Consider the following 72,089-nt stretch of genomic DNA (forward strand, 5'->3'; position numbering starts at 1 on the left):
GGCTGAAATCCCACCAAATGGGCATGGAAATTCCATAACCAGCGGGTAGGGGAGGTGCATAAACATACCACCCTGGCCGAGACACACCAAAACTTGTAAACATTTGAAAACTAAAACAGTAAAATCTGACTGCAACTCGTCTAATGCGGAAGATAAAGTCACCCATGTTGAATAGGTTATGGATAGGGGTGGGGGAAGGCTATGGGGATTAAAAGGGTGGGAGAGGTAGGGGAGGGGCAAAGGGGGGGTAGGGGAATGAGGGGTAGGGAATGGATAGTGGGAGCGGTGTTAAGGTCAGTGGCACTGACTAGAAATAAAAGTAAAAAATGATCGCTGTGTAGTGTGGATAGACCATACGGAATGAGAGTTCATCTAGTGCACTACAGTCCTGAAACTTTGGAGTCATAGCTGGGGTCTAGATAGCTATCTGGGGAGTATTTTATCCAGAGCAACGTTGAAGGGGTCTGGATGTTGCTAGAAACTGTTCAAACAAGTCAAAGACTATGCAAGCCAACATGAAGGTATCTCGGTAAAGTTCATGGATGAACAGAGCAAATTCCAATGTCTGTTTAGGAACAGAAGAGGGTGTGTGTCCGCTTTGTCCTCTCTTAAGTCAGGAAGGTCTGCCTTTTTTGGGTTGCTTGAAGTTGGATTTCTTCCACAGCAGAGAAATGGGGCTGGATGATGTTTGACGCTTTGTGGCCCCTGATTGGGAATCCTTTGGGGTGTGAGGAGGGCCCAGTGTAATTAATCTCAGTCCCAGCAGAAGCTTCTCACCTTCCTGAAAACTGGACTGGGAGCAAAGGGGAAGGCCCACCAGTACTTGATTTATTTCTGGGAAAGAACCATAAGCAAGGGGTTTCAGGGACTGCCTCCTTTGAATGGTCGAGGGAATAATGTACGCAAAGATCTGTACTGGATTATTTTGGCAAAGAAGTGGTGTTTGCGTACGTGACCTTTTCATGATCTCCTCCCTCACCGTGTAGAAATGTGACTTAACCACTACATCCTTAGTGGCACCATCCTTTCTCGGGGGGGGCCCAAAGCTCTCTGTGCTCTATCCAATTCCAGCTTATGCGGCTAAATGTCAGGGATGAGGCCCTTAATGAAGTCCTGGACTGCTGCTGTGACGTCTGTGATAGACTCCGGTAGATCCCTTATTCTGAAATTATATCTTCTTGATCTGTTTTCGAGATCATTAATCCTGGATAGAGCTGTGTCCAGCTGTTCCTGTAGTACTTGAATGTGATCGGAGTTTTGATTGGCCCTGGTTACTGTGGTGTCAAGCTTGTGTTCAATGGCCTCCATCCTGTCTCCTAGGGTCTGAAAATCAGCCTTGATGTCTCCTGTGGTGGTCAGGCCCCTGTCCAGTAATTCCAACAGTTTATTGAATAGATCAGCAGTGTTTGAGGGTGTCTGAGGTGACACGCCCAGGCTGGTGTGGGGAGGCAGAGTAGGCCTCAGCAGACCCCATAGGTAAAAGCATGTAATCCTCCATTGTGTGGCCTATGAGTGATTCTGTGGAGGCCAGGAGAGTGCCACAGTGTGGCGGATACTCACAGATGGACCCAGGGGTGTCTGCAGGGGGTCCAGAGTCGAGTGCTCATGAGTTCCTCCTCCATGTCAGCACATGTCTGTACCGCGCCCATCATCTTGGAAACAAGGATAAGGCCGGGATAAGGCTAAATTGCGGCTGTAGGTCCCTTCTGGCCAAGCCCCTGGACATGTACCGGCTCCTGGGGGTTACCCCCAGATGGTGGTGGGTCAGATGCTGTCCCACGAGTCGCAGGCAGTTACTGGGTGCGCCATTAGGCTGGGGTGGTGTGGAGCTCCAGGCTTAAGCGGCCATCTTGGAGTCCTCCGCATGTACCTCGGGGCTGTGTCCTCTTTTAAAATACATACACATTGGTGCACTACACCAAAGTTAAAAGCTGGCCTCCATCTATATCAGATGTATGTTGGCGCTGCTATTTAGGTAAGGGCACATTCCTACACATGTGGTGGACTTGCCCTCCAATTTCACGATATTGGCAACAAATTACAAAATGGATACTTCATATCACTAATACAAAGCTAAAACTTGACCCAGCCTGTTGTCTACATGTAAACTTTTATTCTAATAGAAAACATAAAAACTCACTTGCTAGACACCTTTTGGTACAATACATTTTTTATTAATTCTTTTTAAACATATTAGGTTTTGTATTTCACATACAATCGCAAACGTTTTACAACATGTATACATTGGATTGAACATAAACAACATTGTTATATTAATTTATTGCCAAATTAACATTTAGTAATCAAAGTATATTAATATGAATATTAATAATATGAAAGTATATTAATATGAACCATTTAAGATATAGAAGTAAAAAAAAGAAAAGAAAAAAAATGAGAAAAAAGAAAGATGAGTTAAATTAATAAATTAATAAAGATAACAATAAGCGATTTAGTGTAAATTCATAAATGAAGATTTAAATAAGGCTCCAGACTTATCTAATTGACTGTATCTCTAAGTGGTAATCTGAGCGAAATCTGGTGACTTTCTGAAAATAACCCACAGTGACCATATCTTATTAAATTTCTCTATTGATCTATTAGTTACTTTTTTACAATGCACACTTGCATACTTTTTATCAATGCACACATTTTCTGTTAAAATGGGGCTTTTCCACCAAACGTGGACCAGAGAACCCATCTCTTGATTACAACGCCAACACAAATCAGAGGACTGTGGGAACCATTGTTTCAACTTATCAGGAGTTATATACCAATGTGATAGTAGTTTTTATGAAAGTTCCTGAAAACAGGAGCTAATGGGGCATTTTTGTGCAAAGATGTTGCCATTGTTCATCGTGAAATGTTGTATTAAGAGCTGATTCCCAGAGTGCTTTAAATCTGACCAGGCTTGAAGTGTAAGAGGTTTGTAGCCTTGCCATAGTATTTCCTTGAAGGCAAACAGATTCAAAAGGTGTTAAAGGTCTTAAAATGGAATGTTTTCGTGTTTGTAGTGGAGATGTAATCGTGTTGGTATAACTTGATCTCCTAATTCTGTTGTCATAGTTGCATGCGATTTTTATTTTGCCCTTTTGAATACAATTTGTAATCAACAAGGGTGTGTGTTAATTTATTTCTAATTTAGATGAAGAGGCCATTCCAGGTTTAAAATGGTTGTAAACCTTTACAATCCACTTTTTACTACAGGTAAGCCTATAATAAGGCTTACCTGTAGCTACCCCGGATATCTCCTAAACCTGCACGGTTTAGGAGATATCCACTGTGACAGCATGTGCCGACGACATCGGCACATGCGCACTGAAGCAACGGCACAAACGTTGCTTCAGCTAGTGTGCCATTACCGGTGACTCCTGCACACATGTGCTTGAGTGACGTCAGCGCGGCTCTGGCCAATCACAGAGCCGGAGCCCACGATACCCGGAAGTAACTCTGGGAGCAATGTCGCCGGCCGGAGCTGTGTACTGGGACCGCTGCGGGGGCTTCGATCTAAGGTAAGTATTTCATAATAAGCTAGTATGCTATGCATACTAGCTCATTATGCCTTTGTCTTGCAGGTGTTTAAAAAAAATAGAGTGTTTTCAACCACTTTAAAGTCCGGGTTAGATCCTAGTGGTGTTAAAGGACTAGGTGAAGTGGAAAAATATGAGCATTTAATCACTTGGTGAAAAACTTTTAGGGTTGCGCCAATTAGTGGGTGTTGTTTTAGAATATTAGGGCATGAATCATATGGTATCCAAGGAGAGAATTTCACCGATAGAGCACTTAAGTCATTCTCTAAATTTACCCAATCTTTATTAGCTGCATTACAATGCCAATTAATAATTCTCATGAGATGAGATGCAAAATAATAATTTTTAAAATTGGGAAACCCAATTCCCCCAATTTGTTTTGGATGTGTAAGTATTTGGAGATTAATACATGGTCTTTTATCTGCCCACATAAATTTCCTAAGTAATGACTGCAAAGAGTAAAAGAATTTCGAGGGTAAGAAAATTGGTAGGGTTTGAAAAAGATATAATATTTTTGGTAATACCGTCATTTTGACTATGGCTGCCCTACCAAACCAGGAGAAATACTTGAGGGACCATTTCTTGAAATACTCCTTTAAAATCCTTATTATAGGAATAAAAATGTTTCCATCTAGAATGTTTAAGGTGGGTGTAATCCAGACTCCCAAGTATTTCAGTGCCCTGTCTACCCAAGTGAAGGAACAATTTTTCCTAAATAAGGGCAATGTGTCAGAGGATAAACATATTCAATGCCTCAGATTTTTTTTATAATTAATTTTGAGGTTGGAAACATAAGCATAATGTGCAAATGCTTGCATCAATTTTGGAATAGAGATATGAGGTTGTGTGAGGAAAAATAGCAAATCATCTGCATACGCTGCAGATTTATATTATCTATCTCTTATTGGAAACTAACGAATTGACAGGTTAGCATTTATAAAATACAGATGAAAGGATTCAACGTCAATATGAACAATAACGGCGAAAGAGGGCAACCCTGATGTGTCCCATTTTGAATATTCATTGAATCTGAAAGAGTTCCGTTAATTTTCAATTTAGCCTAATGCCGCATACAGACAATCAGAATTTCCAACAACAAATGTTTGATGTGAGCTTGTTGTCGGAAATTCCGACCGTGTGTAAGCACCATCGGACATTTTTTGTGAGAGCTGGTTCTCAAATTTTCCGACAACAAAATCCGTTGTCGTAAATTCCGAGCGTGTGTACACAATTCCGACGCACAAAATTACACGCATGCTCTGAATCAAGTACAAAATCAAGTACGAGACTGAAGCGTTCGGTCTGGTAAAACTAGCGTTCGTAATGGAGATAGCACATTCGTCACGCTGCAAATCTTTTAATCTTTTAATGCAGCGCATTCTCTTCTTCTTTATAATGCTAGAATAATGAAGTTGTTTTGCTGCTGATATTCACACAGAGTTCTGACAAACTGATTTCTTTATTATTTCTCGTGATCTCGTGAATAATCTTTTTTTTTTTTTTTTGCCAGATCTCCAGAATGTTTTTTTTCTATAGTGATCTACTTTTTTTTTTTTAATCAAGATCTCCTGTTTGTTTTTTATAGTGATCTCCATAATATTTTTTCTCATTTTGTGTGTCAAATTACCACAACACTATTATTATTTTGTTTTTTTTTTAATCTAAGAGATTGATTGGTGTTGGTGTGCCTTGTTAATTTGACATTGTCTTTTTGAAATGTACCTGCCTACTCACAAACAAACTGTCCTTTTTGAACTAAACACATAGAAAAAATATTTGAGAAAATAAACTAGGCATTTATTAGGGGTCATAACAAAATAAAGAGGAAGGCAATGCTGGATAAACTGGTGAAATTGGCGAAGCCTTTGTATCCCAGGGCAGACATCAATTATTTGACAGGCAAAATTGGTAGCCTGAGGAGTCCATTTAATAGGGAGCACAATCCGGTCCAGGACTCTGAGAGATCGGGAGCAGCTGCAGATGACAAGTATGTCCTGAGGCTGTGGCCTTACAACAGCCTGCGTCTTTTGTCAGACCAGACTGAACCCAGGTCATCACTCTCTTGTCTTCCTGCCACGCTTCCTTCCATGCTTGCTTCCGGGCTGTGGCTCTGGTGTTGGAGTTGTGGCAGGAGTTGAAGGAGGTGGAGGAGGAGGAGGAGGATGGTCCACACAGGTGGGTTTTGCTTGTGATTTTGCCCCTCAACCCCTTATTTAGGGCCAGATAGATCACTTCCTCACAAAAGAGGCGTTGGCCCACCTCCATTTCCTGCATTTTGCTGGCTACCATGCAGGCATAGGCCTCTTGAAGATTGGGGGTGGTTCTGAGGGCCGCAGTAGCCTCCTGAATCCATGGAAGCGCTGACTCCTGCACGTACCTCCCCTTCCTGGTACTTTTTGTTAGAAGGCGGAGGGGAGGAACCTGTGATTCGGTCAGGCTACTGGGCCTGGCCACCTCCTGGCTGCCACATTCCCCCGCCACCTCCTGGCTGCCACTTTCCACAACCTCCACCTGCCTGAGGCTTTCCTGTGTATGAAAATGGGACATAGTTTTAGTTTATTGTTCATCAATCAAACACAATTTTGAGAAATATGTTAAACAATGCTTTACCTGACTCAAGCTGGGCTCCTCCACATCTTCCTGGGTGGAAGGCCCAGATTGGACTTCTAAAGCCTCATCTGAGGTGGAAGGAAGAGTGGAAGGAAGTGTGGAAGGAAGGGTTGAGAGTGATGGCCTGATTTCAGTCTGGTCTGACAAAAACCGCAGTCTGTCATAATACCACAGCCTGGGGACATAAACGTCATCTGCTGCTACTCCTGATCTCATGGAATCCTGGACCTTCTTGCGCTCCCTATTATATGTGCTCCTCAGGCCACCGATTTTGGCCTTCAAATAGTTGATGTTTGCCATGGGGATCTGCGGCTTCACCAATTCCAGCAATTGATCCAGCGCTGCTTGCCTCTTTCTTTTATTAGTATAAAAGGGGTGTTTCACCTGCCAGAGACAGAGCAGCTCTCTGTACATATCAATGAATTGGGGGAGGAAGTCTGATCATTGAATCGATCCATTTTCTCTGCAAGACACAACAAAAGACAAACCCTAATGTTAGGCTAAACTCTCCTAATCTTGTCACAATATAAGCCTCAATCTAGAAGCAGTATAGACCACTGATGCCCCAAGTTCAAATTGTACCTTCGTTATCACGATCGGTGCTTACGCTTCTCCATCCTCCGCTCACAGATCATAGGTACGACGCATGCGTGTTACGCTCTATATACATTGTGCATGCGTGAAACTCCACCCACCCCTGACCGCCTCTTCTTTCTAGTATATTCCCCACCCCTTCTCTTTCGGCGCAGTGGGAGAGCACATGGTGAAGAAAGTGCAAGTGCATGCAGAGGAGAGCAGCAATGAGGAGGACGACGAAAGCCCGGAGCCACAAACGTCCCAATCCAGGAGATTTAAGGCCTCTAATATGTCCTTTGGTGAGATGGTGGACATCTTGAAGAGGGCCGACTATGACGGGAAGCAAGGACCTTATCCAAACCCAAATGTGAGAAAGGCCAAGATCATGGCTAAAGTTGTGAAAAGTCTGCAGAAGAATTTTGGGGTACGGCGATCCAAGGATCAACTGAGGAAACGATGGTCAGACCTCAAATTGAGGGAGCAGGATCAGTACAGAAGAATCAAGAGAGTGCTGCAAAAAACTAAGTATTTCGTTGTGTGTTCCTATTATTATTATTACGTTCGTGCTGCTCCATGTGCTTTTCTTTACTGTTGTACGGTTTAAAATGGCAAATTTTAGGTTCGTGGGCACAGTAATCATTCGTAGTAAACATTGTTCGTTCGCCCACTTATACAATGTTTTTGGCAGATGCAGGTTAACTACATTTGGTCATGCCTATTTGTATTAAAAGAAGCTTATTACATTGTTGTCTAGATGGGTTTGTAACCATCGGGGAGATCATGGTGTGCAATCGTGATTTACAGAAGATCAAGGAAGACATCAATGATGTGGAAAAAAGTCTCAAAAACATCATTGATGTTTTATGCAAAATCTAAAACACCCCAAAACTCTTCTAGTTTGTTTGTATTTCTATTATTTTCAGACATTTTAAATATTTTTTAGAAAGCCAAATTTTGAAGATGCACACAGTGTGTCAACATGTGCTATCTGCCATCACGGGATTTCAAGGTACGCTTTTTTGGGGTGCAACCCCTTCCTTGCAACTAAAGTAGATGAGAGGAACGGGTTGCACCCCCAAAACACGTCCATTGATCCCCCATGATGGGAGCTAGCACATGTTGACATTAGGCATGGGATCAAGAGGGAAATCCCCATTTTGACTCCCAATTTGCGTGCATCATCAAAATTTGGCTTTCACAGGGGTGACATCACCCCATCTGATGAAGGCAATATCAACACGGTTTGGACATACTAATGTATGATATTGCCTTCACTTTGTCAAAGCTGAACTTTGTAAGTTCCTGAGTTGTGTATGTTTATGGTTTTAAACATGCCTGTTTAACCCAAAAAAGGCAATTTGTACTGTCAAACCTAAAAATGTTATACAACAAATATGTTGGTTTGTTCAAAAACCCTTTTCTAACGCACATGTGAATGTGCTTTGAGTAAAATGTTTTCTACTCGAATGTACTCTCACTAAATACAAAGGGCCTAAACGTGCCTGAAAAGAGACATATGCTACTACACGACCTACGACATCACAAGCCAGACATAGCATTAATCCAGGAGACACATTTTAAAGGAGGTAATTTACCCATATTGAAAAACAAATTATTTCCGGTGGTATATCACTCTACTGATGGGTCTGCTAAGACCCGTGGAGTGTCTATACTTATCTCCCATAATGTCCCTTGGAAATGTATTGATGTGAAATCTGACACGGATGGACGTTATTTGTTCCTTAAAGGTGAGATTGGCGGGGTTCCGGTGACCCTAGCAAATATTTATGCCCCTAACAGTCGACAGGACCACTTCATCGCTAAAATCATAGACACCCTACTGGAGTTCACAAGAGGTCACCTGATAGCAGGAGGCGACTTTAATGTTCCGCTAATTCCTTCAGAAGATACCTCCTCAGGACATTCCTCAGTCCCACCTAAAACAGGGAAACAAATCGCCCGCGCATTGCACAAAGCACAATTGACTGATGCCTGGAGACTCCTCCACCCGACTGAAAGGGATTACACCTTTTATTCCAATCCACATAAACAATATTCAAGGTTTGACTACTTCCTACTTCCCCACACCCAACTGCACGCCCTCCGCGACTCCTCGATTGGGTCCATTACGTGGTCTGACCATGCCCCTGTCCTGCTGACCTACGCCCTGACGGACAATATCACCTCCAGAACAAAGACCTGGAGACTTAATGAAAGTCTCCTACAGGACGAAGAAGTACTTCAAGATGTATTCAGGGAACTAAATTGTTACTTCAAAACCAACAACACTCCTGACAGTGACCCTGGCATTGTATGGGAAGCCCATAAAGCAGTGATTCGCGGAGTCTTAATTAAACATGGGGCACGCATCAAAAGATTAAGGTCAGCACAGATGACGTCTCTTCTTCATGATTTACACCTAGCAGAAGCCAGACACAAACATGCCCATACCCCATCTGGGGAAGCGGAAATTCTGCTCTTACGTAACAAAATTACTGATTTAATGCAATTTCAGGCAAAAGCCGCGTTACAAGTATGTCGACCGGTATCGTATGAATCGGGGAACAAGTGTGGTAAATTATTGGCCAGATCTTTGGGAGAACAGACCCTCGCAAATTATATTCCCCACATTGTGTCACCTTCTGGTCATGGGCTTGGGAGGCAGGATGCTAAACTGGATTAATTCAGTTTACACCGATCCCACAGCTCGGGTTCGTGCAAATGGTGTTTTGTCGGACCCCTTTGTGATCAGGAACGGAACATGCCAGGGGTGCCCATTGTCCCCACTCCTCTTCTCCCTGTCACTGGAACCCTTCCTGTGTACCGTGCGTGCCAACCCGGACATAACTGGAGTGAACATAGGAGAGTCACAGCAGAAAATCGCCGCATACACGGATGACATGCTGTTTACACTCACTAATCTGATGGTTTCCCTTCCCAACCTTCTCTAGGAATTCAAAACATATGGTAGTATTTCAAATTCGAAGATCAACTTCAATAAGTCTGTGCCCCCGAGCCTTCTTACTACTCTCAAGAATAGCTTTAAATTTAAATGGAATAACACAGCCCTGAAATATTTGGGCACACACATCCCCCCCAAAATGTATCAGATATTTGCCCTAAACTTTCCCCCGCTATTGTCAACTGTTCGGGCTCTACTCACCAAATGGCACGCAGGGTTACATTCGTGGTTTGGTAGATGCAACATCCTTAAGATGTGCATTCTCCTGAAGTTCCTATACCTTCAGGCCCTACCGATCCAAATCCCATCACGCTACTTTGATCAGACTAATGCCCTTTTCTTTGACTTCATATGGGCACACAAAAGGCCCAGACTTAACAAACGACAGCTCATACTGCCCAAACTATATGGAGGCTTGGCAGTACCAGATCTCCGCAATAGGTGGAGGACATCAGGAAAATGGAAGATCTGGTCCTCACGGCCCGACATCAAAATGAAAAGTACACCAGAACCTGGTCCAAGTGGCTTATGTTTATATACTCTGATGAGGGGCAGACCCTTATGGAGAGAGACGTAAGGCTGGAGTGGGCTGCCGAGGTCCACTGGCCGTATTTACGAATACAGGTGACCCAAGACATGTGCATGTGCCGCCTCCATGTGCCCCTATCTCCTACCCCCCTCTTGTTTCCATCCCCCCTTCCCCCCCTTTACTCCTACTTTTCTTCTTTCACCTCTAGCTATCTATTCTTGTTACCCTGGAAAAGGAAAATGGCAAAGGAAAGGGCTGAGCATATATATATGGGAAACACTGCAGGGTTGAATTTTCTATGCATTCTTTTGTAGAGTAGACATTTATCAGGAATGGAAAATGTTATTACCTTGTTCTCAGTTGTGATGATGTAAGAGGCTGCGTCCTCGAATTCTATACATGTTAATGTTGTTTCATTGGGGACTTGCCCTTTCTTGAGCTCGAATAAACTTATATTTGAAAAAAAAAAAAAAATGTTTTCTACTCAACAAAGTGTGGCTTCTTTCAATACTCAATACCAGTTTTTGGAGTAATTGGGTGTTTACAGTGGCAATGGGGGTTATTTACTAAAGGCAAATCCACTGTGCACTTCAAGTGCACTTTCAGTCCAGTTTCAATGCACTTGTAGTGCAAAGTGGATTTGCCTTTAGTAAATAACCCCCACAGTGCTCTAAAATTTGCCCCAATCAGGCCAGTTGGGGACAACAAAAACATTGTATGTGTGTAGCAGACCAACAACATAATAGCTGAAGAAGAGATTGTCACCTCATGTATCAACTAAATTACGTTTGCACTATTCAAGAAAGCAGTAAATCAAATGAAATATTTTTTCACTTTAACAGAAAATTATATTTTAAAAAGGTTTATTAAACATTTGCTGCCATTTCAATGGCCCCCTATATTTTTGACGGACCTCACGGGCACTTTGGGGGGGCAAGCCAGGGCGGCCAGCTTCAAGCACTGTCAGGGTTGTTGTTTGTTCTGAGGCCACATAGTTTGTAGCATTTCTCCTGAGAAAGTTATGTAAAATGCAGCATGCAAGTATTATATGGTTTAGTTTATATTCCACCATGTTGATTGGCGTCAGGAACAGGCAGAACCGGCTGGCCATTATCCTGAAAGCATTCTCCACCACTCTTCTGGCTCTGGACAGCCGGTAGTTAAAAACCCTCTGGTCCGGGGTGAGGGTCCTCATCAAGAACGGCTGCATCAGGTGATCACCCAACCCAAATGCTTCATCAGCGACAAAGACAAAGGAAGACCAGTTACATTGTCTTCTGCCGGTGGCAAGCTCAAGCCACCACTCTGAAGCCATCCGTATAACTCGGTCCAGGCGATGACTCCACCATCCGACATCCGGCCATTCTTCCCCACATCCACATAGAGAAACTCAAATGTCACCGACACCACCGTCAACATCACAATACTATTAAACCCCTTGTAATTATAATAGTATGACCCCGAGTTGGGGGGTGGGACGATGTGGACGTGTTTCCCATCAATTGCCCCTCTGCAGTTGGGAAAGTCCCACCGCTGGGCAAACTGGGAAGCCACAGTCTGCCATTCCTGTGGTGTTGAAGGAAACTGTGGAGTGAAACAAGAAAAAAAAATATTACTTGTGCACATAACATTGCAAGCAGATTAGACACAAACACTCTTGGCCAACATAAGTATAAAACATTTATTTTAAGGAGTATTTAAAGACAAAAATATAAGGTCCACTTATCAGATTCCTCACCCCCTCTGATGGTCCATTTCAAAATTTGGGGGGGGGGGGGATGTTTTGCACAGGTAACCCTCTCCACTTCATTGAGAGCTGAATGCATACATAATGTGTGTTACTTTGGCCAGGCCCTCCTTACTTACACTATTGGCAGCCCACTGGACAGGTAAGAAGTGTCATAATCCAAAAATATGCATACACACTGTACACATTGAAGCACATTTTTACATTCTGTAATTACCTATAAAGATAATAGGAGAACAAAACTTGAAACAGTACCATTTGAAAGTATTCAGGCAGGACCTTTCACTACATGCTTTGGTGAATTCATCCATAAATATGACCACAAAAGAGGTAGGTATATTGTGTATGGGTTTGGCAAAGTCAGCAGATAGAGTATTGGTATCGGCTGACTTAGCGGTTGGGGGGGAGGGAGGGTTCCAAATGAGTTTGGGTCCCCAAAAAAAGCCTCTTGCACTCTGCCTGAATTTAAGGACAACAATAACATTTGTACACATTTTAGGGGGTGTTTAGGGTAAAACACTACTATGGAGCTGACAAAATATATTGTTAAGTGACTAGGCTAGGTGTGTATGGGCCCAGGATAGCATGCTGGGGAGGTTAGTGAAGGCAAATATGCATGAAGTACAAAAAAACACCATAAAAAAATTCAAGCATGCAAGAGGATAAAGGGGACATTCACAGCATATTACATTCATGGTAATTAGGGAATAATGAAATAAATACAATACATTAGCAAACATTAAATACATAGAATGTGATGTTAAAGGAGAAAACTTACCCTAATATAGTCCTTCTGCAGGACCTGAATGATGGCAGAACAGGTCTCTAGAATAATGATCCCCAGAGCCTGGGGGAAGATGCCTGTCGAGAACTTGATGTACTGCAAGGTGACTAGCCTTTGTTCAGGAATTATGGCTTGCTGCATGAAGGTGTCCTGCTTGGTAATATAAGGGGACAGCAAAGCCAACAGATGGTAAAAAACGGGGTCCGTCATCCGGAGGTAATTCCTGAAATCATCAGGATTATTCTCACGGATCTCCCACAACAAAGGCATGTGCAAGAATTGGTCAACCAATTCTTTGTCCTTGAACTCCTCCTCCCCCTGTTCATGGACTGGGCTTGGGTCAAAGTAAGAACCCCAACACCAAACCCCCGAACAGCATGAACTCTATGATGAGTACGTAACCGCAACATGGCTTCAAAACAGTCGGCTGGTCAGGACGAACTAACAGAATGCACTGAAAATCCGAAAGAACCTGAGAAGAACGAGCTGAAAATCGGAAACGAGCGGACAAGAATGCACTGAAAATCAGATACGTACTAGAAATAGCACACACTGAAAACCAGATGCGAACTGACTACACTTTGTCGCAGTAAGTGGGCTTAGCACTATATGACCATATAGTGTGACCAAACCCCCGTATTTTTTGAATATGTTCAGGTGTTTTTAACTAGCCCTGCAGGAAATGTCATTCTTGTATGTGTGCGCTGTAAAATATTTTGTACTGTTTGTAGATATTAAGGGGAACCCCAGCCAAAATTTAAAAAAAAAAATGACATGGGAGGTCCCCCTAAATTCATACCAGACCCTTCAGGTCTGGTATGGATATTAAGGGGAACCCCGCGCCAAAATTTAAAAAAAAACGGCGTGGGGTCCCCCCAAACATCCATACCAGACCCTTATCCGAGCACGCAACCTGGCAGGTAGCAGGAAAAGAGGGGGGACGAGAGAGCGCCCCCCCTCCTGAACCGTACCAGGCCACATGCCCTGTCCCGCCCCCCTCTGACGCACGGTGACTTGACGGGACTTCCCTGTGACGTCACGGGGAATGCCACAGGGAAGTCCCATCATGTGTCCCGTGCGTCAGGGGGGTGGGGTCACCGGGTGGCCCCACCCCCCATTATTTAAGAACCGTCAGAAGAGGAGAAGCGTCACACAGCGGGAGCCTCCCTCCATGCCAGCATGGATGCGGAGCGGCCCGGGGAAGAAGATGAAGAAGAGAAGAAAATGAAGAAGAGAAGAAGATGAAGAGAAGAAGATGAAGAGAAGAGCGGGAGCCTCCCTCCATGCCATGGATGCAGAGCGGCCCGAGGAGAAGAAGGGAAGAAGACGCCGCGGAGGAGATGCTGGACGAGAACACCGGAGGAAGAACCAGAAGAAGAAGAAAATGAAGGAAGATAGAAGAAAGAAGAAAGACGCATTTAAATAAAGGAATTGTCAAAAACTGTCTCTTGTCATTTTTAAAATTTTTGACAGGTTTTTAGTGAAATGGTAGGGGTACTTTTGTACCCCCTTACCATTTCACACAGGGGGGAGGGCCAGGATCTGGGGGTCCCCTTGTTAAAGGGGCTTCCAGATTCCGATAAGCCCCCCGCCCGCAGACCCCCACAACCACCGGCCAGGCTTGTAGGGATGAGGCCCTTGTCCTCATCAACATGGGGACAAGGTGTTTTGGGGGGCTACCCCAAAGCACCCTCCCAATGTTGAGGGCATGTGGCCTGGTACGGTTCAGGAGGGGGGGCGCTCTCTCATCCTCCCCTCTTTTCCTGTGGCCTGCCAGGTTGCGTGCTCGGATAAGGGTCTGGTATGGATTTTTGGGGGGACCCCACGCCGTTTTTTTTAAAAATTTTGGCGCGGGGTTCCCCTTAATATCCATACCAGACCTGAAGGGTCTGGTATGGAATTTAGGGGGACCCCCCACGTCATTTTTTTTTATTTTTTAATTTTGGCTGGGGTTCCCCTTAATATCCATACCAGACCTGAAGGGCCTGGTATGGAATTTAGGGGGACCCCCACGTCATTTTTTTTTTAAATTTTGGTTCGGGGTTCCCCTGTGGGGAATTCCCATACCGTTTTTATCAATGAACTTCTATGTGTATTGTCGGACCGGCAATGCAATAGCCGCGAGTAGTTTTAAATGATTTTTTTTCCTTTGAAATGTCATTTTGCTGTCAGACTGTTCTAAACACGGGAAACATGCGCCCCTTTACAGGCATACTATAGACACCCCCCAGCTACGAAATTTAAAGGGATATTACACTTTTATTGTTTCACTTTAAGCATTATTAAAATCGCTGCTCCTGAAAAAACGGCCGTTTTTAAAACTTTTTTTTGCATTGAACCATGTCCCCTGGGGCAGGACCCAGGTCCCCAAACACTTTTTATGACAATAACTTGCATATAAGCCTTTAAAATTAGCACTTTTGATTTCTCCCATAGACTTTTAAAGGGTGTTCCAGTGCCGCGAACACCCCAAATTGTTCGCTGTTCGGTGAACTTGCGAACAGCCGATGTTCGAGTCGAACATGAGTTCGACTCGAACTCGAAGCTCATCCCTACTCTAGAGTAACCCATTGCTTGAAAGAACCGTGATGAAACCAGTCCAATTTTCTCTTAAGTAATGCTGCAGTATAGCATAATTCCAAATGGGACAGACCTGCTTCGCCAGCATCTCGCCTCCTCACCAGGATATCATACGCAAGTCTACCCGAAGATCTAGGCCAAATAAATTTAAGTAAGATAAAGCGCGCCGAACTAAAAAATAAACGTGGAACCAGAATTGGAAAGTGTTTGAAGGATATAAAGAAATCTAGGGAGGATATCCATCTTAAAGTGGAGTTCCACCCAAAAGTGGAACTTTCACTTTAAGTACTTGTGACCCCCTGACATGCCACATTTGGCATGTAATTTTTTTGGGGTGGAGAGGGAGCGGGTACCTAGTTTTCACAGGTACCTAGCTCCCACTTCCTCTCCTGGCGCTGCGGCGCAGAGCGGAAGTTCACCTCCTCCCCCCCCGCAATCTTCTGGGACACGTCACAGGTCTCAGAAGATTGCCCGGTCATTCATAATGCGCAGCTCACGCATGCGCAGTGCGTGCCTGGCTGTGAAGCCACAGCCAGGCACGCACACTTGCAATGCTGGAGCAGCAGAGAGGAGGGGGAGAGAAGCGAGGCTTTGGGCGGCCGTATTGTTGGACCATGGGACAGGTGAGTGTATGCTTATTAAAAGTCAGCAGCTACAGTTTTTGTGGCTGCTGACTTTTAAATGGGTGGAAATCCGCTTTAAAGAGGGACATCCTTCCCAACCAGGAGTGTCGCACTAATGACCATGTCTTCAGGCGCTGCTGCATGATGGACCAAAGTGGCAGTAATTAAACATACAGTTTATGAAGTTGCGAAGGTATTTGTATTCCTAGGTATTTGAGAGAGTGCTGTGCCCACTGAATTGAAAATGTATCCATGATGGAGTCCTGGATGCCTGCAGGAAGTGATATACAGTATCTCACAAAAGTGAGTACACCCCTCACATTTTTGTAAATATTTTATTATATCTTTTCATGTGACACTGAAGAAATGACACTTTGCTACAATGTAAAGTAGTGAGTGTACAGCTTGTATAACAGTGTAAATTTGCTGTTCCCTTTAAAATAACTCAACACACAGCCATTAATGTCTAAACCGTTGGCAACAAAAGTGAGTACACCCCTAAGTGAAAATGTCCAAATTGGGCCCAATTAGCCATTTTCCCTCCCCAGTGTTATGTGACTTATTAGTTTTACAAGGTCATAGGTGTGAATGGGGAGCAGGTGTGTTAAATTTGGTGTTATCGCTCTCACTCTCTCATACTGGTCACTGGAAGTTCAACATGGCACCTCATGGCAAAGAACTCTCTGAGGATCTGAAAACCAAAAAAAATGTTGCTCTACATAAAGATGGCTTAGGCTATAAGAAGATTGCCAAGACCCTGAAACTGAGCTGCAGCACGGTGGCCAAGACTATACAGCGGTTTAACAGGACAGGTTCCACTCAGAACAGGCCTTGCCATGGTCAACCAAAGAAGTTGAGTGCACGTGCTTAGCCTCATATACAGAGGTTGTCTTTGGGAAATAGACGTATTAGTGCTGCCAGCATTGCTGCAGAGGTTGAAGGGGTGGGGGGGGGTGGGGGTCAGCCTGTCAGTGCTCAGACCATAGGCTGCACACTGCATCAAATCGGTCTGCATGGCTGTCGTCCCAGAAGGAAGCCTCTTCCAAAGATTATGGATATGAAAGCCCACAAACAGCTTGCTGAAGACAAGCAGACTAAGGACATGAATTACTGGAACCATGTCATGTGGTCTAATGAGAACAAGATAAACTTATTTGGTTCAGATGGTGTCAAGTGTGTGTGGCGGCAACCAGGTAAGGAGTACAAAGACAAATGTGTCTTGCCTACAGCAAAGCATGGTTATGGGAGTGTCATGGCCTGGGGCTGCATGAGTGCTGCCCACACTGGGGAGCTACAGTTCACTGAGGGAACCATGAATGCCAACATGTACTGTGACACACTGAAGCAGAGCATGATCCCCTCCCTTCCTAGACTGGTCCACAGGGCAGTATTCAAACATAACCACCCCAAACACACCTCCAAGACGACCACTGCCTTGCTAAAGAAGCTGAGGGTAAAAGTGATGGACCGGCCAAGCATGTCTCCGGACATAAACCCTATTGAGCATCTGTGGGGCATCCTCAAACAGAAGGTGGAGGAGCGCAAGGTCTCTAACATCCACCAGCTCCGTGATGTCGTCATGGGGGAGTGGAAGAGGACTCCATTGACAACCTGTGAAGCTCTGGTGAACTCCATGCCCAAGAGGGTTAAGGTAGTGCTGGAAAATAATGGTGGGCACACAAAATATTGACACTTTGGGCCCAATTTGGACATTTTCACTTAGGGGTGTACTCACTTTTGTTGCCAGCGGTTTAGGCATTAATGGCTGTGTGTTGAGTTATTTTGAGGGGACAGCAAATTTACACTGTTATTTGAGCTGTACACTCACTACTTTACATTGTAGCAAAGTGTCATTTCTTCAGTTTTGTCACATGAAAAGATATAATAAAATATTTACAAAAATGTGAGAGGTGTACTCACTTTTGTGAGATACTGTATCTAAACAATACGATTTTGTTGCATTCATTTTAAAATTACTCAACGTGCCAAATACTTACAATTCCTTTAATAGCGAAGGAAAAGCTATTAGCGTATTGGTAATGTGAAGCAGGAGGTCATCTGCAAATAAGCTTATATTGCTTACCAGCAATGTCCACACCTTTTATTGAATTATTAGAACGCAGAGCTATTGCGAAGTGTTCCATTGCTAGTATGTATAAGAGCGGCGAAATCCTTGTTGGGTCCCATTTGATATATGGACCAGACCTGAAAGCAAGCCATTCACCCTAATACACGCTGTTGGGCAGGAGTACAAAGCCATTATTTTATAGATGAATTCTGAGGAAAGGTCAATTTGCTCCAGTGTTGCTCTAATAAATTATTAATATACCCCCCCCCCCAAAAAAATGTGAATATAAATTGCTGCTATATGTCTATAAATAATCCTCAAAGTGACTATCAAATGCACAAAAACACCGCGCTGTGCTGTGTATGGCCAGCTTTAAGATGCACTTTAAGGCGGGGTTCACGCTGATGCGAATTGGATGTCTGTTTTGCCGCATCCAATTCGCATGACAGGAGACTGTGACCGACTCTCAATGGAGCCGGTTCACACATCTCCGGGGTGGCCACGGAGTGCATTGCACAGGGGTCCTGAGCGTCTTTGGCTCTGTTTCAGGTCCGAATTCAGGTAAAAATTTGGGCTTAATTCATCCTTGAAACAGAAAACAGGAAAGCACTGGACCCCTGCTGTGCAGCTGCATCCAAAAACAGCCTTAGATATCAGCTGTTCTGTATATTATCAGTCTTTCCAGCTTCAGGGAATAGAGGTCATATTCAGAGTTTAAAACAGCCCTGCCATTAGAATCTGCATTTGTTTTGTTCATATTGTGGTGACTGTTGGAGGTTAGCACAAACACCTCAGACCATTCCTTAATGAAGCTTTGACCGGGTATTACTTTTGTTTTTCTGGAGCAAAAATGTGAGATATTTCAGTAAGTATTGGGGGCCTTATATTATGTAAATGTGTATATTCCAATGTAAGTGCTGTAATGTATTAAAGTGGTTGTAAAGACTGAAGGTTTTTTACCTTTTGCATGCTGCTCCCCCCCCCCCCCCCCATAGCCCCCATAATACTTACCTGAACTCGCTCTCAATCCAGCAAAGTGCACAAGAGCCTGTCCCGTGACTCCCTCTCTTCATTGGCTAAGACAGCAGAAGGAGCCATTGGCTCCCACTGCTGTCAATCACAGCCAGTGAGCCAATTAGGCGAGAGCGTGGGGGGCTAAGCTGGGGAACTAGGTGTTTTATGCACACATAGAGCAGGGCTCGGGAGCACACACACACCAGCAAGCAGCTTGCAGTTGGGGGCATTGTTCAAGGGGGAGTAGCTAGGACTGCTGACGGGGGACAAAACAAGGTAAGGTAACCAGGTAAGTATCACATGTTTGTTTTTGTTTTTTTAAAATGCCGAACCTTTAATACCACTTTAATATAATTATTCTTATTCACGATCTCAGCATTCAGCTGAGTAAACAAGTGTAGCATTGCCAAAGAAAATAGAGTAAATGTCCCCTAATGATTTCCCATTAATATGTTGTGTGTTACTATGTGCATACATAGCATCACAACAGCAGACAAGCAATAATGTTTTAGTTTCAAGTGTTTTTCATTACACCATTTAGATAGTAAAGGTATCTTAATGGAGAAACTAGTGAGGTAAGGGAAAATGCTCTTCACTCATCAATCATCTTACCATTTGTCCACATGTATTACATCATGTGAAACTTGAAACATTACTGTGTACCTAAGTGTGACCACTAAATTATAGTCTAAATTATCCCACTCAGTGCTAACTCTATAGGGTTCTAGAAAATCAAACAACATGTTCTTGGTGATAAGGTCATCTGTTGGGTTTTAAACTGAGTCGAAACTACCAGCAAATGGCAAACACTACTGGGAAGGTGTATGTTAGGTCCTATTTCAGTGTAAGCACCCCAGTTCTCAGAATGCGAGATGCTCTAAATGAAATATGCCTAGAAACATAGAAAGAAGAACGATGGCAGGAAAACCCAAGTGGTCCATTGAGTCTGCCCCTTAATGATTACCTTGACAAATAGGGTAAATTCCCCAGTGGGGACACAGATAATGATAAAAAAAACTTTACATGGGTTCCAACCCATCAGCACTCTATATTTATGGGTCCTTGCTGTTTACAATGTGATGAATGGTAAGCTGTGCTCCCAGAAGACCATTACAAGTTCAGTTCAAGGGTGCATCTGTTCACCTGGTAGATTGGTACAGATTCCCAGGTATACACTGTTCACCAATCTGGGCTGAATGCCAGTTTGGGCAAACCAATCCACTGATCTCTAAAAATATATGACTGTTACCCAGCCTACCTCATAGGTTTACATTTTCAACATCAAATAGATACTAATTTGACATGTTTTTTCGTTTGGTACTAACCCTGAAAAACACATAGGGACATTTCTTGACTCAATGGGTTTGATTTACTAAAGGCAAATAAGCTGTGTGCTTTGTAATAGAGCTTAGAGAATGAGATGGAGCTCTGCTGACTACCATCATCCAATCATGTGCATGCAAAAATGCTGTCTTTCTCTCTTCGACGAGTTCTTATACATTTTTTGAGGACATCTGTCATAGATGTCCTTGGGGAAAGCGTTTAACTTAATTCTTCTACACCTGCCTTTCCCATGGGATAGCTCCTACTAAACTGGGACTCTGATCTTGGGGAACAGTCCACAGGACAAGACTGGGATGTCAGTTGGTGGACACTAAGGAAATGCACCAAAATCTCTTAAGATTAGCAATATGCATGTTAAGCTGTTTACTAGATGGTATTATGCACCAAAATGTATCCTTAGGCCTCATCCCGCTGTTTCTGTGGCTGTCCAAATCTTGCTCCTATTTGCATATTTTTGGGGAAAGCGAAAAAAATAGCCTCAGTGTTGCAAGCTCTTTTTCACTTATGCTCTCAATTGGCTTGGAAACAGATCATTCCAACTAAAACAAATTGTTTGTTATTCTCTCATATCCCTGGCCTCCCTAAACCAATGGAACAACTGATTGTGTTGCGATGCATTGGGTCATTGCCAACCACTGGAAGTCTCCAGATATTCCCTTTGCCCAGTTGGTTAGTAGAATGGATGGTATTTTGTTGATGGAGAAACTTTTCTATTCTTTACATGACTCTGAAGCAAAATATGATGCTAAATGAGACCCTTGGTTTCTATATCATTTTCCAGCTCCATACTAATTATAGAACTATAGCCATTTTAGGTATTGATATCTATACTTTGCTATATAAGATACTTATGTTTGTTTGTTTGTCTTTTATGATCTTCATGTACGAAATTGAAGGTGCCCATACTTATATTCTTTTTCTATATATGTTTGTATTGTAAAATCATCTTATATAGCAAAGTATAGATATCAAACTTGTCTTGCATACACACGGTCGCACCAAGTTGTCGGAAAATCCGATCATTCTGAACATGGTGACGTAAAACACATACGTCGGGACTATAAACGGGACAGTAGCCAATAGCTTTCGTCTCTTAAATTATTCTGAGCATGCGTGGTACTTTGTGCGTCGGATTTGTGTACACACGATCGGAATTTCCGACAACGGATTTTGTTGTCGGAAAATTTTATAGCAAGCTCTCAAACTTTGTGTGTCGGAAATTCCTATGGAAAATGTGTGATGGAGCCCACACACGGTCGGAATTTCCGACAACAAGGTCCTATCACACATTTTCCATTGGAAAATCAAATTGTGTGTACAGGGCATAAGAGCACTTGCCATAATGTGCAAATATGCCAGAATGTAGTCCTCCAGTGATGGCAAGTCCACACTCCCTGACGCCACTCTGTGCCATGAAAGCAAAAAACAAACAAAGCATCTACTTTTCAGAGCTACCAATTAAACTCAGTTCACAACTAACAAGGTGTTCACCTAATGGGTGCCCCTAACAATAAAAAAGGTAATGCTTGTATTTGTCAGTGTTCTGTCAGACTCCGATAGCAGATAGGAGAGAAAGACTGACCCTGAGTCTCAGTCAGACCACCCATAAAAAGGTCCAATAATTAGTTCTGACTACCAAGTAAGATGTGTCCCTAGGAATGGAGGCTTTATCCTGCCAAAAGCTCTAAAAAAACTTCAGACCCCAGAAAAGAACCTATTAACCCCTTGGAGCCAGCACCTGTCGGCCCCTTAAGGGGTTTAGAATGCCGGGCAGGGCTTAAAGTCATGTGACCGCAGTGATTGGTGGTCACATGACTGGAAAGCTTTCTGCTAGCTGCTGGTAACTATGCTGGGAGCGTGCAGGGCTATTTGCGCCAATGCACACAAATATGCGGCCGCTCGGCGCCAAGGTGCGCCCGCCGAGAGGCCGCATATTTGCATGCGGCCAGCGCCATGGTGTTAAGACTCTGAAAAAAGAAAAATGTTTGTTTTTTCTACACTAGCCATAAACTCTGGAGTGGCTTACTATGTGCATGTGGGAAACCTAGATGACACATACACAGCGCCCACAATGATAGCCAGTGCCTCACAATATATATAAATAAACAATATAAAATGTGTGGGTGTTTTTCCTTTGTCAAAAAGCTAACCACACAAGAAGGAAAAGAACTTCTAGTTCAGATGTTTTTTTAGGAACTGTTATTGCTGCACTCCCAATGTGTTACCCTCATGTAAATAAACGGTGTATCATGTGGTTCCACATTCTGAATGTTTATCACAGGGGATTATTGCAATTCAGGAAACATTCTATACAGGACTTTGAAGAGGAAATGCTAATGTACCATAAAAATGCAAATTTTCAGATAAAGATTGTTATTGTTAGGACTGAAAAATACGTATTTTCTGAAGTGTTTTCCTTTTCTTGTTTTTTAATCCGGTTAATGTTAAATACTGTATTTAATAATTTTGTGATTTCTCTGTAAGCTAGCAGGTAGTAGAGGTTTATTTTTCATCTTTACATGTTTAGTTTATCCTTACCAATTGCTGTTTATAGGGCTTAATGGCTCAAGATGCAATTTATACACAAATGAACCCCTCCCTCTGTAAAGTTCTGTCAGAGGTTGTCATTAGACACAGGGTCTAAAGCCTAGTACACAGTACTAGTTTTTTATTTGTTCAACCCAGCGGGTAGAACAAAAAAACCTCTCAGGTCGGAGTCACTGTACTAACAATCTGATGTTAGTACATCAACCCCCCTGCCAGATCACTCCGTTCAGCGCTCTCAGCCATTGGCTGAGCAAACTGTTTTCAGTCATGACCCTTCGATAGACGATTTCTGTCGGACCAGCTGCCATACACACAAGCTGAATGTCGGCCAGTTTCTACTGAACCGGCTGATGCCACCTGACATTCGGCCCATGTGCACTAAGCTTGAGGCAGGCGAAAGACAGTGAAAATTTCTTTCCTGAAGTTCGCACGATTCCCCTAGCAACACAGACAGTACTGACAGGGGAATCTCTCCTTCTGGGCAATTGTCTCGCAGGAAGCCGTCCCTGCCAGAAGAAAACAGTGATTATTGTTACCAGTTTTAGCAGCCGCTAGCGATAATCGCAAGTATATCCAGCAGGCTAGTTGTACCCAAGTTGAGTGATTAAGCAACTTGGTACATTGAGCCTGCCCAGTTCCTGCTGAACCAGCTGAGATTCGAGGATAAGTCAACCCGAAAGGGAATGTATGGTAATTTATATATATTTTTTGTATTTCTTATGTTTAGGACCAAAGATAAAATAACAAAAAAAAAAAAATTAAGTCTGGTTAACAGTAAATATTGAGCATGAAATTTTTGAACTTCCATTTTCAGCAAGTAGGTGGAGTTTCAAGCTTTTTTTCACATGGTTTCCTGTCTCCTCTTATCTGCTCTGCTGTTGTTTTTTGGGCCTCAGTAGTTAAAGTAATTGTAAAGGCTTGTTTTTTTTTCCTATAAAAATAACAAACATGTCATACTTACCTTCTCTGTTGCAGTGGATTTGCACAGAGCAGCCTGGATCTTCTACTTCTCGGGTCCCTCTTCTGTTATTCTGGCCCCTCCCTCCTGTTCAGTGCCCCCACAGCAAGCAGCTTGCTATGGGGGCACCCGAGCTAAGTCACAGCTCCCTGTGTCCATTCAGACACGGAGCCCCGACCCGGCCCCACCCCCCTCTCCCCTGATTAGCTAGCTGACTTTGACAGCAGCGGGAGCCAATGGCGCTACTGCTGTGTCTCAGCCAATCAGGAAGGAGAATCTGTATGGCTGAGACACTCGTGGACATCGCTGGACAGAGAGGGTAAGTGTTAGGGGGGCTGAGTGGGGGCTGCTGAACACAGAATGCTTTTTATCTTAATGCATAGAATGCATTAAGTTAAAAAAAACCTTCTGCCTTTACAACCACTTTAGACCCCTTTCACACAACCAGCGGGCCGCGTTAGCGGTAAAGCGACGCTAGTTTTAGCGTCGCTTTATTGTTATTTTAGCTGCGCTTTTCGGCTGCCAGCGGGGCGCTTTTAAACCTCGCTAGTGGCCAAAGAAAGGGTTAAATGCGCCCGAAAAGCTTTGCAGGCGCTAAGGTAGCGGTGCCCATTCATTCCAATGGATAGGGGCGTTGTATACACCGCTCCCACACTGCCCCAAAGATGCTGTTTGCAGGGCTTTTTCTAACGTCCTGCAAGCACACAACGCCCCAGTGTGAAAGCACTCAGGCTTTCACACTGGGGCTGCAGGCGCTTTACAGGCACTATTTTTAGCCCTTTAGCGCCTGAAAAACGCCTTCAGTGTAAAAGGGGTCTTAAGTTTGAACATTAAGCACAGGTGAATGATCAGAAGAGTGAGCCATCGTCCCCCCTACCCATGCTTTTTCAAACACTGTCAAATCAGACAGAGTCTGAAAGTAAACAGTGTTTTCTTTTTAGAAAGCTTACAATGCTCTAGGAATCGTACATCATGGCTGTGCGCTGCAGTAAATGTTTGTTTGTAAAACAAAGTTATTTAAAAAGAGTATACATATATACTGTGTATGTGTGTGTGTGTGTGTGTGTATATATATATATATATATATATATGTATATATATGTATATATATATACATATACACATACGCACACATTTATATTGTGCCATTGTAAAAAGCGCACTTTATTGGCATAAAGAGGCAGCTCTGGAAAATATCTCTCACCAGCATTATATTTATATGAGTATTGGTAAATCTTTTTACAAAAAAGTCACATAACTACATAGCTAATCTTGGCTCCATTTGTTTACTCTTCCTGTACATGAGGTGGATCTTGCACGTCTTCCAAGTCCACTTTTCCAAGATATAACTCATCATGGTGACAAATATAAAAAGTAACGCACATATTTTGTGTAAACTTTTGCTGTATTCTTTAATTTTAATGAGAAATCATTACTCCTCTTTGCTTAGACATGTAAAACTAAGAGATTGTTTTATAAGGCTTGCCTAGTCATGTACTGTTTTGGAAAGGTATTCAGATATTTCAACATAATTAAAATCTTCTGGTTGTGTTTTGTTAGCTTAACTCAAATAGTATTTTGTATTTAGAGGAAGTCTCAAATACGTCTTTCAGGCAGACGAGAGCAAAGAAGAGAAGTTCATTGTTAAGGAGGAACTTTGGTCCTCTTACCTGTAATACATGATACATCCTGGTATATGAGATGTACATATCCCATTTTTTATTTTTTGATTTTGTATGTGTGGGGAGAAAAAGTGCAAGGATGCCCAGTGCATCCAAGGGGTGATGTTTATTTTCAGACAAAAGAGAGCAAATAAAAGAAGTTAATTGATAAAGGTACTTCAGTGAGCCCCCCCCCCCCCCCCCCCATTTTCAATTCACACGCTCACTTGCCCAGTGGATCTAGCAATGTCCTGATGTGCAAAAAACACACAGATCTGTTATGCTTAAAGCAGTTGTATAGTCTTTTTTTTTACTTTTATCTACAGGTAAGCCTATAATAAGGCTTACCTGTAGGTAAAAAAAATATCTCCTAAACCTTTACGGTTTAGGAGATATTCCCCTTGCTATGCGCCGTTGACTGCAGCGGCGCATGCGCACAGGGGATTCTCGGCTGAAGCCCGGCAGCTGCCGGACCTTGCAGAGTAAGAAATCTCCCGCGCGCATGCGCGGGAGTGATGACATCGCGGCTCCAGCCACTCACAGCGCTGGAACCGCGATACCCGGAAGACACGCCGAGGCAACATGACAGCTCCCTCGGCGTGGACCAGGTAAGATACTGACGCCTCGTTCTAAGGTAAGTATTTCATAATGAGCTAGTATGCGGTGCATACTAGCTCATTATGCCTTTTGCTTTACAGGGTTAAAAAAAAAAAAATTTGCGGGTATACAACCGCTTTAAGGTACATAAAGCTAAAAATAAAATTAAAAAAATCCTGATGTTAGCCGCTGGCACAATATGTATGGATACAACATAAACAGATAAAGTGGTAATGGTGCAGTGCTATATTAAGTTCCTAATAACAAGAGTCCATAAAGATATCCAAGGTGGTGTTTTGCTTTTATTAGAAAACATGTGTCACAGGGGCAAGGAAACCATCACCAACAACCGAACACACTGCCTCTTACCCTCTATATTGGAACCTGAAGGACCTGGTATAGATTTTAGGGGGACCTCCACACAATTTAAAAACAAAATTTGGTTCGGAGTTCCCCTTAATATTCATACCAGACCCAAGGGGCCTGGTAATGGACGGGGAGGGGGGGGGGGGCGACCCATGCCGTTTTTTTCAATGAGTTTTATCTATATTGCTGAGACTCGACAATTCATTACAGCCGCGATCAGTTTTAAATGATTTTTTTTCCTTTAGAAATTTCATTTTGCTGTGGTATTGTTCTAAACACAGGAAAACTGCTCCACTTTACAGGCACACTATAGACACCCCCCAGGCAGGATATTTAAAGAAATATTTCATTTTTATTGTTTCACGTTAAGCAATATTAAAATCAGTGCTCCCGAAAAAATGGCCGTTTTAAAATTTTTTTTTGCATTGATACATGTCCCCTGGGGCAGGGCCCAGGTCCCCAAACACTTTTGATGACAATAACTTGCATATAATCCTTTAAAATGAGCACTTTTGGTTTTTCATGTTAGTGTCCCATAGACTTTAACGGGGTTCCGTGGCTTTCGAATTTGCCACGAACACCGCATAATGTTCGTTGTTCGCTGAACGTCCGAACAACTTATGCTCGGGCCGAACCGTTCGCCCATCCCTACCTATAGGTGTGCGCACATGGTGTGCCAGGGGTGCGTGGGCACACCCTAAGCACCCTGTGCTGGACAGATTTCCCCTGCTGCTTGGCTGCAGAAAAAGGGGCTGGGGAATTTCTGTCCTCAGTCCCTTCAAAAGTGTGACATCAGGGGTCTGTTTAGACCCCTGATATTTCATCAAAGCCCCCCAATGGGGCTCCTAAAAATTGTAAAAAATAAAAAAAATTACAGAATTATTGTAAAAAAAAATATTGTAAAAAATAATAGAAAAAAAATAAATTGTAAATAAGTAATAATAAAAAAATAAAATAAACTGAAACCAATCTCTGCCCTACTGACATCGTCCGCTGCTCTATTAACATTGTCCATCATCCTACTACTATATATATATGAGCTTTGGGGTGCACACTCTAATGCAATAGGTCGAGCACACCTATGCCTAAGACACAAAAAATTTTAAGGTGGTTCTAAAGGCGGAAGTTTTTTTTATCTTCATGCATTCTATGTATGAATGCCTCGGCTGTCCAGGACACCCCCTCCTGGCTGAGACACAGCAGCGGGCACCATTGGATCAGTCAAAGTCAGTGAACCAATGAGGAGAGAGAGGGGGCAGGGCCGAGCTGCGGCTCTGTGTCTGAATGGACACACAGAGCAGCAGCTCGGCTCAGGTGCCCCCAAAACCAGGAGGGAGGGACCAGGAGCACCGGCAGGAGACCCGAGAAGAGGCAGATCTGGGCTTTTCTATGCAGAAACCATTACACAGAGCAGGTAAGTATAACATGTTTGTTGTTTTTAAACAAAAAAAATTAAAGACTTTAATATCACTTTAACTTTTTAGTATAGGACCACTGTTATCTCATCCTTGCCAAAGCGGGAGCTCTAGTCGCTTTCTGTGTAATAAAATCTGCATACATACATTATTTGGCATTTATTGGAAATACATTTTTTTGAATAAATTAAGCCAGATTTAGTGATTTGGAGTTTTTGTGTGGAACATACATTTATGAATTTTTATGCACGCTACAAAAAGCATGATAGCAAAAAACCTGTACCAATATGTAGGCTGCTATTGGTAATCTTCTTTGGGGAATATTCTTTCTGTCTCTGTCACCATCTACAATACTTTGCTGCATACCTGTCTGACCTGACAGGTATGCAGCATGTGAAATTAGATCAGGATACTTGGTATTGATTATTTACTCAGAGGTAATTTAAGTCACCAGATCATAGGCGTCGCCAGGCTATTGAATCTGTAGCCCTGAATCTGGAGCCCATAGCCCCGAGTTTCTTGCCGCAGGGTCCCTGCCTAACCAGCAGGTCGTGGCTGCGGCGGGCTGGCGGTGGAGGAGAGAGACGAGCGTGCAGACGAGCAGAGATGACATCATCTCTGTCCACCCACTCCACGTCACCACTCTTCCGCCCTCACAGCCGGGCCACTTCAATGTGGGAGCGATGTGCAGCGGGGAGCAGGGAGATGATATCATCTCTCACTGCCCGCCGCACATCAGCACTCTTCCGCCCTCACAGTGTGGGCCTCTTCAATGTCAGAGGTGCAGTGGGGAGCAGAGAGATTACATCATCTCTCACTGCCCGCCCTGCATCTCCACTCTCCTTCCCTCACTAAATGGACCAGTGCTGCCAGCCTGCCACCAATGCAGCGACAATGCACATTTGGTGGCACTGGCGGGCATGGCAAGTGACAATGGCTGGCATGGCAAGTGACCATCCACATCAGTTGGCAAGTGACAACCCACATCTAGTGACAGGTGACTTGGCAAATGACAATCTGCTAATGGTGGCAGGTGAGGTGGCAAGTGACAAGCTGCAAATGGTGGCAGGTGACGTGACAAGTGACAATCTGCAAATGATGGCAGGTGACGTGACAAGTGACAATCTGCAAATGGTGGCAGGTGACGTGGCAAGTGATAATCTTCAAATAGTGGCAGGTCACGTGGCAATCTGCAAATGGTGGCAGGCAACATGGCAAGTGACAATCCACATCTAGTGGCAGGTGATGGTGGCAAGTTAAAAAGCTGCATCTGGTGACAGGCGACGATGGCAAGTGACCTGCTGCATCTGGTGGCAGGAGATGTGGCAAGTGACACGCCCAGGGCTCCCACTGATTCTGCATTGTGGTGAGTTGAACCACTATATTATATATTAGAATATAACAATAGAAACAATGCGCTTCGATCACCCTGACACCATATCAGCCATGGTGCCATGATGATCGAATTGCCAACACCAGCCTTTGCCTGTGGAAAATTGCTTACCACTGGCATGCCCACCCCACCCCCCTGCAAAAAGGTTGATGACCGCTGCTGTAGGCTCTAGCCTCAGATCTTTTGCAGACCTAGCAATGCCCCTGCACCAGATCAATATGGCAGCAACTACAACAAGAACTGTTGTTACTGACAGAAAACCCCATCTGTCACAAAAAATTCTCAAATTCCATTAGGTATATGTCAGGATGAAAGAGTTATTAAAGTTTAAAATAGGGAAACGGCTAAATACATTAATGAAGTACAGAAATTACTTATTTTTTACCTGTCAAACGATTTGTATTTTTTTCCATCCATTCCTGAGATTTGTGACACAACACAGTCCTGTCAGGCAGGGAAGCAGACCTGTCTTTTCTCTGCTGCAGTTTCAGTTTCACTTACAGGTCTCCACCCAACCCCTGCCCTGTGACTGGGCAGTAAAAGGAGAAGAGCATTGATGAGCTCATCTCTTTTTCACGCTGCTTGTCCCTCTTACTGGCATGCTGTTTGCACTGACAACATACCTTAGTGGTTTCTTGTGCTACTTTTTCCTCCCCCCACCCTTTCCAAGCTCTGCTGTACATTCACTGCAAGAGGTTTATAGAAGGTCTGTTTTAGGTACTTCCTCTGCTGTCTGCAGTAACTTTACTGGTTAATTTGATTCAAATTCAGAAATAAAGGTCGCTGTGCCCCTAAAGGGGTTAAAATGCATGTTCTCTAGATGAATTATGCAGTGGCCACTGAAAAATATGGGTACATGGTTTATTTTTAGCCAATCAGTTTCAGCCACGTTCAATGTGCTCCAGCAGTTACCAAGATTAAAAAAAATCCCAAAAATACAGTATGGTGCATCCTACCTCTGTACCTAGCAGGTCAGATGAAAAGTGAAAAAATTTGGACATATGTTCATAAGACCTATCTGCATTGATCCACAGAATGAATGAATGAATGAATGAATGAAGCAGTAGTAGGGAAATACTTGCACTGCAGGTTCTCAGGTACAGTTCACTCCCCAGCAAACCCCAAAAAGAACAATGAGCAGCACACTAGCTCACTATTTGATACACTAGCCAGGGGCATTGCTAGGTCTGCAAAAGATCTGGGGCTAGAGCCCATAGCAGCAGTCACCAACCTTTTTGCAGGCCTGAAGAGGGGGCGCGCCGGTGTGTAAGCAATTTTTCGTTTACCACCGGCGAAAGTCCTTTGATGAAGTCACGTGTGTTGTGACTTAACTAGTCGGGAGGAGCTTGGTGATGTCACTTCTGGTTACGTCCGTGACCGGAAGTCTTTTCATTTGTTTGACATGTTTTTTTGCTGCCTGGCCTGCTGTTGCCATTTTAATTGTAAAGGAGTTTTTAGATTTTTTTTTTTAATAAATTACTTTTGAACCTTTAAACCTACTACACTATGGAGAGCCTTCTTTTTTATATTCTAGGTTGTGGATTGAGAGAAACTTTTTTCTAGGAAAGGACCGTGGAGACTGGAGAAAAAGTTACAGCGATCCCTTGGACCTTGTGAGGAAAGCTTCAACAACAGGCTGGTCGTTCACTGTTGCCCCATTAGACCCGTATCTATAAGGTGAGATGCTAGATCTACTAGGGGAGGATTGCAGAAAGACATGTTTACCATTAATTTGGACTCTTTCACCTGTCCTTAACCCCCTTGTCTCTTCGGTTATCTACTCTGATTTATATTTTTCACTTTGGAACTGATCATCTCTCTGAGTCACCTGTTTTTTTTGGATGCTGATTACTCCTGGGAAACAATTTACTTTTAGTTTAGTTTTATATGATACACTTTACTGGATTTCATTGCATTATTGCTCAGATATATAGATATATTATATGGGATGCACCTTTTAGGACTTTAAACACTTTCATATGAGTTTATATTTGCGATGAGCATCTGAGAAATTCCGTTTTTTTTTTTTTTTGACGTGCTATATTACTTCACTACATGATATACATTTTTAGAGGTGTTGGTTACACTATAGAAGTTTAGCTGCTTTTTTCATTTAGCACTTTATATGTATGCACTTTATTTGTATTGATACACTGTTGGTAGCGCATTAGTACTTTGCCATATCACTATTTGATACACTAGCCAGGGGCATTGCTAGGTCTGCAAAAGATCTGGGGCTAGAGCCCATAGCAGCAGTCACCAACCTTTTTGCAGGCCCAGAATTGCAATTTTTCATGGGCAAAGGCTGGTGTTGGAGTTTAAATCATCATGGCAACATGGTTGATATGGTGTCAGGGTGATCGAAGCGCATTGTTTCTATTGTTACATTCTAATATACAATGAAGTGGTTCAACTCACCATAATGCAGAATCAGTGGGAGCCCTGGGCATGTCACTTGCCACATCTCCTGCCACCAGATGCAGCATGTCACTTGCCACCGTTGCCTGTCACCAGATGCAGCTTTTTAACTTGCAACCGTCACCTGCCACTACATGTGGATTGTCACTTGCCATGTCGCCTGCCACCATTTGCAGATTGCCACATCACCTGCTGACCATTTGCAGATTGCCACATCACCTGCCACCATTTTGCAGATTGTCACTTGCCACCATTTGCAGATTGTCACTTGCCACGTCACCTGCCACCATTTGCAGATTGTCACTTACCACATCACTTGTCACGCCACCTGCCACCATTTGCAGATTGTCACTTGCCACGTCACTTGTTACGTCACCTGCCATCATTTGCAGATTGTCACTTGCCATGTCACTTGCCACCATTTGCAGATTGTCACTTGCCACGTCACCTGCCACCTGATGCGGATTATCACTTGCCATGTCACCTGCCACCATTTGCAGACTGTCGCTTGCCACTAGATGTGGGTTGTCACTTGTCAACTGATGTGGATTGTCACTTGCAATGCCAGCCAGTGCCACCAAATGTTTATTGTTGCTGCATTGGTGGCAGGCTGGCAGCAATGGTCCATTTAGTGAGGGAAGGAGAGCGGAGATGCGGGGTGGGCAGTGAGAGATGATGTAATCTCTCTGCTCCCCGCCGTACCTCTGACATTGAAGAGGCCCGCGCTGTGAGGGCGGAAGAGCACTGATGTGTGGTGGGCAGTGAGAGATGATATCATCTCTCTGCTCCCCGCCTCACATCGCTCCCACATTGAAGTGGCCCGGCTGTGAGGGTGGAAGAGTGGTGACGTGGAGCGGGCGGAGAGAGATGATGTCATCTCTGCTCGTCTGCCTGCTTGTCTCTCTCCTCCACCTCTAATGCAGCCCTCCGGCCGCAGCCACGACCCGCTGGTTAGGAAGGGACCCTGCGGCAAGAGACTTGGGGCTATGGGCTCCAGATTCGGGGCTACAGCCTCAATAGCCACCCCCTGGTGACGCCTATGACACTAGCTATAATACACAGGCTAGAGGCATTAGAACATATTGTCCTTCCAAGCATATCAGTATCAAAATAAGAACATAATGAAAAAATGAATCAAATATTTGTTAACTAAACTTGGTAAACTGCAACTGTGTGTAAAATGTTTCAGGTTGCATATATTTGGGCAAACTACCAATTAACAATAACTTGTAAATATTGTTGGTATTTCAAATGTCATACAGGTAAATATGATGATAGTTTGTCTATAGAACTTGTAAGCTTTCATGGCACAGGTGGAGATTTTACTTTCCTATGTTGAAATAATATGCCATTAACAAAAATGTAGGTACAGCAGGCCTATGTAAGGAGAAAGAGCATCTAAAAGAATACAATAACATCACCTTTCTACTAAAACTTGTGCCAATCATGATTTTCTTTAACCAAATTTAAATATATAAATAAATGCATTTCTCTTCATTGTAACCATGTCATCAGCCTTAAGTTTGCTATCAGGATTCCCAGCTTTCCTCACTCAACAGCATTATTTGTTGATTGCCTTCCTTAATGTCCATTCAGGACTTGAGGTCAAATTTGCAAGTAGGTGTTTCATTGAATAAGGTATACCCAGCCATTGTCTTATACTTACTGCACTGAAGGAGCTGGGAATCATCTTTCATGAAATGCAGAAGCCTGGACATCCAGAGCAGCGTTTCTCAACTCCAGTCCTCAAGGTGCCCCAACGGGTCATGTTTTCAGGCTTTCCATTATTTTGCATAGGTGATGTGATCATTTAAAGTAATTAAAATAGCTGTTTCATCTGAGGGTATTCCTGAAATCATGACATATTGGGGTGCCTTGAGGACTGGAGTTGAGAAACACTGATCTAGAGTGATGGCAGAGGTTCAGTGTTCTTATTGCAGCACTGAGATTGATCATGTGATTAGAGTAAAGGCAAAACCGGCAAGTGCTCTTTGAAGGCGGCCTATCTCACTATCTAAACTGCAGAAGCAGGTAAGGGTCTGAAAAAATGTTAGGTAAAATCCTCACAGTGAATATAATTGACTTTTTTTTTCGCAAAAAGCAGAATTCCAATTTAGATCTTGAGGCTGCTTGAAAAAGGAATGTATTTTAAATTAAGAAGGCAGTAATATAACACAGTTATCTTTACTTGATATTTAACAATATCACGATACACTATATTACCAAAAGTATTGGGACGCCTGCCTTTACACGCACATGAGCTTTAATGGCATCCCAGTCTTAGTCCGTAGGGTTCAATATTGAGTTGGCCCACCCTTTGCAGCTATAACAGCTTCAACTCTTCTGGGAAGGCTGTCCACAAGGTTTAGGATTGTGTCTATGGGAATGTTTGACCATTCTTCCAGAAGTGCATTTGTGAGGTCAGGCACTGATGTGGACTAGAAGTGGACTAGAAGGCCTGGCTCACCATCTCTGCTCTAATTCATCCCAAAGGTGTTCTATCAGGTTGAGGTCAGGACTCTGTGTAGGCCAGTCAAGTTCCTCCACCCCAAACTCGTTCATCCATGTCTTTATGGACCTTGCTTTGTGCACTGGTGCACAGTCATGTTAGAACAGGGAGGGGCCATCCCCAAACTGTTCCCACAAAGTTACCACAGGAGACCTTTAGTAATATACGTAAATCACCTCTGAATAACAACATGCAATCATTTATTTGTAAAAACACATAATTCAAAGTAAGAATAATAAATATATATGCATGTTCAATAAAGATATAATCACCTTAGATTTTCGTAATAACGTTTTGAAGAGGATCTATATGCGAATGTTAAATGCTAAAAAATATAGATTCATAAAAGGAAAATCTACCTTAATACAGTCTCGCCTCTCCAGTTTCATGCTACCTTAGAAATTCTCCACACCTTGTAACCTAAACCCTGGCAATCCACTCAAATGATCTTGACAAAAGATAATTTAAATGTCACTGTTTTTATTGTTGCTGGCAACGCATGCTGGTGCTTCCTTGGAACGATAAGTACAGGAACTAATGTGAACCTACACTGTTCAGCACTGCATAACATGTTAACAATTAAGGGAAATAAAAATGCATACAATATGCAAATCACTGAATCAATAAAACTATGAGGGGCATTCAGAATTGATATCTCACATCTGTAATATCCATTGGTATTCGATATATAGGCCATTAAAGACTGCTGTCGCAAGAATTTATGTATCATCTACTCTTCTGATGCACCTGCATCTCTAGGACTGTATAGGGCCCTTTAGTTCCTATTGTGGAGTTCTTGGACCCAGCATTCAATAGTGTGAATGGAAGCTTTGATTTATAATGGGGCTAAAATGGCCCCAAACTATAAAAATCTCATGTCTCCAGTCTATGTCTCCTGCAGGATGTCTGCGGTCTACAACCACATTTTTAGCATGTTCCCAGTCTCTGACCATCTCCTGTAATATGTTTTCAGTCTCTTACCATCTCCTGTAGTATGTCTGAAGCCTTTGACCATCTCCTGTAGAATATCTGCAGTCTCTGGCAATTTTCTGTAGTACAGTATATCTGCAGTCTCTGGCCATCTCCTGTAGTATGGTTGTAGTCTCTGACTATCTCTTGTATCATTTCTGCAGTCTCTGACCATCCCCTGTAGTGTGTCTGCAGTCGCTGTCCATCTCCTGTAGTATGGTTGCAGTCTCTGACCATATCCTGTAGTATATCTGCAATCTCTGACCATCTCCTGTAGTATGTCTGCAGTCGCTGACCATCTGCTGTAGTATGTCTGCAGTCTCTGACCATCTCCTGTAGTATGGTTGCGGTCTCTAACCATCTCCTGTAGTATGGTTGCAGTCTCTGACTATCTCATGTTGTATGGTTGCAGTCTCTGACCATCTCCTGTAGTGTGTCTGCAGTCTCTGACCATCTCCTGTAGTATGATTGCAGTCTCTGGCCATCTCCTGTAGTATGTCTGCAGTCGCTGACCATCTGCTGTAGTATGTCTGCAGTCTCTGACCATCTCCTGTAGTATGGTTGCGGTCTCTAACCATCTCCTGTAGTATGGTTGCAGTCTCTGACTATCTCATGTTGTATGGTTGCAGTCTCTGACCATCTCCTGTAGTGTGTCTGCAGTCTCTGACCATCTCCTGTAGTATGTCTGCAGTCGCTGACCATCTGCTGTAGTATGTCTGCAGTCTCTGACCATCTCCTGTAGTATGGTTGCGGTCTCTAACCATCTCCTGTAGTATGGTTGCAGTCTCTGACTATCTCATGTTGTATGGTTGCAGTCTCTGACCATCTCCTGTAGTGTGTCTGCAGTCTCTGACCATCTCCTGTAGTATGGTTGCAGTCTCTGGCCATCTCCTGTAGTATGTCTGCAGTCGCTGACCATCTGCTGTAGTATGTCTGCAGTCTCTGACCATCTCCTGTAGTATGGTTGCGGTCTCTAACCATCTCCTGTAGTATGGTTGCAATCTCTGACTATCTCATGTTGTATGGTTGCAGTCTCTGACCATCTCCTGTAGTGTGTCTGCAGTCTCTGACCATCTCCTGTAGTATGTCTGCAGTCGCTGACCATCTGCTGTAGTATGTCTGCAGTCTCTGACCATCTCCTGTAGTATGGTTGCGGTCTCTAACCATCTCCTGTAGTATGGTTGCAGTCTCTGACTATCTCATGTTGTATGGTTGCAGTCTCTGACCATCTCCTGTAGTGTGTCTGCAGTCTCTGACCATCTCCTGTAGTATGGTTGCAGTCTCTGGCCATCTCCTGTAGTATGGTTGCAGTCTCTGACCATATCCTGTAGTATATCTGCAGTCTCTGACCATCTCCTGTAGTATGGTTGCAGTCTCTGACCATTTCCTGTAGTGTGTCTGCAGTCTCTCTCTGACCATATCCCGTAGTATATCTGCCGTATCTGAACCATCTCCTGTAGTACAGTACGTCCGCAGTCTCTGATGATCTCCTGTAGTAAGGTTTCAGTCTCTGACAGTCTCCTGTAGCATTACATTAACTGAATATTATGTGTTGTTCCTTAGTGATGTCAGGGGCCTGCATTTGAGGCCTTTTATAGCTTGTAAGTAGGGTGTTTATCTACTCTAAGCCAAGTATAGTCAGAATCTGTCTGTGAGGATTAACTATGATAACAACTCCTTCTACAGACCATTATACACTGTGTTCTGCCCCTTTACATACAAACTGCCTACCTGGTTTATAATAACACCAAATTGTCTAAAGATGAATGAATTGAACAATGATTGTAACCAAACATTTTTACCAAATAACTGAGTCCAGGTTTGCATAAAGATATGCAGCAACTGTAAATATGAGTCCCTGAGTGTGCAATTGAATTTTCTTGTTGTGTTATTAGTGCAGCAGCAATATACAATACTTCAACATAATTCTTACTTAAAACATAACTGCAATTTAAAATTATAATTGCCATATGTGTCATTCTGTCTTTTATTTATATAAAAAATATGATTTCCCTTTTATGATTGCACTATCCATAGCTAACCAAAGTAATGATATGCTGTATTTTCTTCAGGGTATATAATGAAAGCATAATTAAACCTATAATATATCTTTTGCAGAACTCTTATGCCTTCCCTCCTGTAGATTGATCACATCTTGTCTCCCAGAATTGTGCTGTTGTTATATTCAAAGCCATCATAGAATTACTAGGCACAGTAGGCACGTATCTATAGGTGACATATGGAAAGAGGTGGCTTACCACTGTATAGTCATTGACCACACATTTTTGTTTCCATCATCAAAAGAAATATAATCATCTCATACTGTAGCCCTTTTACACATTATCAAAATATTTAACTCAGGGGAGAAAAAAGTTCAGTGTGAACATGTCCAAGTAGGAGAGGAGTATTACCTATTGTGTATTCCTACAGGCTCTGATGATAAATATTATAGCTGGGGAGAGAAACGGCCAACTACAAGGACAACCCAGAACATAGATTCATAAAAAGCAAAACCATATACTGAAATAATGTGATATACAATAAAATCAAACTTTTACATTATATTGGGAGAAAATGCATCCCGATGGCCGCTTAGCCCAGAAATGGGACAATGAGGTGAGTGTGATGTAAGCAAAGATACGGATGTAGCGCTAAACCATAGACATTAAATAATGTGACCAAATAAGGTATAAAAGTGATCAGAACTAAATAGTGAATATCAGTCCCAAAAATAAGTACAACAAAGCATATGAAAAATGGGTGAAAACACAAATAAGGAAGTCCCAAAGGTGAAAAAATCTAGTGGAAAACATAAAAAGTCTCCCCGCAGAAAATGGTTGTTCAGAAGTGGGATACAGAGGCCTCAGCAAGCATGTAAAACTTTAGGGATAGTGTGTCCTTCACCCAAGGTAAGGGATGTATACTCTTACCGGAAAAGGTGGACTCGAATGTCAGCTACAACGAGTCAACAAGGCAAGGATAGCCGAATCGACAGATGGCCAAAGCGATCCAGGAAATCCAGGGGAACTCCAAGGATGGATCCAGGAAATCATACCGATGATGGTAAGGTTGGAACTCAGATGGTAGACCGCCAAACTGGAAAGCAAGAAATTTTCCTAATCCACATTTCCAGACATTTCCATTAGGGCTTTTACTGATTAAAATCTTCGTGTTCGATTAATCGGTTTTTTTTTTAATCGATTAATCGACTAATTAAACCGGACATAGCGGGGCATGGCTAGGACGTCACACGTCAATCAAAAGCAAGAGGGAGCAAGAGAAGGAGAAAAGAAATCTACATATAGGGCCTCTTGCCCAGGGAGTAGAACCAATTCCACACGGTCAGCCTGACCACGCCATCTCCTGAGATAGGCATCTGTGTACACAAAATGGTTCTACGGTCTCCAGGTCTCACAGGAGGTCTCCTCCCGGTTGTGCAAGGTACCGGTGAGGTCCTCCATAGCTCTCAGTTTGTTTAGTTTAGCAAACGACAGGGATATGGATTGGGGGTTCTCAGATCTTCAACAAAGGGGGATGCGTGCCTTGGCCACATTAAGCAACTGGATTCTAAAGGAGGCCTTGTATTTCTTAATCAGTCTCTCTGAGAGATGAAGCAGGCAAGCGGCAGGGTTCCCACCAACAGTAGATCAACATTTGTTAAGTGTTTAATTGTGCAGATCACCTCGGGCCAAAAGGGCTCAAGCTTGGGACAAGCCCAGAAAATGTGCAGTATCATTTCCTCAGCATTGCTACATCGCCAACATAAGCATGGAAAAACTGGTGCAAAACGGTCAAAATCTTGTAACAGGTCTCTTGAACTCTGGTAGCTATGAATGACTTCTGGGCAAAATGAAGGATCTTCTCCTTCTGAGAATCAGTGAATTGGGTGCCTAGGTCCTCCTCCCATTTGGAAAGGAAAGGTGGAACAAACCCTTCCATCGGGCGAGTCAAAGAAGCATAGATTATTGATAGATTGTGGCAGATCGCCCCCCCCCCCCGGGTGACAGATGTGCTCCAGCTCCGTGAGCTGGTGAGATATGCCCAGCATCCGCAGACACACACAAAGAAAATTACGGAGCTGGAGACCACTCCAAAAGTCCAACGTGGAAGGTCCGCAGCAGGCACCCCAGAAGAAGAGGAAAGATGGCCGTCGGTACCCACCAGTGACCAGTCTCCAGAAATGGGGGTTCTGGAGGCCAGGTGGAAATTTTGGGTTGCCCAGTATCTGTATCATTGGGGAGGGTAGTGGTGCCACTGAAGAGTGGCGGAAGTCGTCCCTGGCTACCAAAAGTGTACTGCCAGGGTAGGATGGTCAAGGAGGGCCTTCGGGAAAGGGGAAGAGATTCACCGCCAGCTCTTAGCCATGTCATTGGAATCTTCTACTTCCATGGCCACCCAATGTTTCGCCTCTGCATGACAGTGCCAGTCCACCAGCTTGGTGAGATGTGCCCCTCTGTAGTAGGCTTTCACATTTGGGAGGCCCACCCCTCCCCTATGTTTCGCAAGATGGAGAAGTTGCATCCTAATACAGGGCTTATGATGAGACCAAATAAAGTCTTGAAACATAGCGTTAACCTTAAAAAAACCCACAGGAAGGCGAATAGGAAGTGCTTGCAGTAGGTACAATGCCCTGGGCAGCATGGTCATCTTGAGGGCATTGCAGTGGCCAAACCACATTAATGTGAGTGAGTGCCAGTGGAGGAGATCCGATTTAAGACAGAGAAGCAGTGGGGCGAAATTTGCTAAATACAGATTAGAAGAGGCGATGAGGTGATGTCAACTCCCAAGTAGTGAATTGAGTCGGTCGCCCAGTGGATTAGAAATGTCAAGCGTAGAGATTTAGCCATGTCCCTGTCCGCTGTGATGTTAAGGATGGAAGATTTGGATAAGTTGGTTTGGAAGGAGAGAGCTCCTGTAATAGTTTTGGGAGGGAGGTAAGCAGTTCTGAAAAAGATCAGGTCATCCGCAAATATGGCCACTTTGTGTGTCCCTGAAGCTTTTTGAAGCTTTTTGATTTCCAGCAACGCTAAAGTCTGCCCTTAGTGTGCATAGAAAGGGCTGAGTATAGAAAGGGCAGAGTATAAATATCAAGGGGGACAGGGGGCAGCTTGGCGTGTGCCATTATAAATGTTGAAAAAAGTGGATCTCGTCTCATTGACCTTAACCGCGGCTGTGGGGTTGGAAAAAAGGGACAGTATCCAACTCTGCATGGATGACCTGAGACCAATATGTTCATGGCTAACATGAAGGTCCAGTTCACCCGGTCGAAGGCTTTCTCTGCGTCCATAGACAGCAAGAGAAGAGGCCGTTTCGATGATCTGGAGGCATGGATCAAGTTCACCACCCGAATAGTGTTGTCACATGGCTCTCAGAGGGGCACAAAGCCTGCCTGGTCCCTGTGAACGAGGCTCGGGATATGTGGGAGCAGCCTATTAGCCAAAATGTTTGCAAACAGTTTCAAATCCGTGTTAAGAAGTGCTATCGCGCCATAGTTCCCGCACCGCAATGGGTCCTTCTCCTTTTTCAGAAAAAGGGATGTATAGGCTATCAGTGTGTTGTTTGGAAAGGATTACCCGTCCGTGATGGAATTAAGGGCAGAGACCAAGGAGCATGATAGGGTCTCAAAGAAATAATAATAATTGTAATAATGCGGAGTGAGGCCATCAGGGCTGGGGGCCTTCTTTGGCTTTTAGTGTGCCAAAGCCAACCCTGACTCCTCAACTGTGATAGGTTCCTCCAGTTCCTCTCGGACTGAAGTAGGAAGAGATGGCATGCCTGAGGAGGCAAGATAGGACCGTGGAGTGGTTCTGCCAACAGAGGAGTCCAAAGAGAGGAAGCAGTCCAAGTTGTAGAGGCCTTCCTAGAAGGATCTGAACTCCCCCGCCACAAAACTACTTTGTATGTGTTGGTCCCTCGCCAGCTTCAGCAGTGATTTAAGATGCTTCCATTGCCTGCTGTTTACTTCAAATCTATTCTGCCTCTGACGATTTCTTGCCAGCAAGGAATCGCCAGTGTGACATTTTCCTAAGAAAATAAGAAAAGCCAAGGAAGTGAAGATAAGATACAAGGGTGAAAGAAAGGTGGGGATAGGGTGGACTTGGCGCAAATACAATGCCATGTGTGGTGTATCAAATATAGGTGCTATAATGCACGGTCAAAATCTTTGGACATAAATAGGGGGATTTATCAAGACATCTGTCTGGCTGTAGCAAAAGTGAAAAAGTTTAAAATCAAGGTTTGAGGCATTATGGCAGTTTTACGTTTAGGAGTGCCCCCATATGGGATTTTCCTTATGTCCTTGCTCAGAATACAAAAATGGAGCTGGTAGAAAAGTATCCAAAACTTCTTATCTTGGGGCAGCCCCACCAAATGTGATTAACCACTTCAATACAGGGCACTTATACACCTTCCTGCCCAGACCAATTTTCAGCTTTCAGCGCTGTCGCAGTTTGAATGACAATTGCGCGGTCATACAACACTGTACCCAAACTAAATTTTTATCATTTTGTTCCCAAAAATAGAGCTTTCTTTTGGTGGTATTTGATCACCTCTGCGGTTTTTATTTTTTGCGAAACAAATAAAAAAAGACCGAAAATTTTGAAAAAAATAAAAGTTTTGCTTTTGTTTAAAAATTTTGCAAATAAGTAAGTTTTCTCTTTCACTGATGGGCACTGATAAGGCGGCACTGACAGGCACTGATAAGGTGGCAGCGATGAGGTGGCACCAATGAGCGGGCACTGACGGGCACTGATGATGGGCACTGATATGCAGCACTGATGGGCACTGGTAGGCGGCACTGACGGGTGGCACTGATATGCAGCAATGATGGGCATCCCTGGTGGTCCTGGGCGGCTTCCCTGGTGGTCCTGGGTAGGATCCGAGGGGGAGCTGTGCTGATAAACAATCAACGCAGAACCCCCCTGTCAAGAGAGCAGCCGATCGGCTCTCCTCTACTCATGTCTGTCAGACGCGAGTGAGGAAAAGCTGATCACCGGCTCTTCCTATTTACATCGTGATCAGCCGTGAGTGGACACGGCTGATCACGTGGTAAAGAGTCTCCGTCAGAGACTCTTTACCTAGATCAGTGTTGCGGGGTGTCAGACTGACACCGCGCAACAATGATCGCCGCGATGCACGCCCCCGGGGGCGCGCAGCGGCTCAATATCCTGAGGACGTCATATGATGCCTAGTCAGGTTATTGAAACCACTGTGCCGCCGTCATTCTGCTATATGGCGGGCGGCAAGTGGGTAAGTATGCCCATTTCTCAGCATCTAAATGAGTAGGGGAGAAATCTGATGCAATTTTAGTTATGCTTTGTGGTACCATATATCTTCACTTAGGAAGCTTGTAGTTGGCTGTAATGTCTATCAAGCCATTAGGGATGGGCGAACGGTTTGGCCCGAGCATGAGTTTGGGCTGAATTTTGGCTGTTCAGACGTTCTCCGAACAACCGAATTATAGGGTCGTTTGACCGTTTGTTTGGCCCGCCGAACAACCACAATGCACTGCGCCACCGAACAGTGTACTGAAAGCCCTGATTGGCTGTAGCAATGAAAGCTTCGCCCAATCAGGGCACAGAGGACTGTCAGAGCCATGATTGGACTCTGTCATGACGACTGTATCCAATCATGGCTCATTGCTCTTAATCCCGCCCCACACTATAAAAGTATTCTTTCCATAGTGGCCATTTGTAGTGTGATAGCGGCGTGGAGAGGGATAGAACAGGGCTCTGTTTAGTGTTATCAGACAGTTAGGCCCCTTTCACACTGGGGCGGTTTGCAGGTGGTATTGCGCTAAAAATACCGCCTGCAAACCGCCCCTAAACAGCCTCCACTGTTCAGTGTGAAAGCCCGAGGGCTTTCACACTGAAGCGGTGCGCTGGCAGGACGGTGAAAAAAGTCCTGCCAACCGCTTCTTTGGAGCGGTGAAGGAGCGGTGTATTCACTGCTCCTAAACCGCTCCTGCCCATTGAAATCAATATGTAAAAATGTACGAGCGGATTTAACCCTTTTTCGGCCGCCAGCGGGGGTTAAAACCGCACCGCTAGCGGCCGAATACAGCTGCAAAAAGGACGGTAAAACAGCGCTAAAAATAGCGCTGTTTTACCGCCGACGCCCCCACCGCCCCAGTGTGAAAGGGGCCTTAGTGTGCTATAGTGTGCTATTCTGATTCTATTGTTAGTGTAGCATAACAATTTAGTGTGCATCTAGGGATAGTTCACTGTGCGTGTAGTGTGACCATTCATCTTTACATTAGTGTGAATGTAGGGATAGTTCAGCCAGTGTGAGTGTAGTGACCGTTTAACACAGTATATTTCATTGCGTTACTGCAAGTTTAATATAATAAATAAAATTGCAGCGCTGAACGTATCAATGCAACACCATATGTATGGTGAACCAAAGCTGAAATGATAAAAATAAAAATAAGTGCTATACACACACAATATGTGCACTATAAGTAAGGTAATAATCTAATATTCTGTGAAAAGAAAGTATTGTGTTCAAACAATAACATGGGTGTGTCTGGACACCAAGAAATTTATGTAGGTAAACAAAACAAGTGCTATACACACAATATATGAACTTATAAATAAAGTAATGATATAATGTCCTGTAAAAAGACAAAAATAATGTTCAAACTATAACATGGGTGTATCTAGACACCAATAAAGAAGTGTAGATAAACTTCATAAACCAAAAGTCCAGTCAAATTACTTGGTAGTGGATCCTTAATGGCAAATAGTGTAGAAATGCAGACAGAGGACTGGTTGTATGGCACATTCAAAAAAGGACATGCATTCTTCCAATGTAAAATTGTAGATAAATACTTCTTACCAGACAAGATGGACCCACCTACCATACGGCAGTGGGTCAGTCAGGCTTAGGTCAGCCAAAAGCCGGGTGGTTGACGATGATATCAACTCCAATGGAACAAATAAGAAGATCACTCCAAAATGCAGGCGTTCAATCGATCAACAAGAGATGGATCCGGTAAGTGTGACATGACCAGGTATCTCGATTTCAGGAAACTCTTCAGACCAAAAATCAATTGGGCTTCAATGGAGGGTCAAGGACCAGCAATAAATGGAAATATTCGGACCATAATGCAAAAAAGAAGTAAAAAGCTTCATATGGTGCAGGTCAAAAAAAGAAAGATTTTTAATCCTTAAAAAATACAAACATCGAATCCAGATGACTGTGTAAAATTGTGATTACAAGTAAAAAATGTTAAAAGCAATGTGGGAGGCACGTGTAGCAAGTCCGACACGTTTCGACCTAAAGGACTTCAACTGGGGCCAATTGAACTCTTGGTTCAACTGGACTCTTGGTTTATGAAGTTTATCTACACTCCTTTATTGGTGTCTGGATACACCCACGTCATGTCTTTTTACAGGATATTAAATCATTACTTTATTCATAAGTTCCTAAATTCTGTGTATAGCACTTGTTTACCTACATAATTTTCTTGGTGTCCAGACACACCCATTTTTTCTTTTCACAGGATATTAGATTATTACCATACTTATAGTTCACATATTGTGTGAATAGCACTTATTTTTGTTTTTATCATTTCATCTTTGGTTCACCATACATATGGTGTTGCATTGATACATTCAGGGCTGCACTTTTATTTATTATATTCATCTGGACTTTGTTTAGTGACAGCAACTTCACACTGAGTGGTTTAATGCAGCAATTTTCCCCCTTTTTCTATACTGCAAGTTTAATGCCATATAGTTCTGTGCATTACTACAAGTTTAACCCTGTATAGTTCTGTGCGTTGCTGCAAGTTTAACGCCATATAGTTCTGTGCATTACTGCAAGTTTAACGCCGTATATTTCATTGTGTTACTGCAAGTTTAACGCTGTATATTTCATTGCGTTATTGCAAGTTTAACACCGTATAGTTCTGTGTGTTACTGCAAGTTTAAAGTGGAGTTCCACCCAAAAAGGGAACTTCCGCTTTTCAGATTCCTCCCCCCTCCGGTGTCACATTTGGCACCTTTTGGGGGGGGCAGATACCTGTATAATCCAGGTATTTGCCCCCACTCCCGGGCATAGATCGTCGCACTATCCGCGGCTATCTACGCCATGTCCGGCTCCTCCTCCGTCCCCCCCCCCTGTCTTCTAGGTCCCAGAAGACAGCAGGGACCAGTGAGATCGCGCAGCGCGACTCGCGCATGCACAGTAGGGAACCAGGCTGTGAAGCCCCAAGGCTTCACTTCTTGATTCCCTTACCAAAGATGCCGGTGCCTCCACCCGGGAGCCGAGGGACAGATTGGCTTCGGGTGAGGACATCGCGGGCACCCTGGGCAGGTAAGTGTCCATATATAAAAAGTCAGCAGCTGCAGTATTTGTAGCTGCTGACTTTTAATTTTTTTTTCGGCGGAACTCCTCTTTAACATCGTATATTTAATTGCGTTACTGTAAGTTTATCACCATATAGCTCTGTGTGTTACTGCACATTTGATGCAGTATATTGCAGTATCTGTGCATCCGTGGAGTGTATCTGTGTAGTGAATACTCAAATTAAAGTGCACCAAACACCACTTTCCATTGATTAAAGTGTATCCACCTACACATTTACACATCTTTATTACATTTTGTTAATAAGCACCTCCTCCCCCACTCCCCCCATCATGTCTGGGAGGACAGCAAGGAGAGGCAGACGTTCCCATGGCACTGTAAGAGGGCCAGCAGCGTATATGTACACAGGCAAAGGTGGACATGGTCAGTCTTCAGGCAGGGCACAATTTCCTCTGTTTAGTGATGTTACCCGTGCTATTCAGACACAGCATGCAGAGGAGGTGGTGGACTGGCTTACTAAACCATCCTCATTCTCCTCATCCCTCTGTCACCCAAGCAGAGACTAGTGCATAGTCCCCTGCAGCTGCCAGAGTGGCAAAACCTGCCTCCTTATCCACAGCTATTCCTGCCATAGCATCAGCATCAAGCGTGGAGGAGTCAGCAGAGTTATGGGCCTTTTTTAGAACATGTGCAGCCGATCGCACTGTTGCTATTTGCAAACTTTGCCTCAAGCACATCAAGCGTGGCAAAAATACCAACCATTTGGGTACCACATGCTTGACAAGGCAATTAACCTCCCACCACTCAGCCCGTTGACAAGAGCACCTAAAAGCCACATAAAAGGGGCACAAATCTGTCCCTCCTCCTTACCTCAGTCTGTCCCTGCTATACCTCATGACCTCTCAGCAGCCTCCACTGACAGGGATGATGATATAGCACAGGGTGTCACAGGTGCTTGCAGCACATCTGCCAGCAGCACACCACCAGCTGTAGACTATAGTCGGCATATGTGGGTGTTAATTGTGCCCATGAAACCTACACCAAAAACATTCTTCCAGATGAAATCAACACCCACAACACTAGGCAGCCTAGAAGTCCTTCAGAGATTCCACATCCCAAAAACACTTAATTGGTGATATCTGCATCAGGGGGCTCCATAGCTGCTGGTAATCCAGGACTGATTCATTTTGATAAAGGTCAGACAGTCCACAGAGTATGTGGACAGACGCGTTCTATGATCAGTAACAAAACCTTCAGCAGCACTGAATGCCCGTTCGAAAAGCACGCTGGTAGTAGGGCAGTCCAGCAGCTCTATAGCATACTGGACAAGTTCTGGCCAGTGGTCTATTCTCATGACCCAGTAAGCCAGTGGATCACAACTGGAAAGCTCTCCATCTCTGTTTTCACCCCTAGATAATCATCCACCATGTGATGCAGACGCTGCCGATAGGATGTGGAAGCTGACAGCCCTGGGCGGCGAGGACTAAAAAAATTCAGAAATGCATCTCTTAGGCGGCCACCTTCTCCACCGTTCCCCTCTTGACCAACAGAAGCCTCAAAACTACGTTTTCCACTACACTGTAACCTACCATAGTCGGGAAAAGCATTTGATAAACTCCTCTTTAAGGTGTCCTCAAGAGATTTCATCTTCTGCACTCTCTGTGGGGACGGGATGAGTTCTGAGACTTTCCCCTTATAACGGTGGTCAAGGAGGGTTGCCAACTAATGGTGATCCTTTCCCCTTATGCCACGTATTCTTGGGTCCTTTCGCAAGCTTTGAAACATGAGGGAACCCATGCACCGCAAATTTGAGGAGGCATGAGAAGCAGACTCCTCAGGGTCACTGAGGATTACAGTATCTGGAACTGCCTCCTCCCAGCCACGTACTACTGCCAAGGGTTCTGGGGATGGAAAACCATCTCTTACTGTTTGATGTATGTCTTCCTCTGCTTCAATGCCTCCGAAACTGCCAGAATCCTTCTCTTCCTCCTCTCTCTCCTCTTGTGTGTTCTGTGGCATAGGAACAATGGTGTCTGCATAAAGTGGGCTTTGAAAGGAAAGAAAGTCCTCCATTTCGTCCCGCGTCTCTGCCTCGAGTGCCCTGTCGATAATGTTACACAGAGTCTGCTCCAGCAGGAACACAATAGGGATTGTGTCACTGATGCATGCATTGTAATGACTCACCATCCTTGTGGCCTCCTCAAATGGTGACAGTACAGTGCATGCATACTTTATGAGCTTTATTGGTGTGGGGAAAAAAAGCTGAGTCGGCCTGAGCCTGTCGTTGTGCCATACTCACACAGGTACTTGTTGACAGCCCTCTGCTGCATGTGCAGCTGCTGCAGCATTGCCAAAGTCGAGTTCCACCTGGTGGGCATGTTACAAATCAAGCGGTTTATGGGCAGGTGGAATTCCCGCTGAATTTCAGCCAACCGAGCACTGGCTGTGTATGATCGCCTGAAATGGCTACAGACTCTTCTGGCCTGCTTTAGTAGATCTTCCAACAGTGGGTACTTATTTAGGAAATGCTGCACCACCAAATTGAGGACATGTGCCAGGCATGGCACATGTGTCAACTTTCCGTGTCTAAGGGCGAACAGGAGGTTTGTGCCATTATCACACACCACCACCATTCCTGGCTCCAGCTGGCATGGTGTGAACCACCTCTGGGCCTGTTCCTGCAGAGCTACAAGAATCTCTGCTCCAGTGTGGTTCCTGTCCCCTAGACACACCAGCTAAAGCACTGCATGGCACCTTTTAGCCTGACTCATTGAATAGCCCTTTGAACACTTAGGAGGTACTTGAGGTTCATAGGACAATTCAGCAGAAGAGGGCATGGAGGAGGAGAAGAAGGGAGTAGTGCTCATCACCAGCTGTATGGAAACATGGAGGCACAACAAGCTGCAGCACTGAGCACTGTCCTGCATCCTTCCGAGTTGCAAGCAGAGTTACCCAGAATGCTGTGAATGAAATATATCGTCCCTACCCATGCTTTCTGGACCACGTGTCAGCAGTAACGTGGACTTTGCGGCTGACTGCCTTGCCCAACGATGCCACAACATTGCCTTTCATGTGATGGTAGAGAGCTGGAATGGCCTTACGTGAAAAGCTGAATAGCGACTATGAACCTGCCATTGTAGTACAGCACATTCTGCAAATTCACAAAAGGGCACAATATCGACCAGGCGGAAAGGCAGAAGTTGTAGAGCCAGCAGCTTTGACAAGCTTGCATTTAGACGCTGGGCATGTACTGTCAAACTATTTTTACACACCCGTTTGACAGGTGCATATCATTGCAATTTTTGACAGCAAGGCCAATTCTTGCTTTTATCAAGAATACCTCTATAGAGTTACAGAGTGAAGGCACCATGACACCCAAAGAACAATTTTTCCGCACCTGTTTGACAGCTGCATATCATTGACAATAAGGCCAATTCTTGCATTCATCAAGAGTACCTCTATAGGGTTACGATATGAAGGTGCCACTGACACCCAAAGAACAATTTTCCGCACCCGTTACTTCTATCCAAAGTCTGTGGTAGAGACACCATAATTTATCTAAAAAATCTCTAATCTTGTTCCCAGTGCACTACATTGTGGCTTCATCATACAGACTGGCTCCCCAACCCATTGCTTACAAAATAAAGGAAGCTTGCAGGGAAAATGTCATTTTTTGGGCTTTATAAATGCAATTATTGCTGCAGCAGCTTCTATACACAGTACAGATGTGCCACTTTACAGGTGGACTAAGGGGACCCCCCAGGCACTATATTGAAAGGAATTTTTCATTTTCATACTTTCACTTTAAGCATCAATAAATCACTGCTCATTTAAGAATTAAGTTTCTTACTAACTTTTTTTCATTGATACATGTCACCCAGGGCAGTACCTGGACCCCCATAAACATTGTATGCCCAATTATTTGCTTATAAGCCTTCAAAATGGGCACTTTTGATTTTTTCACATTTGGGTCCCATAAACTTCAGTGGGGTTTGTTATTCGGTTCTGAACATTTGCGGTGTTCAAAAGTTCTGGTGCGAACCGAACAGGGGATCATTCGGCCCATCCCCACAAGCCATGTCACATAGTATAATGAGTTATTGCCACTGGAAGTCTGAATCTAGTTCTTGCACTGAACATAAGAGATTCCATCCACCCTTATAATGTAAAGTGTAGATTAACTCCTGTTATGCAATATTCACACTGTATTCATAAAGGAATGACTGTACATACAAGGCTCTATGTGCCATAAGGGTCATTAAATGACAATAATTACAGAACAAGAGCAAATAACCTTTGCAATTAAAAATCCCGGGCATCCCCACAACCCCAAGGATAAAGAATATTTTCACACAACATTAAATGAATTTTAATTGTTGCAATGATTTCAGGTGTACACCGTGCACAAATGATTAATATATGAATTATTACAACAATTATCTATAATGCTATTGGAGACATAACAAGGTTTTATGTACAGTATATTTGGTTTGGATGAGAATCAATGCACACTTTGTAGACAACAGCCCCTCCGCACCCTAAACACAAACAAACACAGACCTTTTTCCATGATCTCTGCCACTGTGTGACATTTTTGTGGTTATAGAAAGACAAAATAAGAAGTCAGATTAATGTGATATTAATAGTCCTTGGCATGCAAGTGGCCTTAAAAAAATCAAAAAGTGAACAGTGCTCCTATTTATTTGGCTTTTTTTTTTAACTGTGTATTGTGGTAAAATGGCTCTTCCCCCTTACAGAAAGAAGTAGTATCACATTTTGGATGAAACCCCACCCTTCCAAATTCAGGGCATGATATTAGCCATACTGACATCATATTGTCTGTTTTTCCTGCCTCTCAGCATTGCATACAGGTAGCGTTGTATAAAAACCTGTCTATGCCACACGCTTAACAGCATAATTTGGGGAAGATTCTCGCTATTGGGAGAAATGATCATGTATTCATATAAAAAACGTGGAAATGCATGGTATCAGTTCATTTTGTCATAAACTTCATTGATAGTAGTTGATCACAGACAACTCCGGGTAAACCCTTAACTTAACTCTTTTTTTTTTTTAAACAATCTCTTTAATAGTTTTATATAGACAAACAAGGAAAATCCAAAAGCGGAGGCCCAGCACATGGCTAGCCCACACAAAAACTGGTACGACGTACCATCATATTACAGTATTAAGAAAAGAGATAAACAAAATAAAAAGAAAACTAACAGTACAACAAAATAGATGTGTTTATAGATGGCTCATTTATACCTACCTCAGATGTCACTAATATTATCCCACCACAAGGTCCCCTTCCAAATGCAGGATTACTCAAGGAGTAAGCAAGTAGTATACGTCCTAACCCTTAGCCCATGCCGAAAAACTAACAATAATTACAGTGTTATTATAGTGCTATCTTCCAACCATTTCGCCCAAACTTTTTCAAATTTTAACTCTTAAAGCTGGTCATGTGTTTTTTGTCAAAGGGAGATGCTGGAACAGTTGTTCATCAGCTTTTTCAGTGTATTCTGACAGCGACGGGTCCCATTGTCAGAATACAATGTTCCGACAGTGGTGCAGGGGGGTGGATTCTTCCATCCACTGTCTATGGCCAGCAATACTCCAGCAAACACCTAACTGAACACAAGGCAGATATAAAAAAAAAAACAAATGCAGTTATGTATATACCGTATTTTAAAGTATGATTACTTTGAAATTTAACTAGTGTAAATTCCTGCAGCAGAGAAATATCAGGTCACCACTCACCAGGCTGTTTTGTTATATTTTAGGACTGGGTGGTCAGAAACACAAATCCTTTGGAAGATAAAACATGTTCCAAATTTAAATGTTGGTGGTGTATTTAGCTTTAAGCTGAGTTCTCAAAATTGTTAGTTCAGCCTTGGCGCCATTTTGTGGTGGATAAGCCTGTAAAACAGGGTTCCACAACTAAAGTGTCCAGTGAGGAACTGTAAATCCAGGCAAAAAACATTTGTATCAAACAAGACTTTGTGCTGGTCCCTCTGTTTAACCCAGGTTCTGATCCCAATTTAGTGCAAAGCAGCCGGTCACGAGGTATGTCCAGCCAGGTGCACAATGGCAGATAGTGTCTTTTTTTGGGGTTTGGGATGAGCCTCGGGATACCCAGAACTAGCAAGAGATAGCAGAGTCTTCTATGTAGAAAGGTGCAAACAATTCAGCACAGGGGGCTTCCACCATGAAAACAACTTTAGCCAGGCCTGGAACAGTCTTTCCAAAAAAAAGAAAACACAGTTAAAACCGTCTTTCTCTCAGGATCTCTTTCAGGCCTACTCACTGTGTCACTGGCTATCTGGATTCCTCCTTCCTGTTTCAGCTGACACTGCACCATGAGGCTCCCGAGTAAAATCCTCACTGGATGTTGCCCCAGCTGTTCCTGCATCTAATGGATGATCCTTCAACTCCCATCTGAGCCAGAATCACCCCAAATGCCTTGCAGCTTTTCAAAGACCTTGGAAAGGATACCAGCACTTCTAGGCTGGGACTCTCTCCAACATTCAAAGGACTCTGCTATTCTATGCTCCAGACCTTTTTTACCCCCTGGTCACTCTCCTGACCAGGGATTGGCTGAGGCTGCATACAAGATCAGCCCAAGTTCTACCTTCTCCACCCACTGTGTTCCAGTACTTTCTGGAAAGACAGGGGAAGGCAGGCAAGCATGCAGAGCCCAGAACAGACCAAATTAATCAAGCCCAGCTCTACTGGCTACAGCAGGGGCTAAAAAATTACTACATTTACCTACAACCTACCTGCCTATTAGCACCTAATTAGGAGGGTGCTAAAGTAGGGAGCAAATTAATAGATTAAAATATATATGCAATTCACTATTTGACTGTTTTCCTAGCAGCACCAGTAGCGAAAGGCTACAGAAATTGTGTCTCTACCCAGCAACCATCAATACATATTTTCTGACAGCAAGTACCACTTACCAAAAAACTATTTTTTTCTGCATCGTGCAAGATGAAATTTTCAGGGCTCAGACATTCTCAGCTATGACACTCAGAAATAAAGGTGGAGGTACACAAAGGTGCTAAAGTCTTTCACGTGTGTCTGACAGTTGGTGCCATAAGCCTCTAAAAAAAGGTTGCTTTTCCCAGAAATTTTAGTTTTTCTAAATTTTTTACTGGGGTTTTGATTTGTGACCATGTCAGATGCATGCAGTGCTTAATGTAGTTTTTGTTTCCAGGGAGTGGATGATAAAAGAATTTAAATAAATAATGTGGTTGATGCTGATATATTTGCTTAAGGTAAAGGAAGAAGGAAGGGAAAGGGAATTGTTTATTGTTTAATAGATTGTTTTTTTTTTGTTTTTTTTCTGTTTGATATTTGTTCTGTTTGTAATATGTTGTATTAAAATTTTCAAAAATAAAATCTGATTTAAAAAAAAATGTAGTTTTTGTTAATTATCTGAGATGTTTAGGTTTATAATAGGGGACAGCAACCACAATTACCAGCACAAAGGCAACTGTACTACATTATTCAGTAACCTAGTATGGGACCCTGTAGACCAGCCAATCCTTTCTCCAAATCCCATTGCCCTTTTAACCTTTCAGTTCTCCTCTGAAAGCTAACCTATGCTTTGCCCATAAAAGTCAAACCAACAGGTCCACTTTACTATCAAATCTTGCAACAGCCTATACTTACCTGGGCCTTGTTCACCCTCTGCTCTGGTCAGAAAAGAAGCCCAGTGTGTCCTAGTTGATCATAGTCAGAGCCTATAGGGATAAGGACTCCCTCCCCCATCTCCATCAGATGTGCCACATCACACCACATAGCCAAAATTCCTTGTTTTTTACTCAGGGAGATGAGAAAAGAAGATTATAAGATACTGCAGGGCCCAATGTTAAAGTAAACCTTTTGCTTTGCCTAGCAAAGAACGGGTTCAGTTTAAAGCTGACCTCCAGACTTACCTTCAGTCTTGCATAGCTGTACAGGCGCCTTTCCTGTACTAAAATAGCTTACTCTGATTTCACTGCCCACAGTGTGCAATAAAAGCTGATAGAGGACATCCAGCATCCACTAGCTCCAGTGGTGGCTGCTGCTCAAAAATTTTTTTGGGGGGGGGGGGGTGCAAACAAACTGAATAACTCTGAAAAAAACCCCATCAATTGCAGCCTCTCTGTGCCCATCAAACGCAGCCACTGCGCCCATCAAACGCTGCCACTGTGCCCATCAAACGCTGCCACTTTTCCCATCAAACGCAGCCATTGTGCCCATCAAACGCGGCCACTGTGCCCATCAAACGCGGCCACTGTGCCCATCAAACGCTGCCACTGTGCCCCAAATGCTGCCACTGTGCCCATCAAACGCTGCCACTGTGCCCCAAATGGTGCCACTGTGCCCCAAATGTTGTGACTGTGCCCATTAAATGCTGCCACTGTTCCCCAAAAGGCTTCCACTGTGCCCATTAAATGCTGCCACTGTGCCCCAAATGTTTCCACTGTGCCCATTAAATGCTGCCACTGTGCCCCAAATGTTGCCACTGTGCCCCAAGTGCTGCCACTGTGCCCCCCGCCCACCGTCTGCCTGGAACTTACCTTGTCTCGGATGGGCAGTGGGTGACAGTGGCAGGCGGTGAGCGGTGTCCGGTGTCCTCCATTTCTTCCCCGACCCCGATGTCTTCTCCCGTCCACTCCTCCTCTGGTCCTCTGCTATGATTGGACGCCTGATAGGCGTCCAATCACAGTGCCTGTCATTTCAGCCAATCAGGTGACAGGTAACACAGACCCGGCAACCTGATTGGCTGAGAGGCGGTTCAATGTTAGCAAAGCAAATTCATTCACTTTGCTAACATACAGCTGAGTCAGAAGCGAAAGCAAAGCGTTGCGCCATATCTCACATTTTTGGGTGCCTATTAGAGCCTATGGCTCTAATCAGGTGCTTCCAAAAAACACCCCGCCGGTGTAATTCCGATGCCCGGCGCCCGAAAATGGGCCGGGCACCTGAATAGGGGGTGTCAGCAGCGACCATAGATTCATGCAATGCATGAATCTATCTATAGTGATTAGAGCGGTGCAGGAGAGAGGGGGCGGCGCTCCTGCACCCACTAACTCTTTCATCCCCAGCTTAACCGTCCCTGGCCCATATTCATTCATCAGTTCTTTCAATCATAAAGGCTCAGCATCACATGACAAAATCACCATTGTTTACATCTGTTTGAAAAAGGTTGGTTACCTGGCTGTCTACAACTTCAGTATTTAGAGACACTGATCTGGAACATGAATGCAGATCAGGTGAATCATAAATCTTCATTTGCATACTAGTACCAAGTCAGTGCTTTAGAGAGTCACAAAGCTCTTGTACTAGCACAATGGCCAGAGATCTAAGAAGAAGTCAGTAATAGCCACTATAACGCCTCAAGCTGGGTTTTCTATTGGAGCATTAGGTAAAGTAAAGTAGGTCCCTGGCAGTTTTGAAGGGGCAGTCCAAATAACTAACTATTAATGGGTAGAAGTTAAACCACTTTACCTTTTATTATGTGTATTACAGACTCTAGTTCTGAGGTCTCATTACTTGGGGGTAAGTACTATGTGAGTATATTTTCAGCATGGCAATAGATGGGGATAGTTCATATACAGTAAATGTCATAAGAAACTCTTGTCTGAATTAGTCACTTAAAGACTGGTTTGATGTGGGAGAGACTGGAAGTGTGTGATTGGCAGGATCACCAAAGTGAAAATAAAGAGAAAAAAAGCTGAAAAATGTCCCAACTAAAGATGGTGTAGCGAGGTCCCGGGTCCCCAGAGGCCTATTGGTGACCTGCAGAGTTAGGGACAGCTGACCTCCTTCTGTGTAGAGTGGGTTATGAGGCATGGTGGGTATAATGTAATGTAGATTCATGGGCGCCAGACACTTCTTTAATGCAAAGAGATTTATTGTCTCTTAAACAGAACGGTGGGAGAGAGGGTCAGGGCCAGGACACCCTGTAGTAGTTGCAATGTCAATTTAGCAGACTCCGAGACTTCTATAGGTAGACATCCATGCAGGGAAAGGCATCCAGCAAAACATCACATGTGCAGGAGTAGGACCGCTGTCTCCTATGGCAACAATCTTGAAACAGTTTCTAACAAAGGTTGTAATGAACTTCTTCACTTCTTCTACAATCTCTTATTGTAGATCTTCACTCAACAGAGCTCCCAGTCTATCACATAGACCTGCTGATCCACTGCCACTGGATCTCCTCAGCTCTTCCAATCTTCTCACTCGGTATCTTCCTCAAGCGTCACCCCCGCGTCTCTGCTGGGTCCCTAGCTTGGCACTCACAGATACTCTTCAAGCATCACCCCACTAGCCTGCTTGGTCCTTGGCTTGGCACACAATAATGCTCTGCAAGCGTCACCTCCACTGGCTGGGTCCCTGGCTAGACATCTGCTGAAGTTTCCCAATTTTTCACCATCCCCGGTTGATGAGACTACTGCTCTGGTACTTGCTTCAGCTACTTACTGTGGCACCTGGTAATATGGTGGATTGTCCCTTAGTGGCGACAGCTTCCTCTCTACCTCCGACCATGACAGGTTCTCTGGCCAGCAGAACCGTCACTTCTGGTTGGACTGCTAGCCGCAATCCCAACCCTACGCTGCTCTCTTGCTTCTGGATAGGCCCTCAGACAGCCTAAAAGCCAGATGTCCACAGGATAAGCCTCAGGTCTCTGACCTAGTAGCCCGGGGCAATACGACACACGTCCACCCAGACAGCTGTCCAGGTGGCACAGAACCCTGATCACCTGACCTCACCCAAATAAATAGGCTCTCCCAGCAGGCCAAGGGATCCAAGAAAATCCCTGCCCATTGGCTGAGACACCCCTTTCATTCCTAATCTGTCCTTGCAATGCCCTTGTCTTATCTAATGCCACCAGAGACCCAGCCATCTAGTGACAGAAGAGAGAAGTGCAGCAATTCCAGAATTAGGGTGAAATTAACTGACCACCTATCAATTGTCCAAGGCCACTATCACTTGGCAAATAAATTTACTAGCAACCCTGCCTAAACATCAGGGTGCTACACACGTGTACCCAAAATCAGCAAGTAGGTCAGTGCTAGCTATTATGTATAATGGAGAGATGTGAGACCTGTGCCCTCATAGCAAGCAGTGAGAGACATAGGGGGTTATTTACGAAAAGCAAATCCACTTTGCATTGCAAGTGCACTTGAAAGTGCACTTGGAAGTGCAGTCACTGTAAATCTGAGGGGTAGATCTGAAATGAGGGGAAGCTCTTCTGATTTTATCATCCAATCATGTGCAAGCTAAAATGCTGTGTTTTTATTTTCCTTGCATGTCCCCTTCGCATCTACAGCGACTGCACTTCCAAGTGCACTTGTAGTGCAAAGTGAATTTGCCTTTAGTAAATAACCCCCATAGTTACCTTACACATGACTGTCCATTCCTTATCTGAAGTGGGTCAGCTCTAACTTTCCTGTTCACGAGAACATAGAAACATAGAAATCTAAAAAAGTGCCAGCAGAAAAAAGGCCAAGTGGTTCGTCGAGTCTGCCCCATTTTTTTATTCATATATATTTTTCTTTACTTTTTTGTCTGAGTATAAATCTATGTTTGTTCCAAGTATGTCTGAATCCACTTACTGACTCATTACTTCTGCATTTTAGAGACTCTCTTTTGGTTGCTTTCACAAAGACTCTCATTTAGTTTCTCTCATTATTTTTATTTATTTATTTACTTCTAATGCCCCGTACATACGGTCGGACATTGATCGGACATTCCGACAACAAAATCCATGAATTTTTTCCGACGGATGTTGGCTCAAACTTGTCTTGCATACACACGGTCACACAAAGTTGTCGGAAAATCAGATCGTTCTGAACGCGGTGACGTAAAACACGTATGTCGGGACTATAAACGGGGCAGTAGCGAATAGCTTTCGTTTCTTAATTTATTCTGAGCATGCGTGGCACTTTGTGCGTCGGATTTATGTACACACGATCGGAATTTCCGACAACGGATTTTGTTGTCGGAAAATTTTATAGCCTGCTCTCAAACTTTGTGTGTCGGAAATTCCTATGGAAAATGTGTGATGGAGCCTACACATGGTCGGAATTTCCGACAACAAGGTCCTATTGTTGTCATTTTCCATCGGAAAATCCTATCATGTGTACAGGGCAATAAGTGTACATCCTGATTAAAATCAAAATTTCTACTTTTTTGTCTTTTAAATAATAAGAAAAAAGAAGATACACTATTGTAATAACACTATTCTGGCCATGCAAATGTTCATCTCCAAAGAGAAGTTGTGGTTTATTGCCAGCAGTCAACCCCTGTGTGTTTGCCACAAGCAAACAAGCGAGAAGGAATTTTCTGGCTCCTTTGCTCCATAATTGCTCATAAAGCATGTGACAAACCCAGACAGCCTGACCTTTCAGTACATTCATATTGCATGCATGCTACAGATTTATATTCAACATAGTCACCCTTTTTTTGCTTCAGTCCATTCCGAGATGGACTGTGGACTGTACACTATGGAGTGCAAAGATCAGTGAACATGACAACTAACATGCACTGCTCATTCCAAACAAATTATTTTAGGAGAATGAGGATACCTTTTAGGGCCCTTTCACACGGGCGGTCTGTTCAGGTTTGCCTGTCAGTTTTTCAGGTGGACCTGATCGGATGCTCCATTCACCCCTATGGAGCAGCGGATGTCAGTGTCGACGTGCCCACTGACACCCGCCGCTATACAATTCGATCCACTCCAAGAAATCCAGATGGATGGTGGTCCTATTTTCCATCCGTCCGGAGGATTGGATCGGTTAAGATCAGGTGAAAACGGACAGGCGGTCTATTTTCATCCAATTTCCCCATAGGGGAGAGCAAGACTTTGTCCATCCCCGCTCTGCACAGTGAGCGGAATCGGACCTGTCATCCACCTGCTCAGCGAGGGATCAGCGGAGAGTTATTGGGCGCCAGAAACTTCTTGAATGCAAAAGAGATGTTTATTTCTCTTACAAACTTTTATGGGGGAAAGAGGGTTAGGGCCAGGGCACCATTGAGTAGTTGCAAGATCAATTAGCAGACTCTGAGACTTCAATTAGTGGACAGCCGTGCAGGGAAAGGCCTCCAGCAAGAAGCCACATCCGCATGTGCAGGAATGCTGTCTCCTATGACAACAGTCTTTAACAGTTCCTAACACAAAGCGTAACAGTCCTTTCACCTTCACTATAACTTCTCCTTGTAGTTCTTCAGCACACTGAGCTCCCAGTATCTCACTAGACCCACTGATTCACTGCCACTGAATCCCTTCAGCTCCTCCAATCTTCACAGTGGTATCTTCCTCAAGCGTCATCCCCACTTCTCTGCTAGGTCCCTAGCTTGGCACTCCCAATACTCCTCAAGCTTCACCCCACTGGCCCGTTCGGTTGATGGCTTGTCACACAAGGCTGCTCTGCAAGCGTCACCTTTGCTGGCTGGGTCCCTGACTTGATCACTTCCTGAAGTTTCCCGATTCTCCACTGTGTACATTCGGTGAGAATACTGCTCCGGTACTTGCTTCAGTTACTTACTGTGGTCCCTGATAATAAGGTGGTTGGTCCCTAGTCGCGACAGCTTCCCCTCTACCTGCAACCACTGACAGGTTCTCTGGCTGGCAGAACCGTCACTTTTGTTGGACTGCAAGCCGCAATCCCAACCCTGCGCTGCTCTCTTGCTTCTGTATAGGCCCTCAGACAGCCTAGCAGCCAGATGCCCCCGGGATAGGCCCAATATCTGGCCTAGCAGCCCGGGGCACACGACACACATCCACCCAGACAGCCGTCCAGGTGGCACAAAACATAGATCACCTGACTCCACCCGAATATATAGGCTCTCCCTGCAGGCCATGGGATCCAAGAAAGCCCTTGTTCATTGGCTGAGGTACCCCATATACACATAACCTGACCTTGGGTTGCCCTTCTCGTATCTTATACCACCAAGTACCAAGTGGTAGAAAAGAAAAGTGCAACAAGGCCAAACTTAGGGAGAAATCAATGGATCTCTAACAATCAACCAGGATAACTACTCCTGGCAAGTAAAATTGTGAGGAGCATCCCTGCCTAAACTCCAGGGTGCTACACGTAGAAAAGAATTTAAAATGATATGAGAGAGTGTGGAAGGCATGGCAGCAAGCAGTATGTGCAGGAGAAGAGTGTGGAGAGTATGATGGTGGGCATTATTTGCAGGACAAGAGGATGGAGGATCCGATGGCAGGTAGTATATACAGGAAAGGAGTAATAAGCATATGACAGCATGCAGTGCAAGAAGAGTAACACAGAGGGTATAACAGTGCACAGGTAGCTATAGGAGAAATGGGAAGGAAAGTTTGCTATAGTGGTTTAGAACGTGAAATTCAAGCTCTACAAATTTTGTGGCTCATTCCTAGCAGTGATAGGGAGGATTATGGAGGTCGGAGGAACGACTTTGCATTTAGTGCAGTAAGGTTAGGTGGCATCTAGCTTTTCTGTGCTTGCTACCTCTGTTCTTTCCCTGGTCCATCTGCAGTCACCCATGGCAGATGCTGTTAAGAATCTTTTCTCTGGAAGCTCCCTATATTCCTCCTCTGGTCCACCTGGAGTCATCTGGATGTCTTGTCACATATCTGGGGTGGTATGGTAGAGTGAGGCAGCTGGGGAGGGATGATGATCTGGTTTGTTTGTGTAGAGTAGCTGCACACAGGGGATTCAGGAAATGAGGGGAGTGCAGAGGATTCAGGGTCGAGAGGCGTGTGAGCAGAAGGGCCAACAGAGTGCCAAGCACAGCAACAGTGAGTAGATGGCTGTCAACAGAAACAGCTTCTGGGGGGTTTTGTGTGGTGAGGGAGTGTGGCAATGCAGAGTGCACAAAAGTGGTACAGTGCTCAGGGCTGGTTTGGAAACCTGGGGGCAGGTCTCTGGGATATGCCAGGCTGCTGCTCACTGTCTTGTTTCAAGGAGTATGGGATCAGTGGTGTGCAGGAATCCATGGAGGCAGTGAAGGTTTGCAAAGTAGAAACCCTGCTAGATGGGATTGAAGAGATAGAGCGCAACATGGCTGGAAGTGGGCAATAGAAGGGAAAGATGGGAAGTGTGAAGGCACCAGGGGATCAGGCAGAAAGTAAGGAGCCACTGGTGGCAGAATCACCCATTGACAAAACAAAACTCAGATGTGCACACTATCCCAAAAGGGAATGCAAAACTATTTTGACAAAACTAAACTCTTACTGAGCTTTTATATTATTTAAGATAACAACATGCATTGAAAAATGGGGAATAGTTTCAGATATCATTATTTTATATCTATCTTTTATTGGTCAGATTTGAATTTGCACCATGTCATTATTGATTAGCAGAAAATAAGGGCTATAGTGACCTTGTGTGAACACACAGGTGATACAACCTATCTGTCAGAGTACACTTGTAATGCAATAATCAATACCTTATGAAATCATAATATTTCAAATTCTGGAAAATCATAATTAAAATGTTGGTCAGGGTAAAAAAAAACAAAAAACAAAATTCAGTACATTCCTGCAATACATGCACACTTCCCAGTGTTTTATCTCTTCAAAAATGCTGAAAATACAGAAGAAAACCTGCTGATCTGCAAAAAATCCATTCAGTTCTTAATTTCCTGTTTGGGTTGACAACACAGCGCCTTTCCTGCTCCAAAATCACAGTTAGCATTGTCAGCCCTGCCTTCTGGACAGAACTCTGTCTATCCCCCATCCCTCTCTGTCCCATTCTAAAGCTGGCCATAGCTTTCAGAACATTTCCAGAACATTCAAAAGATTTCTTTGCTTTTAACATTTGATTTTGGAATGAAAGGACTTCACTAAATGAAAACCACATACAGGGGTTTATTTACTAAAGGCAACTCCACTTTGCACTCCAAGTGCACTTTGAAGTGCAGTCGCTGTAGATCTGAGGGGAAGATCTGAAATGAGGGGAAGCTCTGCTGATTTCTATTGTCCAATCATGTACAAGCAAAAATTCTGTTTTTTATTTTCCTTGCATGTCCCGCTCAGATCTACAGCGGCTGCACTTCCAAGTGCACAGTGAAATAAATTTGTTTGAGAAAAATCTTCCATCCTTCTCCTTCAAATTCTCTTGTCACTGCAGTCGAAAATGAACAATGATTTCGCCTAATAATGATAAAAAAAATGAACAAACTTTCTTAGAATTTTCGTTCAAAATTCTACCCGTCTATGGCCAGCTTAAATCCATTTATTACATTCTTTCCCATCAAAACAATAGTGCAGTCTGCAACCCCAAGTCCTGTCACTGTGTGTAAGAAAGGGGCTCTTGGAAGATGTACTATAGTTCTTAAGGGTTGGCTACACCAATAGGAAATGAACTCCCATCACCTGGCCATGTATTTTACAAGAATGGTGGTGATGTAGTAAATAAAAGCTGTTTCTCACTACAGTAACAAGGTAAAAGGAAAAAAAAATAATGGTACACAATCTCGAAGGGGGAGAGAGAAGTTATAAAATAAATGTGGCTAAACTCTTTAATTTCTGTGTTTAGATCTTCATTTTATATCATATGCATGACTGCTGAGGTGCAATAAGCCCAGGTCCCAACCATACCACTTGTCATACCTTACCCCTTCTTCTCATCCAATAAAAAACCACATACAACCATTAACGTTGGAAAGGGCAAGGCCACAGCTTTATTTAAATCAACATTAACATTAACCTTAACATTAACCTTTAGGACCGTGCCAGTCACAGTTGTACTGTGAGCACTCAACTACAAATGTAAAAGGGAGATGAAGGAGGGGCCTGTCCTTACCATCAGTGCCGGACCGGCCGTCAATCTCCCAATTACCATCCGGGCATCAAAGGGGTTCCATATTTTCTGGCAAGGTCACCAAAACCGCAACACGCTGTGACATACCATCAAAAATTAGGGCGGGAGGGTGGGCAGCTCTTCCATTCTTCCGTCCGAAAAGGACCATAATCCCCTGGGGTGCCAAACTCCTGAGCTCAGGCCCAACCCTTTTCCCCCTTTTACCAATCCTGAGTTATAACAATTTTCCTGCAACTCCTCCCTGGTCATGCCCCCATCAGTCAGGGCTCTCTTTCCCGACGGGCTCAAGAGGCTCTCATTGTTGCTCTGTGCTAAAACTTTACAATGAAGGATTACAAATTTTAAGTTACTAATCAAAACTGTACTGTAGTACAGTTAGAAATGCAACCACATATTGTGCATTCTCTAATGCAGTCACTGCATGTCATATATTAAAGGCTGATCCTTCATAATGGGTGACGTGGGCCTTAGATTGTATGTGAAAGCTAGAGATAAGGAATATTAGCAAATTATAACTGTGAAGAACAGGAGCTGTTATATGGGTGTGTTTATGGAGCTCCTGATGTTATCAGTCCCTGACAGCTGTACAAGTCACAACAGGAACTCCTGGTAACTGTTATGTAAAGTATCTGGAATCAATATGAGGGTATGGAATGTATTCTGCATCCAAGACTGGAGGTGCCCTATACATGACACACTCTGCCAGGATCTGCCTGGCATCTATATACTCCATTTTACAGACTCCAATGTTCTGTTACTAAATAAATGTTCACAGGGCTGTGGCCAGCAATCTGAGCCTTTGTACAAACCTTTGTTATATAATATAATCACAGGGGATTATCACAGTTTCATTGAAATGTTACAGAGATAGATTTACATAAAAATTGATATGTTGACAATAGACATACTGGGCATGTTCTATATTTGAGAAACCTTCAGCCTATGTCATGTTTGGAAATGGGGATCAGTAGACTCCACTGTGTTTATTGTAGTACTTCATTCAAAAGTAGGTCTAAAAAAAATACTTGATAATTAAACTTTAGATCCCAGCATTCAATCCATAAAGTAGCAGACAGGAAGCACTTAATGGATCTGTAACTGTTGTACAGTATCTGTGTGTGTATATATATATATATATATATATATATATATATATATATATATGTATATATATATATATATATATATATATATATATATATATATATATCAGTGTTGCCAACTGTCAGTATTTTTACTGGCAGCCAGTAAAAAACTGCCATTTTTCTCCTGCCAGTAAATGCCAGTGACAGGAAAAGGTAGTTTCTTCAGAGCACTAATACACTGCCCAACAAGAATTCTTCGTCTCCAGCTAACATCATCTAATCCTGCATTGGTATGCGGAACATTGGCGCAGAGTGTGGGGAACAGGGCAGCCATTGTAAATTTTGGGGCCACTTACAGAGCTTTAGGCCTGGGTCCCCCGGGTCTGACCCTCTTACAACAGAGTTTACACCTTTCATTAGGGCGCCCAAAGTTCCCCATTAAATCAGGGTCCCCAGAGTTCGCCCTTACATCAGAGATCCTACATTCATTAGGCTCCCCAAACTCTCCCCTTACATTAGGATCCCTAAGTCCCTTACATCAGGGTTCACATAGCCCCCTTTAAATCAGGGACCCCAGAGTTCCCCTTTACATCAGAGTCCCCCTTTCACTAGGATCCCTTCCTAAAGTTACCCCCTCTTACATCAAGGTCCCTAGAGCCCCCCTTACATCAGGGTCCCCAAAGCCCCCCTAGAGCTCATTCCCTTTCAATAGGGTTCCCAAAGTTAGAAGGGAAGAGTAGAGTTGGGTAAGGAGAGTGGAGAGGTTTAAGAGAATAGTTGGGGTAGTGGAAGGGGAGGAAAGAGTATTGTGAAAACCCCCAGGCTTACATCAGGATCAGTTCCTTCTCATTGCAGCAGTCAGCTACACGACAGGTGGAAGCTGGAAGGCTGGGCACTGGGACCAGATAGGTTTGGCTGAGGAACTTCCTCCTTCTCTGAATGCTGGAGCACGTGATTGGTTGCTAGGACATGGGCGGTCCTAGCGACCAAACCCTAATGCCGAGAACAGCAGGCGGCGGATGTTGTCAGCCACCGTACATTCAAGGACAGCTCTGTTGCTGCATAGCATGGGCTGTTGCTGAGTTGCACAGCGGTGGCAGCAGACATGCTGATTGGGTATTTGAGCAAGACAATAGGGGGGGGTTGGACCCAAGAACAACTGGCCGTGACTGGGCCCTAGGTGGCTACCTAGTTTGCCTAGCGGTAACACCAGCCCTGAGTTGCAGAGTGCATTGCTTGAAATCCACTTAACCAAAGGTTTGTTAAAGCGGAGTTCCATCCAGAAATGGAACTTTCACTGATCTGGTTCCTCCCCCCCTCCGGTGTCACATTTGGCACCTTTTAGGGGGGAGCAGATAACTGTCTAATCCAGGTATTTGCTACCACTTCCGACGAAAGAGCTCCGCAGAATCCGCGGCAAACTATGCCATGTCCAGCCACTCCTCCGCCCCCCCTGCTGTCTTCTGGGAGACACACAGGTCCCAGAAGACAGCAGGGACCATTCAGAACGTGCAGCGCGACTCGCGCATGCGCAGTTGGAAACTGGCTTCACAAGGCTTTACATCCTGATTCCCTTACTGAAGATGCCGGTGCCTCCACCCGGGAGCCGAGGGACGGGTCGGCTTTGGGTGAGGATATCGCTGGCACCCTGGACAGATAAGTGTCCTTATTTTAAAAGTCAGCAGCTGCAGTTTTTGTAGATGCTGACTTTAAGTTTTTTATTTGCAGGTGGAATTCCGCTTTAATATGATGAAACTAGTGGTGCACCGAAATTTTGGCTGCCGAAAATTATCGTCCGAAAACAGTGTTTTTGTCATTCGGCCGAATGACAAAAACAGCCGATACCGAAAAGGGGGCGTGGTCCTCCCCGGGTGCCGCCCATTGCGGGAGTGTCCCTCCCTCCTGCTCTCCTTGTGTTAGCAGGGGCACTAGTGTGGGCACACCCGCCCAGGAGCGGGCTGACCGTCGCCTGCTTCCCTCCCTGCTTAGAAAAACCCTGTCCTCAGCCTGCCCAATCTACCATCCCTGTGTTCAGCTGCAGCTCCTCCCCCATGATTACCTAGCAAAGGGACACTGTAAACAGTGAAGGTACTATGGCGTGACGGCGTCCAAGGAGAAGGGAAAAAAGAGCGTGGGCGGGAAGAAGGAGAAGGCGGCAGAGGAGAGGACCTCCAGATCCAGATCTGGGACCTCGAGGACTGCCTGGAGAGGTGATGGTGGAGGGGGCTACAATCTCAGCATGCTCTGACTGGAAGAGGAGCAACAAGTTTAAGGTAGCACTACAACTCCCAGCATGCCATGGCAGAGTAAAAGTAAATGTTTTCATGAAAGTGCATCAGACTCCCGCATACCACCTCTTTGATGCGCCTTCATAAAACATGCATACTGATCTAATGGTACCACGTCTAAAAACGTGCATAGAAAATGTGACAGGGAAAAGAACGCACCACACTCATGTGCACTCTGCTTTTTTTTTTTAAACGCACATGAAAGCGCTGCAGTGGTATAATCAAAGCTGATTGGGATCCTTCTGACTCTGACCATCTCCTGTACCATGTCCCCAGTCTCTGACCATCTCCTGCACCATGTCCCCAGTCTGACCATCTCCTGTACCATATCCCCAGTCTCTGACCATCTCCTGTACCATGTCCGCAGTCTCTGACCATCTCCTGTACCATGTCCAGCGTCTCTGACCATCTCCTGTACCATGTCAGCAGTCTCTGACCATCTCCTGTACCATGTCTGCAGTCTCTGACCATCTCCTGTACCATGTCCGTGGTCTCTGACCATCTCCTGTACCATGTCTGCAGTCTCTGACCATCTCCTGTACCATGTCCGCAGTCTCTGACCATCTCCTGTACCATGTCCGCAGTCTCTGACCATCTTCTGTACCATGACTGCAGTCTCTGACCATCTCCTGTACCATGTCCAGCGTCTCTGACCATCTCCTGTACCATGTCAGCAGTCTCTGACCATCTCCTGTACCATGTCCGCAGTCTCTGACCATCTCCTGTACCATATCCATGGTCTCTGACCATCTCCTGTACCATGTCTGCAGTCTCTGACCATCTCCTGTACCATGTCTGCAGTCTCTGACCATCTCCTGTAGCATGTCCGCAGTCTCTGACCATCTCCTGTACCATGTCTGCAGTCTCTGACCATCTCCTGTACTATGTCTGCAGTCTCTGACCATCTCCTGTATCATGTCTGCAGTCTCTGACCATCTCCTGTACCATGTCCGCAGTCTCTGACCATCTCCTGTACCATGTCTGCAGTCTCTGACCATCTCCTGTATCATGGCTGCAGTCTCTGACCATCTCCTGTACAATGTCCGCAGTCTCTGACCATCTCCTGTACCATTATAAGATGAAACAATCAGCGCCACAAGTAAAAAATATTGTGATGTTTAACCAGTTGCCGACCGCCGCACGACGATGTACGTCGACAGAGCGGCACGGGCAGGCAAAAGGGCTTACCTGTACGTCCTTGCCTGCCCGCGGGTGGGGGGTACGATCGGACCCCCCCCCCCGGTGCCTGCGGCGGTCGGCAAATCTCCCCCGGCGATCGGTGGTGAGGGGGAGGCCATCCATTTGTGGCCCCCCCCCTCGCGATCGCTCCCAGCCAATGGGATCATTTCCCTGCCTCTGTATTGTACACAGAGGCAGAGGAAATGATGTCATCTCTCCTCGGCTCCGTATTTTCCGTTCCGGCGCCGAGGAGAGAAGACTGTAAAGTGAGTGCACAACACACACACAGTAGAACATGCCAGGCACACAAAACACCCCGATCCCCCCCCCCCCCGATCGCCCCCCGATCACCCCCCCCCTGTCACAAACTGACACCAAGCAGGTTTTTTTTTTTTTTTTTCTGATTACTGCATGGTGTCAGTTTGTGACAGTTACTGTGTTAGGTCAGTTACTGTTAGCCCCCTTTAGGTCTAGGGTACCCCCCTAACCCCCCCCTAATAAAGTTTTAACACTTGATCACCCCCTGTCACCAGTGTCACTAAGCGATCATTTTTCTGATCGCTGTATTAGTGTCGCTGGTGACGCTAGTTAGGGACGTAAATATTTAGGTTCGCCTTCAGCGTTTTATAGCGACAGGGACCCCCATATACTATCTAATAAATGTTTTAACCCCTTGATTGCCCCCTAGTTAACCCTTTCACCACTGATCACCGTATAACCGTTACGGGTGACGCTGGTTAGTTCGTTTATTTTTTATAGTGTCAGGGCACCTGCCGTTTATTACCAAATAAAGGTTTAGCCCCCTGATCGCCCGGCGGTGATATGCGTCGCCCCAGGCAGCGTCAGATTAGCGCCAGTACCGCTAACACCCACGCACGCAGCATACGCCTCCCTTAGTGGTATATTATCTGTACGGATCAATATCTGATCCGATCAGATCTATACTAGCGTCCCCAGCAGTTTAGGGTTCCCAAAAACGCAGTGTTAGCGGGATCAGCCCAGATATCTGCTAGCACCTGCGTTTTGCCCCTCCGCCCGTCCCAGCCCACCCAAGTGCAGTATCGATCGATCACTGTCACTTACAAAACACTAAACACATAACTGCAGCGTTCGCAGAGTCAGGCCTGATCCCTGCGATCGCTAACAGTTTTTTTGGTAGCATTTTGGTGAACTGGCAAGCACCAGCCCCAGGCAGGGTCAGGTTAGCGCCAGTACCGCTAACACCCACGCACGCACCGTACGCCTCCCTTAGTGGTATAGTATCTGAACGGATCAATATCTAATCCGATCAGATCTATACTAGCGTCCCCAGCAGTTTAGGGTTCCCAAAAACGCAGTGTTAGCGGGATCAGCCCAGATACCTGCTAGCACCTGCGTTTTGCCCCTCTGCCCGGCCCAGCCCAGCCCACCCAAGTGCAGTATCGATCGATCACTGTCACTTACAAAACACTAAACACATAACTGCAGCGTTCACAGAGTCAGGCCTGATCCCTGCGATCACTAACAGTTTTTTTGGTAGCGTTTTGATGAACTGGCAAGGGCCAGCGGCCTAGTACACCCCGGTCGTAGTCAAACCAGCACTGCAGTAACACTTGGTGACGTGGCGAGTCCCAAAAGTGCAGTTCAAGCTGGTGAGGTGGCAAGCACAAATAGTGTCCCGCTGCCACCAAGAAGAAGACAAACACAGGCCCGTCGTGCCCATAGTGCCCTTCCTGCTGCATTCGCCAATCCTAATTGGGAACCCACCACTTCTGCAGCGCCCGTATGTCCCCCATTCACATCCGCAACCAAATGCAGTCGGCTGCATGAGAGGCATTTTTATGTCCTCCCGAGTACCCCTACCCAACGAAACCCCCCCAAAAAAGATGTTGTGTCTGCAGCAAGCTCGGATATAGGCGTGACACCCGCTATTATTGTCCCTCCTGTCCTGACAATCCTGGTCTTTGCATTGGTGAATGTTTTGAACGCTACCATTCACTAGTTGAGTATTAGCGTAGGGTACAGCATTGCACAGACTAGGACACACTTTCACAGGGTCTCCCAAGATGCCATCGCATTTTGAGAGACCCGAACCTGGAACCGGTTACAGTTATAAAAGTTACAGTTACAAAAAAAGTGTAAAAAAAAAAAAAAACACAAACAAAAATATAAAATAAAAAATAATAGTTGTCGTTTTATTGTTCTCTCTCTCTCTCTATTCTCTCTATTGTTCTGCTCTTTTTTACTGTATTCTATTCTGCAATGTTTTATTGTTATTATGTATTATCATGTTTGCTTTTCAGGTATGCAATTTTTTATACTTTACCGTTTACTGTGTTTTATTGTTAACCATTTTTTTGTCTTCAGGTACGCCATTCACGACTTTGAGTGGTTATACCAGAATGATGCTTGCAGGTTTAGGTATCATCTTGGTATCATTCTTTTCAGCCAGCGGTCGGCTTTCATGTAAAAGCAATCCTAGCGGCTAATTAGCCTCTAGACTGCTTTTACAAGCAGTGGGAGAGAATGCCCCCCCCCCACCGTCTTCCGTGTTTTTCTCTGGCTCTCCTGTCTCAACAGGGAACCTGAGAATGCAGCCGGTGATTCAGCCAGCTGACCATAGAGCTGATCAGAGACCAGAGTGGCTCCAAACATCTCTATGGCCTAAGAAACCGGAAGCTACGAGCATTTTATGACTTAGATTTCGCCGGATGTAAATAGCGCCATTGGGAAATTGGGGAAGCATTTTATCACACCGATCTTGGTGTGGTCAGATGCTTTGAGGGCAGAGGAGAAATCTAGGGTCTAATAGACCCCAATTTTTTCAAAACTACCTATTGCTATCATAGGGGATATTTACATTCCCTGAGATAACAATAAAAATGATAAAAAAAAAAAAAAATGAAAGGAACAGTTTAAAAATAAGATAAAAAAGCAAAAAAATAATAAAGAAAAAAAAAAAAAAAAAAGCACCCCGTCCCCCCTGCTCTCGCGCAAAGGCGAACGCAAGCGTCGGTCTGGCGTCAAATGTAAACAGCAATTGCACCATGCATGTGAGGTATCACCGTGAAGGTCAGATCGAGGGCAGTAATTTTAGCAGTAGACCTCCTCTGTAAATCTAAAGTGGTAACCTGTAAAGGCTTTTAAAGGCTTTTAAAAATGTATTTATTTTGTTGCCACTGCACGTTTGTGCGCAATTTTAAAGCATGTCATGTTTGGTATCCATGTACTCGGCCTAAGATCATCTTTTTTATTCCATCAAACATTTGGGCAATATAGTGTGTTTTAGTGCATTAAAATTTAAAAAAGTATGTTTTTTCCCAAAAAAATGCGTTTGGAAAATCGCTGCGCAAATACTGTGTGAAAAAAAAAAATGAAACACCCACCATTTTAATCTGTAGGGCATTTGCTTAAAAAAAATATATAATGTTTGGGGGTTCAAAGTAATTTTCTTGCAAAAAAAAATAATTTTTTCATGTAATCAAAAAGTGTCAGAAAGGGCTTTGTCTTCAAGTGGTTAGAAGAGTGGGTGATGTGTGACATAAGCTTCTAAATGTTGTGCATAAAATGCCAGGACAGTTCAAAACCCCCCCCAAATGACCCCATTTTGGAAAGTAGACACCCCAAGCTATTTGCTGAGAGTCATGTCGAGTCCATGGAATATTTTATATTGTGACACAAGTTGCGGGAAACAGACAAATGTTTTTTTTTTGCACAAAGTTGTCACTAAATGATATATTGCTCAAACATGCCATGGGAATATGTGAAATTACACCCCAAAATACATTCTGTATGGGGATACCACATGTGTGGGACTTTTTGGGAGCCTAGCCGCGCACGGGACCCCGAAAACCAAGCACCGCCTTCAGGCTTTCTAAGGGCGTAAATTTTTGATTTCACTCTTCACTGCCTATCACAGTTTCGGAGGCCATGGAATGCCCAGGTGGCACAAAACCCCCCCAAATGACCCCATTTTGGAAAGTAGACACCCCAAGCTATTTGCTAAGCGGTATAGTGAGTATTTTGCAGACCTCACTTTTTGTCACAAAGTTTTGAAAATTAAAAAAAGAAAAAAAAACATTTTTTTTCTTGTCTTTCTTCATTTTCAAAAACAAATGAGAGCTGCAAAATACTCACCATGCCTCTCAACAAATAGCTTGGGGTGTCTACTTTCCAAAATGGGGTTATTTGGGGGGGGGTTTGTGCCACCTGGGCATTCCATGGCCTCCGAAACTGTGATAGGCAGTGAAGAGTGAAATCAAAAATGTACACCCTTAGAAATCCTGAAGGCGGTGCTTGGTTTCGGGGCCCCGTACGCGGCTAGGCTCCTAAAAAGTCCCACACATGTGGTGTCCCCATACTCAGGAGAAGCAGTTAAATGTATTTTGGGGTGCAATTCCACATATGTCCATGGCCTGTGTGAGCAATATATCATTTAGTGACAACTTTGTGCAAAAAAAAAAATAAATAAATAAAAAAAATTGTCACTTTCCCGCAACTTGTGTCAAAATATAAAATATTCCATGGACTCAACATGCCTCTCAGCAAATAGCTTGGGGTGTCTACTTTCCAAAATGGGGTCATTTGGGGGGGTTTTGTGCCATCTGGGCATTTTATGGGGTTCAAAACTGTGATAGGTAGTGAGGAGTAAAATCAAAAATGTACGCCCTTAGAAATCCTGAAGGCAGTGATTGGTTTTCGGGGCCCCGTACGCGGCTAGGCTCCCAAAAAGTCCCACACATGTGGTATCCCCGTACTCAGGAGAAGCAGCTAAATGTATTTTGGGGTGCAATTCCACATATGCCCATGGCCTGTGTGAGCAATATATCATTTAGTGACAACTTTTTGTAATTTTTTTTTTTTCATTGTCATTATTCAATCACTTGGGACAAAAAAAATGAATATTCAATGGGCTCAACATGCCTCTCAGCAATTTCCTTGGGGTGTCTACTTTCCAAAATGGGGTCATTTGTGGGGGTTTTGTACTGCCCTGCCATTTTAGCACCGAAACGACATAGGCAGTCATAAATTAAAGGCTGTGTAAATTCCAGAAAATGTACCCTAGTTTGTAGGCGCTATAACTTTTGCGCAAACCAATAAATATATACTTATTGACATTTTTTTTACCAAAGACATGTGGCCGAATACATTTTGGCCTAAATGTATGACTAAAATTGAGTTTATTGGATTTTTTTTAGAACAAAAAGTAGAAAATATCATTTTTTTCAAAATTTTCGGTCTTTTT

Source organism: Aquarana catesbeiana, linkage group LG03 (genome assembly GCF_042186555.1).
Source record: "Aquarana catesbeiana isolate 2022-GZ linkage group LG03, ASM4218655v1, whole genome shotgun sequence".
In the NCBI taxonomy this organism is placed as follows: domain Eukaryota; kingdom Metazoa; phylum Chordata; class Amphibia; order Anura; family Ranidae; genus Aquarana; species Aquarana catesbeiana.